Source organism: Pithys albifrons, chromosome 1 (assembly GCF_047495875.1).
Source record: "Pithys albifrons albifrons isolate INPA30051 chromosome 1, PitAlb_v1, whole genome shotgun sequence".
In the NCBI taxonomy this organism is placed as follows: domain Eukaryota; kingdom Metazoa; phylum Chordata; class Aves; order Passeriformes; family Thamnophilidae; genus Pithys; species Pithys albifrons.
This window is the reverse complement of record NC_092458.1, coordinates 9,703,199-9,775,087: the sequence shown is the minus strand read 5'-3', so window position 1 is coordinate 9,775,087 and position 71,889 is coordinate 9,703,199. Positions and strand designations below refer to the sequence as shown.

At 39.9% G+C, this 71,889-nt stretch overlaps 3 protein-coding genes across 4 annotated transcripts; all 3 read right to left on the bottom strand.

The window, feature by feature from the left end:
* Nucleotides 1-1,115: 1,115 nt before the first annotated feature.
* Nucleotides 1,116-14,132, bottom strand: ASB11 (ankyrin repeat and SOCS box containing 11). Of its 2 annotated transcripts, none has more exons than XM_071569577.1 (7): nucleotides 13,883-14,132; nucleotides 10,816-10,895; nucleotides 7,828-7,935; nucleotides 5,654-5,804; nucleotides 5,321-5,455; nucleotides 4,185-4,376; nucleotides 1,116-1,240 (listed from the first exon to the last, which is right to left on the bottom strand). In XM_071569577.1, the coding sequence occupies exons 1-7, from the start codon at nucleotides 14,130-14,132 to the stop codon at nucleotides 1,116-1,118; spliced, it is 1,041 nt and encodes a 346-aa protein (XP_071425678.1). The 2 variants fall into 2 exon arrangements, with proteins under 2 accessions (XP_071425678.1, XP_071425688.1); XM_071569587.1 differs by having other exon boundaries at nucleotides 7,828-7,884; nucleotides 13,883-14,060.
* A 3,697-nt stretch (nucleotides 14,133-17,829) lies between these two features.
* Nucleotides 17,830-26,808, bottom strand: PIGA (phosphatidylinositol glycan anchor biosynthesis class A). The gene is made up of 6 exons (XM_071558380.1): nucleotides 26,744-26,808; nucleotides 25,867-26,525; nucleotides 25,197-25,329; nucleotides 24,019-24,151; nucleotides 22,605-22,811; nucleotides 17,830-20,978 (listed from the first exon to the last, which is right to left on the bottom strand). The coding sequence occupies exons 1-6, from the start codon at nucleotides 26,782-26,784 to the stop codon at nucleotides 20,712-20,714; spliced, it is 1,440 nt and encodes a 479-aa protein (XP_071414481.1). The 5' UTR covers nucleotides 26,785-26,808; the 3' UTR covers nucleotides 17,830-20,711.
* Nucleotides 26,809-39,130: 12,322 nt separating this feature from the next.
* Nucleotides 39,131-69,721, bottom strand: VEGFD (vascular endothelial growth factor D). Its single transcript, XM_071569565.1, has 7 exons — nucleotides 69,109-69,721; nucleotides 52,008-52,218; nucleotides 47,778-47,968; nucleotides 45,279-45,427; nucleotides 43,916-44,013; nucleotides 41,351-41,546; nucleotides 39,131-39,794 (listed from the first exon to the last, which is right to left on the bottom strand). Exons 1-7 carry the CDS (start codon nucleotides 69,196-69,198, stop codon nucleotides 39,668-39,670), a joined length of 1,062 nt encoding a protein of 353 aa, XP_071425666.1. The 5' UTR covers nucleotides 69,199-69,721; the 3' UTR covers nucleotides 39,131-39,667.
* Between the last annotated feature and the right edge of the window lie 2,168 nt (nucleotides 69,722-71,889).

Genomic DNA, 71,889 nt, shown 5'->3' with positions numbered 1-71,889 from the left:
ATGTTATTTAAATTAATACCACAATGGACAAAGTTACAACTCCAAAAACCCTTTCTCCCAAGGAGGTAATGAAAGCCTCTAAAATAGAGGATGAGGGAGCAGACAAGCCTGCAAACCTGTTGTGGTGAGGAAAATACAACAGAGAACATTTGGGTGACGCAAAATCATCTTTAGTGACCCTGCTTCGCAGTCCAAGGATTTGTCTTGAGAAATGTCAAAGCATACAAAGCCCAAAAAAGCAATTCTCTTTCCTTTGCTTTTCTTTAAAACTTGCAAAGGAGAGACATTAAAATCTCATTTGCTATGCCTATGAAAACACTTGCTGTTCTGCCCTGGAATTATGCTAAGAAAAATGGTTCATGTAAAGAATCTCAGGTGATAAGAGCTTTGCAGGTGTTTTTGGGGTTTTTTTTAAGACTTTCACACATTTCTGTGGGTTTACTCCAAACCCTTGCTCTGCTTTGGTAACATCACTTGCACTTCCAAGGACAAGATGTGTTAGCATCAGGGGCAGCTGGGCTCAGGAATGGGCTAGAGCCTGCTGGTAATTGCTAGAACTCCACTAGACTATAAGAAAGAGATGAAAGGATGCAAAGTCAAAGCTGACAAAAGATGTGCTATATATTACATACAGCTGAAGTGCAGCAGTTTCCCACCAGTAGAAGAATAACAGCCACTACTTTGATTTTGACACTGAGATTGGATAGACAAGGGGAAGAAGCTGAGCAGATACTACACAAATAAATATAGCCCTAAATGCAGGGAAAATTGGGGACAGGGTGGGTGGGGAAGGGGCAGGGGCAGAGGGAGGCAGTGGGTGGATGTGTGCATCTACAGACGTCAAATGTCAAACACATGTCAATAGCTGTTCATGTACTACAACTTCTCCGGCTAGTGTAAGTGGGTGTGGCAATAGACCATGAGGGAAATGTATCCACAATATCATTCACTGTCTGTGAAAAGGTGTTTTCAATTTGCACTGTCGCATCAACTAATGTTTGGTATCCAGAGTAGTTAGTACATGATGCCTTTGATTTTTTTAGTTTGTTATAATAAATGTATAGTAAACAACCATTTGTTCCTCTTCCTTTTGCAGTATAAAGGCAGTCACAAACTTATCGATAAAGGAGAAAGTTCTCAAGTGGTTCAGGCAGGTGCAGTTTGTGGACTGTATATAGGCACGACCGACCTAGATGCTTTCTGATACACAACCGGCACAGCTGGGCAAGGCTGGCAGGACCTGGGGGGACAAAAACAAAAGGCAGGAATAAGCACACCCAACCCCACCACCAGTATAAGTCAAAGCAACAAACACCAGCAAGATCTGCAAATCAGATCAAGCACTAGACAATGATTTGCTGAAGTCAGGGACAGCTAAATACACTATTGTTCATATTTAATTTATATTGTCAAAGTTGGTTCTGCAATTTGGAAACTATGAGCACTAAACCCCTTTTTCTGTATGCACTGCAACGTTTTTCTGCATCTTTTCTTGAGCAAACACTTAAAATGCCATAAAGTTATCTGTACTGGAGAGAGAGCTCCAGGATAAATAGCCCTTGTTCAGGATATAAGACAACTCCCAGCAGTTTTGCAAGGATAAAGATACAGGATAAATACAGTTAGTTGTTCATATATACAGAACGTGCTTCTTCCAGTCACTGGTGTCTCAGTAGGTACCTGCACAAATAGTAGCTGCAACTTAGTCTTTTTATATGATCACATTGTTTCTGAATATTTATGTCAATCAGCCTATCACTGTTCCTCAAAATATTTTTTTACTGTGTAATCTAATTTTAATTAAGTCTGACTGAAGGGAAAACTTGTCATATATATAGTCTTCAAAAGTTTTATGGAAAAAGACATTGAGAGGAAAAATATTAAAAAACCAAATCACACCCAAACCCCCACCAAGATGAGAAGCCTTTCTGTCCTTCTCTAGCTGCAGGAGAAAGGGAGACCAGGAACTGCCTCCACCACACCTCACCACGAGTCAGCTGAGGGGTACACCAGGTACAAACCCACCAGATATGAGGCTCTATTGCTTCTGCAGCTACATTTGCTCAGGCAAATGCAAGTTGCTGTGAATGTGTCCCTGCCTCTGATTTGCTTTCCTCTTGCTAGAGCTGCTCCAGGTGCAACGTTTACTTCTGGCCAGCAGTGCTCAGTTTTTGAACCCTGTCTTAGCCCTGCCACTCCAGTTTCTGCCCAAACAGCAGCAATCACAACACTTTTTGACAAGTAATGGGCAGAGGTATGCACTTAAAAGCCTGTCCTTATGAAAAGCTTCGTAAACTGTGTTTTGACTACAGGAAAATTTAGGAGCCTAAACATGCTCCTCATGAGCCTAAACATAATGGCCCCTCAGAGGAGAAGTTAATAGAAAATATAGGATATATAGAAAAGAGCACTTGTACTACTATCACTGGAAGTGAAGAAAGAAGCTCTACCATCTCCCAAAGCAGTTAGGAAAACAAACATATTTTATATTTCACATAACTTAATAGCTAGTAAGATGAGCAACTAAAGGGGGTTATTTAAGTAACCACAGTGCAGAAGTTGGGGATAGATAACCTCTTCTACCTAGGGTGCTTATTTCAAATAGAAGAACCTCAGAAAACACAGAAGTAAGGGGAAAAGGTAGTTGCATGTTAGACATAGCAAAGTATCTGAAAGTGGGACTGAAAGTGAGGAAACAGAAGAAAATTCATGTCTGAAAAATGTAGAGCAAGCAGGAACTGAAGTGCCCCTGTAGTCCCTTTGACTGTAAGGGAGGAGAGGGTCACAAGCTGAGAATGCAAATTAAAAAGAAAGTACAGGAAGAGAAAATTATTAATATTGTGATATTTCTTTATCTCCACAATCTCTGATTCAGGCAGGGAACTGGAGCAGGACAACTGCCAGCACTGCTTTTGCTAATGCAACCTGCCATTGCTGAGCCCTAACCATCAACCCTGAGATTAGCTCAGTTGGTTAAAACTTGGTTGTAATAATGCCAAGGTCATGGGTTCAATCGCCTGTGTGGGCCATTGACTTAAGAGTTGGACTCGATGATCCTTGTGGGTCCCTTCCAACTCAGAATAGTCCGTGAGCCTGTGTGAACTCACATACAGGGACAGCAGTTACAAGAGGTGAGAACCATTCATGCAAAAGTCCTCCCAGAAGGTTTTAGATTTACTCTATGCTTGATTTACTCCATAAAGCCCACCAGTGTTCAAATGGCTGGCATAAAAACTTACGTGCAGCACTAACAATTTTAATTTACCATCCAAGAGCTATTTGAAGTGGGCCCTTTGTGTACATCATACTTTGGCCCTTGTTGAGTTGTGAGCAGGCTTGGAAAGGTGGCAGGCTGCCTGCATGGGGGAGCACCATTCACCCTCCACATGGGCAAAGCCTTGGGGCAGGCACAGACTGACTAACAGGGTACCAGTGAGCTGGGAAACACAGAGGTTAGAGGAAGGAGGGAATTAGTTCAGCAAGTCTGTATCATAGGGATATTGCTATTGGATGCACGTAATTCTGGCAAAATGTGGTGCAGGTGAAAACAGGACAGAAAGATCAGGATTTATTTCTGCTCAGAGGTATTTTCAGTAGACTGGAAAGATAATTAATTGCAAGAAGGCTGAAGGTAAGCTGCAAAGGGCAGTGCTGATCTGTGATGGGATTGCAGCCCCATGAACCACGTGGAAGAGCTGAGTACTGTGAAGCTCAATAGCCACATAGTAAACAGCTCTGCTTTCTCCTGGCAACCGAGGACACACACTCATATCACTTTTTCTGCAGGAAGCAGGACACTGAACCACAGTATTGGGCTGAACACTCGATGGTGATAGTAAAATAATATCTTTGAATAAACTTTCACAGCAGTTTTTAACCCTTGAGTTCCCAATGGGTAAATAAATGTGATTTTCCTTCAGTAGATAGGAAATGAAAACATAGAATAACTGGCCAATTTATCCACTAAAATCTTAGTACTAGGTGACAGATCTAGCAACAAAACAGAGATCTCTTACTCATTTCTGTGTCATGTGCTGCAGGCTTGAAAGCACCAAAGTAGGTAAGGCAGAAGAAAACTTATACAGAACATTACTTATAAAAGCTGTCAAGAAAATCTACTTAGGTAAAGGAATGAAATACTGCTTTACTGAAAAAAAAATGAAAAGGAGAAAGGAAGTAATTACCTTCCCTAAGTAGAAGTGCCTGCTCCACTTTGCTGTTGGGTATGGCAAGGTCCAGAGCACATTTGTGTTCAGCATTTCTGCATTTTGGGTTAGCACCATAGTCTGTCAGCAAGACCACTACCTCCACACTGGATTTCCTTGCTGCTGCGTGGAGCGGGGTGTCTGATCGCTTCCCCATGTTAACATTGGCTCCTTGAGTGAACAAGAGTCCATGGTTAGATCAGGGAGACAGCAGGAACTGTTCAAACTCACATAACACAGGCAGGTTTCCACCAGTAGCCTCAATAAATTAAGGGGATGGATGGCACACAGGACTCCCTCCTTTCTCTCAATAGCAGCTGTGCAGAACTCAGCAGGTCAAATACCTGCTCTGTCAGAGTGTTCTTGGCCAGTGAACCCTGTCTGCAATGGTCAGAACTGAGCAGCTTGACTTTCAACCCAACAGATGTTCAAAGCCTACCAGCTGCTCTTTAAACTTGTTAATAGCATAAAATCTAACATGGATTATGTTAATTTAATTGTAAAAGATAAAAAAATCCACAAAACCCCTTCAGGTATCTCATTGTAACAACTCTGGGAGTGCACTGAGCAAAATGCTTGCCCTAGGCTGGCCAGGCACAGCAGGGCCACACTTCAAGCAGGTGTAAGTCAGCTAATATACACTGACAGCAAAAATTTATGCTAGCTCATAGGCTGTGCCTGAACCTGCAGTGATTATTCTTCCAAGCATCTTTACTACTGCATTCATCATCCACTGAGAAATAGGTGAAGTTAATGTTTAACATGGCAGTTTATCATAATCAAGAGTTGATTTTGGTCAGTAATATTAGCCAGCATTGTCTGTGCTTCCTGTTATCATTCTAGAAAACTAAAAGAATTTTATTTTCACATTCAGATAAGCCCAGGGAGGTGTCTGTAATTATAGCTTTTTTTTTTTTTTACTGATCAAATTATCGTTTCTTCATCAATGTAAGTGAAATTTTTAATACCCTCAAATGAGTCTCACAGGCACAGGCTGCCTCAACAGCTTTTGTGGAAATAACCAATGATGTTTGTAGTGGAAAGGTAGCTCAGAGAAACCAGAAGCACTGGCTCACACCACCATAGCTCTGCCCAGGCCCCTTTTCCAGGTGTACCTAGCTGTAAGAGCTTCTTGACACAGTCTGTCCTCTGGTACATGCAAGCCACATAGAGAGGGGTCCCATGCTGCAGGTCTTCTTGGTCAATGTCAACCTCATGAGCCAGAAGGATCTCCATGCACTCCCTGTGACCTGTGGTGAGAAGAGTTGTTGCTGAACTGCTGTAGAGCAGAACACACCCAGATACAACCTATGGAGCACAAGAGCTGTGAAAAAGTCAAGTCTATTTATCTGTACTGGAATGGAACTTATTTCTTTTAAGCATTTTATCATCAATAAAAGGTGTATTCCTTTCTTACTTGTTAACTGCACTCACACCCTGAACATTACCTCGCTTGACCGCTTCATGAATGGGTGAAGCCAGGTGGTTCCCTGGCTGTGGCTTGGCTCCAAATTCGAGCAGCATGTTGACACACGCTGCACTGCCACTGCAGCAGGCATTGAACAGTGGGGTGATCCCATCGATGGTGACTGCATTGACCTGGAATGGTAAGACACACTCAGGATAATCCAATTTAAGAGTAACGCCCTTGCAACATGCCTCATGTACACACAGAAATGCACCAGAATAAGACTCCAGTCTTGTGTAATTTCAGAAATTATTTAAGACTTTCTGACTTATATGTTGTGACATAACATATATAGCATTCTCCTTCAATGTCTACACTCTTTCCCAAATAATTAGTGCCAGAAGGCAGCTATTCATAGCACTGCCTGCTATGAATGTATTTTTTTTTAAATGTGGAGAAGTTGAGTATCTTCATATGTGTATAGTTTGCACCAGCCTCGTGGTAGAACACCCACAGATGAAAATGGCTTTGCTTTTAAAATTAAAACATTTACATTATGTTTAATACTTTCACCCAAAACCCCATTTCCAGCAAAAGAAATTTTTACAGAAATATAGTCTTAATCCCAAACAGAAAAGGAGCTTGAAAGAGTTCATATGAATGAGTGTCTGTGCAAGAGAAAAACAATTTCCTTCCCCCACATAATGTAAAGACCAGTCAAGAACTACCATCACCATTCTCCAGTGAGACAACAGCGTCCCTGGCTTATGCTATGCACCATGCTGTAGATATAGAATCACAGAATCATAGAATGTGCTGATTTGGAAGGGACCCATCAGGATCGAGTTCAACTCCTGGCCCTGTGCAGGACACCCCAAGATTCACCCATATGCCTGTTCTTGCTATGTTTAACTATGTAGCAAGCCCTCAGGAGCAATTCATACTGCAAATCTGCATGTCTCTAACTGTGTGGCACACTGGAGAAGAGCAATGGATTATGCAACCACGTGCCAGTTTGCGTGATTTCCACTGCCCTCTGCCTGCCTTGAGTCTCATCAGGCAGATGTGGCTGGAGCTCCTGGAGGCACTGAAAGTTTATCAGCATCGCTTCACAACAGGGCCAGAGATGCAGGCTAGCTGATAATTGAGGGTAAGCAAGGAGGTTAAGTGAAGAAGAAAAACTGCTCCCTTGGTTTCCCTCTTCACTGGGTATTGGTTTAATGAGTAAAAGAGGAAAGAACAGTAAGACAGTCATTGTGGAGTGAATGGTTTGATAAAAATGGTAATAAAGGGAAGGACAGCAAAAAAAAAAAAAAAGCACAGCAGAATGGCATATGTTCTTCCAGAAGTTAGAAAACAGCCTGTTGACTTTATTTATGATAAGGGAGAGGGAGGGAAAGCTAAAACCAAAAAACTCTGGAGCTATGTATTACACCAGGAACAGGCTGATTTCTTAGGAAAGCAACAGACAGTTCAGAGATGATCATCTGAATTATAAAAAGGCAATGCCATTAATATACGAAAATCAAGTAAAACTGATTAGAAAGGAGTTTTCCTTTCATCCTTGTAAGGAATTGAAATTTGGCATTGAGTTTAGGAAATTAACAAATTTGTTTTTTTTGCAGAGGATAACTTGATTGCCTGTTTTCATGTTGTGTAGTTTCTTGCCATATAAATTGTACTTGAAAATGAACCTGAAATAAAAATATTCTTATATATTTCATCCACTCCTTTATCTTCATTGTTAACATATATTCTACCTTAGGTCCAGCTATGGAAATTGTTATTTTACTAGCAGATAACATGTTTCATTGCTTCAAGCACATCTATTTTTACTTACATGAGACTCCCAAACCATCACACAGTAAGCTGGAGGTAATCTCAGAGATCATTATGGCAGGGCGGGACTGAAGGGATAAGTTACTTTCTTCAAGGTTATTTTCACCTAGCATTTTTCATTCATTTTCCATCAATCATGACTATGTTTCACACAGAGAAATAAAACAAAGAGAATAATGGTGTGACACAAGGGGAGGCAAATCCACCATGCATGGAAACAAAGCACTATTTTATTTTTCCTCATTTCTCTTTGAAATGCTCCTATACATCTGTATCTTGGCCCTGCCACACAGATAGCCTGTCCAACACCCCCAGTGATGCAGGAAGCACCTGAGCTCCAGGTGTCTTGTCCCCTCTGGCTTCCCCGGGACTCACCTGGGCACCGTTCTCCAGCAGCACCTTCGCACAGGCGACATGGCCACCCAGGCAGGCCTCGTGCAGAGCTGACACACGGTCTGTTGTCACCAGGTTCACATTGAAACCCTGCAATGCAGGGCCAGGAGTGTGAGGGGAAAGCCCTGCCCAAACCTCACAGCTCCCCCAGAGCTGGCAGAAATGCAAAAGGCAGCCGGACCATGGCTGGAGAGCGTCATGTCACTGGGTGTGTGTCCAGAAAAGGTGTTTTGGTTGGATTAGTGCTGTTTAGTGCTTCAGTTCTTGTCCCCACAAACCACAGCTGGTGATGGGGTGAAAGAGGAAGCAAGGACAAGCTATGCCTTCCATTTCTAGGTCTTTATGATGCATGGTCAGTTGCAGGAAAGACATCACATCTCTTTAACGTATAAAGTCCAGCACCAGGAGCTACAGCTGGTGGGATTCACCTCCCTGAATGGGGATTCTTCTGGCACAAGTATCAATAGCTTGGTTGGAGCTAGCAGCTCCTTCAGTGGGGAGAAACAGAATCCCTAAGATATGATTCATCCTGTCCTAAAGCAGCTGATTCTAGTAGGTCAGATGAATTGTGTCCTAAAAGTTCTTTCATTGATTATATGGAGTACCCAGTGTGTTTCAATCAGAGGTACTAAGTACCTGGTAAACCTATAAGATAGACGAGACAAATCTCATCCATAGATCAGTTCCTCTTATTTGACCACCCAGGAAATGTTTTACACTGGAAGAAAGAACAGTGATTTACAAACACGTTATTATAAGTATTTCTTCAAATGAAAGTTGCCAAATCTATTCCTGTACAAAGACAAAGGAGAAAACAATTGTCATGTGTGTCTTCCCCAGAATGCAACTAAGTCTCCTGATAATTAAAATTTTACAGCCATGTGTGAGAACAGGCCTGGAAGCAGTGCTGTTTTCTCCTGGATGTCATGTTTTGAAACAGTTTCCCTGCCTGATGTGCTGTAGACAGGACGGCTCACAAGATGGCAGCAGTGCACTTTTTGGTACGCAATATCCAATGCGATGGGCAGAAACAAGTACCTGTGAGCAATGTAACACTGCAAAAGTCACCAGTCCTGACATGATGAGTATTAAAAGCAATTACCATAATCACTTGAGGCTAGGCAGTCATTTTTAGTTCATGTGAAAACATTATTAATGTAAAAGTTGTTGATCAAATTATCCACATATTACTACAGTACAAGGGGAATAAATAAAACCTTGAAAAAATATTGAGGTGATTCCATTTTCTAATTGTATAGTTGTTTCACACTTAAGGATCAGCATATTCCTTCAAGATCAAAGTCTTCTAGAGACTCCTAATAATGAGACCTATTCTCAATCATTATTCACATATATAGATAGATAGATATAACAAAACTCAGTCAGTGTGAGTGAAAGAATAAGTACTGATATCTTGGGCAAAACAGCAGTCCCTTCAATTACAAAATGAAGAATGATTTATAGATCTTACTGTGGCTGTTTGCCAAACATCACTCATGTCAAACCTTGTTTTCAAGGTACATAAAAAATCAAACTCTTGTTTTGGTGCTGAAACAGGCATTGGTGAGTTCTTGAGCTCTTTTAAATCTCCAGCAATACATCATCTTGTTATGTCCAGGCATTCCCCATGGAACCAGAGCCTCACCACTTTCTTGAAAGCTATGGTCCTGCAGTAGAGACTTCCGCATATACTCAAGTATAGTCCAATATTTAATTTCAGGCTACTAGTGTAACTATATTAGAAGCAATGAGCAATGATTGTGTTCATCCATGAACACCTTCATCCTTACATTTATCAAGCTGTGGTGAATCAGCTCCTATTCAGGCTCTACAGGCATTGCTGCCTTGATCTCTTTTCATCCACAAGGATCTTCATCCTTCACTCCCAAAATTAAACATCTTTAGGAGAAGGAGAAAGGGTGGATTAATTAAATCATGTATAACCACAACACTGGGTGCTTCTCCAGTGTATAACCATGACCAGTACATAACCAGAGCACCTAGTGAATAACCACAACCCCGGGTGCTCCACTAATCAGCATAAATGGAGATATAGACAGTCAGAAAACTATCAAATCCCTGAGTGAATAAACCCTCTTTCTTTTTGTTTATAACCTCCACCACTTCCTTTTCCATAAAAAATGATTTTATATCAACAGATGAAGAAATATGGATCAGGAAATGAGAGGGAGAATCTGCCTGTAAATAGCAACCTCTCTTTGCTGCAGCCATGCCTCAATATGTGTCTGGAGGGGAGGCTTTCACACTGGCAGCTTCACTCCTTGAGGACGTTCTCCATCCAAGCTGTGGCCTCACAGGTAAAAATTATTTACATGGACTATAAAAAGTCTGATGGCCAAGTCATAGAACTTTACACTCAGGGAATTAATTTCCCTGCAGTTGCCTTGTGGGGAAATGAGAGAGGGATGACAATTGCCCATTCCTGCCAGATGAGGACATTGAGTAATCAAAGGTGGCGAGGAAAATGGTTAGCAAAGCACAAAGAAACTATCCCTTTTCATATCCAGCTTCTTGTCCTTTCTAATGTATTCTTTCCTTTTGTCTTTCTTTTGGTTCCATTGGGAGCAAAGGCTTTCAGGCTGACAGCTCTCCCTTTAATAAAGAAATATGTACATTTATAGCTTTCTACTGTTGAGTTTTTTTATAGTCTCTATATATTTACTGTCTTTATTCTTGAGCTCAGTTTGCGTAGTTTATCACTGAGAAAGAGCAAAAGGATCACTGTTTATCATACAGCAAGCTACAAGCTGTAACAGCCTTTGTCCTGGGCTTGTCCCCAGCATCTTAACTAAGCAAAGTAATACATGCCCAAAAGCATTTGTGCTGATGTATTATTCATACAGCCACATTTCTAATGCCCTGATGCAGTCTATTAGGAGCTCACCAGCTCATAGATGCAAATCATGCAAAACCACCCTGCTTCCCTTTTCTTTACCTGTGGGCTTTTACCTGTGCAATCAAGGTTTTCAAAGAGAGGAGGCGCCCCTGGAAGGCAGCATCGTGAAGAGGCGATCGGTCAGCCCAGCTGCCTGAAACAGGGAATGCATGAAAGCCAATTCAGGTGAGCAGCAAATGCAGATCCCGGGAGGACAGGGGAAACACAGCCTCGTGTAAATGCAGATCAGGACTGAAATCAATGTGGGGTCAGTGGCGAAGCTGTTTGATAAATTGATTTCAGCAGAACAGCTGAGGGCTCAGCAATCCTGAGAAAGCTGGCTGCTCACTAAGGGACCTCAACAAAAGCTTCTTGGCAGAACTTTTAATAGAACAGCTAAAAACATGCTTCAGCAAAGATCACAAGTTTAGTGCTGCTGGGTCACATAGGGAGACTTCTGAGGCCTGCAATTCTTCTATTCAAAACCATATTAGCCTCCAACTTTCCCAGGGAGCTTTTGACACAAATTGCATCCCATCTTCCCTGGCACTTCATTAAGAGATGTATAGCAGGGAGACATGGGGATGACTTGTCCATCAAATGAATTCTGGCATGTCCTTGCCAGTATTATTTCCTAAACCGACAATTTCATAAATAACATCCTACATCTCAGACTACCAGGTAATATGTTTCATCATCCTCTTCACTGAAAGGTTTTAGAAAATACATAGAAAAACAAATTCTGCCTGAGGCTTTACTTTTCTTCTTTAACAATTTTGAGATGTTGAACTATTCAGACTCCTTCACATACACTAACTTGCCCTTTTTCTTATCTTAAATCTATTTATATGCCAAGAAAAATAAAAATCTTTATTCTAGCTTCATCTTACAGGCATAGACAGCTCAGGTTAAATTCCTGCCACTCAAGTGGAGAGAAAATTTTCCTGTCCCATATTAATTTATAACCATACCATGACACAGGGTGTAGCAAGTATTTCTCCAAAGGCCAGCTACATTGACAGTGCAACAGGACAGGAGCAACAGCAGTGTTTGCATTCATGCTCAGTTGTACAGCAACCCCATGGGCACTGTATTTGAAATCCTTGTCCTGTTTAATTTTTTCAGCTACGCCACACACAGGAGAGAATGGAAAGGGTGATTTATCTCCATTTCAAATATTACCCAAGGCAGGGAGAAATCGATGAGAGGCACAGACACATCCATGGGGACTTGAGGCCAAGGATGCAGCAGCAGTTTCATCCTTGGCCAAGGGAATTTCCTTTTGTGTACCCAAGAGCCAGGATGCACTTGAGCTCATGAGGTTAGGCTTTTAACTATAGTTATTACTTTTATTTCCATTTTTTTAAGGAGCTGCTCCTGGGCTCTTCAGGCAGGAAGCTGGTAAGAAAGATCAGCTGGCACAATATATGACAAGGCTCTGAATCATGAACTAGAAAGCATCACTCAAAATGATGCAAACAGGAACCAAGCAGGGACTGAGAAACATCTTCCTGAAAATATTGTCAATACACCAAACCCTTCATCATGCTGGAGACTGAAATAGGCAAGCTCAGTTCAGAAGATAAGAAGACATTGCAAGTGACAAAGCCCAGAGCTCTTACACAGCAGGAAGATTCCAATGTAACTCAGACAACAGAGCTACAGTGCCTTATTTAACCTTTTATGCAGAGTATAACACATGCAAGTGCATGTTATCTCATGCACTTCCAGTATATGTGTGTGCACACACGTCTCACCATGACAACACACGCTGCTGCACAGTTCCATGCCAGTCCCCACAACCTACCTCCCTGAAACGTGTGGCAAATATAGTTCCCATATGGGGCATATCTTCCCTTTCCAGCTGTGAGCGACATGACTGAAAGCACTCTCTTTTTAAATGCCTATGGATAAATCCAGCAGCCCTGCTGCTGCTGCAGTGCTGCTTCACTGCAAAGAGGAAAGGCTGTGAAGCTCTGACTGTAATATGATATAATGCCTCAGCAACAGCACCACATGATCTTACATTTTGTAAGATTATCCTTAATGGCTTTTCGTAAATGGCAACTTGCAATAAAGATATATTATGGCCTGCTGAATTTGAAGGCACCTCAATGAGAACCTGTATAAAGGAAAAACTGCACTTTGCTACATGTCTATGACTGTGTAAAGGTCCTTGGAAAAAAATTACAGTAATAAATAATTGAAATTTTATTCTGGAGAATAAAAAATAAATTAATAGCCAAGAAATGCCGGTATATATACAGTGTTCATAAAGGCTTTGTTAGAAATGCTCAGCCAGATCTTAATATCTCTGCTTTGGGTAGCCATCTCACACCACTCCCTTTCTGCTCCTGTTCATGTGCCTGTTTGTGATGGCACAATCCATCATGAAGCAAGTGCCCAACAAATGAGTCACATAAAAATGTGTGAGGTCACAACACTGCTAAGAATCAAGAATCTTCAACTAAGACAATAAGTCCTCATTAGTAGTAAATTTAAAATACTGTGTCATTTTAATTAGTGGACTTAACAGGCATGCAAACAAATGTCTGCTCATTATTATGGCAGTGATGTGAAGGGGTAAAATCACTTGGAAAAAAACCCACATGACCTACTAAATAACCTGCAAAATACAATATATTCCTGTGCCATATATTTTTCAGAACGGTTTTGGCTGCATTCATTTTTATCATCTGATTTAACAAAACAAGGATTCTTGGCTCGGATTCATAAAGTCATTAGTTATATCCTCCTAGCATTTCCTTTCAGAAAATCAATGTGCTAAAACTTTTCCTAAATATTCTCTGGCAGTAAAGCTTAATGTTTAGTTAAACCTTCTGCAACCACTGCTAAAGAATGTCTTGCTTTCAAGAACAATCTTTACATTTACCATAGTGCCTTGAGCAAATGTTGTCCTCATTCTAGCTGGAGTCTCATATTTTGCACACCTAAATCATGCCAACACATACTGACACTACAAAGACCCCAGTAATGGAAGGCACTTCAGGTTAAAACACTCACCTGTGCATTTAGCAACAAATTCCTCATTTCATGGCAACTGACTGATTTAAACCCTCAAATTACAAAAATGTAGCAACTATACATGTAAATGTTAAAGAATTCATATTCTCACTTTACCTGGGACTATTCCATAGATCTCTTCTGCTATCCTGGCAGCCTCTTTTCTGTTGCCTTTAACAATATAAAAATGGGTCAGCAAAGCCAAGGAAATCTTAATTAAAAGTTTGAAGCAAAACAAAGCAAAAATGGCAAAATAAATGTTAGTGAAAGCATGGAGTATGGAACTGCCCTCCATTTTGTTTTGCTCTTTGAATAGTTTCTCAGGTTCACTAAGTGGCACTGGGCTATTCTTGGTATCATATGTCATCTATTTTAAACCCTTCAGGATCTGCTGTTTCTCACTTACCAAAAATACATTCTGGTTTAATCTGCTATAGGCTATTAATACTAAATAACAATACCAAGGATAAGATAGTCTGAACATCTCTTCATACAGGAAACAAGAGAAAAATCTTTCCAAGCCTACATAAATTAGAATAAATTTTCAGACAGATGGTCTCCATACCACCCGAAAGCCTATACATCCACATGAGATTTATTCTTTGATGCAGCAGTTCCATTTACAAGACTGCATAGGTAAAGTTGCAGAAATTATTCAGAGATACTGCAAAAAAGAATACTTTCTATTTCTCATCTTGATAACAGGCCTCGCTGGTATACTTAGATACAGAACAAAGCCAAACATGTCAAAGGACAGCATTATCATGAAATAGTTTGAAATAAAACCACATATTTCCAAAGCCAGGACAAAGAAGTCAGTGTTATTCTAGGAGAAAAATACACTGATATTGTGTGATAAGAAACACATCATAATATACAGGTATTTTCCATCACTCAGGGATAAAGGATTGTGTCCATTGGTATCTCTTGAAGACAAAATCTTACTATTTTGAAAATACAGAAATGTTTTTATGTTATCCATCATTGATTCAAAGGTACAGTATTTGAACTCAAAGAAGTTGCATACTTTCTTTAACTGCCCTTTTTACTTTCTTGGCACATGGCTTCCAAAAGTATTTTTTCTGCATCTAATTAATTGAATCTATGTAGAACACCCACCTCTTTTTCTTTTCAACTTTTATTGATTCCTATCTTTCTACATGCGCTACAGGAGATTTCCTTTCTCTGAATCCCTTTCTCTGAATCTCTGAATCCCCTCCTTGCCCAGGTTCTCTTACTCTTCAATCTACACACCTGTCAAAGAAAAGAGCAGGATGACTCCGCTCTTGGGGATTCCAAAGAGATAGTGGATATGCAAAAGGAAATTTTACAGTGAATTATTTCTCTGGATATTTTAAATGTAACTTCTGTTGGTTTGTAGCAATACAGCTGGCTTAGTACCTTGCTGACTGCAGCACTCTGCCTTCCTAGGTGCACTAGAATGCTGTATAAAATATGTGCAAATGCTGTGAAAAAGCACCCCAAGCAATTTTCTCATTTTTCAAGTGAACCAATTTTTCTAAAACTCTGGATTAAACAAAGCTATTAAGTCTTTATATAACTAGTAAATCTACCTTTCCTTCCACAGTAATATTATATACATGTAGAAACTACAATAATACTAAATTAATCCAAAAGAGGAAAATTTCCTCTTTTTAGTCACTTTAGTACTGTTTGCCACAGGACAAGACAGCTGAAGACACAGATTACATGGCAAGAGAAGTTCAGTTACAGAACCACAGAAAAACAGTTAAGTCTCCTCGGCTAAGAAATAAAGAGGAAAAATTAGCAATCAAAGGTGGACCAAAAAAGGGATGAATAGTTAGCCTTAGGAAAATGTGAGATAATGAAAACACTCCTCCTGAAGCCAGAGGAATAGTAAAAACTGTAAAGAACAAAATGCAGGATGCAGAGAAAAAGAACATACATAAAAAATATTAAGACCATTAAAAAGTAAAGGTCAGCCTAAATGATGATCTTTTTCAGACAGAATTTACAAAACTGGCTCTCAATAGCACATAAGCAAAAAAAGAAGAGCACCTTCTAAGAGAGACTAAAAAACTGACTTTTGGTTGCAAAGGAGATCCACTGATCTCCTTTCACAATCAGCCTGCCAGCACATAGAATCATACATGTCCATGACACTCAGAATAAAAGAAACTAGAGATCAGGTGGTTTCCACTGAAATTCCCTTATACGTAATGGAAGTTAAATTCCAGTGTTACCAAAGATCTCTCCAGGTGCTCTAAAAACACCATGAGGAATTTCACCCCTTGGAAGCGGTCACAGGAACACGACCTTCCAGAAGGAAAAACTCTATTCATGTAGCAGCAAAATCACCCTCCTGGCTTCAGAACAAGACAACTAAAGATTTTTAGTTAAATTATGGAGTAATTAATTTAAGAAAAGCTTGTGTAATCTCTTAATCTGTTCTTAATGTACAAGACAACTAGGAAAATGACTGTGGTGGATTAAAAAAAAGCATTATCAGTGGGAAGATGGCTGAACAGCACAGTGGAAACTTAATAGTGGTGAAGGTGGTAGTCAGGTAACCATAGCGAGATCAGGTGTGATCACTCAGAAATGTCTGGTATTTTTGAAACTAAAGAGAGATGAGCAATATAATGTAGCATGAGAACAGGCAGAACAAAAGAGAAGAGCAATCACAGTGCAGAAACAGGATTCTTGTTGTTCCTCCCTTACTCTTTTGAAAATCATCTTGAGCTGAATGACGTGGATTATGCAACGTCATTGAGACTTGAGTGAACAAGTCAGGCCTCCATATTAAAAACACACCTAACTGAGAACTGCAAGATGCCCAAAGTAATCCATGAGCCACTCTTGCTTACAACTAGCATAATTACAAAATTGTTAAATCAAAATACCCAGAAAATACATTAATCCTTCAATAAAATTGTCATGAGATAGTAATGAATAATAGTTTAGCTAGATCCTCCAAAGAACTGGAAAGGTAATGTTTACAAACATGCAAGGAATAAGCACAAAAGATAAGGCAGCTCAGCTTAGAGAACAACTTATTTTCATTTCAGTCCACCTTAGCTTTATCCAACAAGAAGAAATGTCAATTGGAACCTGAAGAATTTAGCAAAGAAATGAAAATTAGAGGGATCCTCATCTCAAAGAAATTGAGAGGTATTGGTCTATTCTTATGCTAGACACTCTTTGAATTACAGCAATGTATTGCTAATGTATATCGAGTTTGAATATGAAATACATTCAAAGTAACACAACTGGGGAAAAAGAGGAGACAGAAACGCTCAATCTTGAACAGAAGAGACCAGAACAAAGACAACAGTAAAGAGAGCCAAGATATTTCTTTTCTATCAGTTTGATCTACTAAATGACACTATTTTCCACACAAGCCTTGCCTCATTTGCATCCCTAGGTCAAGCACACTTAAAACACTCCTGCTTTTCAAAAGGAATGTATCCAGTGACTCACTGGTTGCTCTCAACCCACTCTGGGATTTACCTAACCTATATACCACCTATTGCACCACATAAGGTCTGATTCTTGAAACTCCTGCTGCTGCCTGGGCAGGAAGACAGAAAATTCCAGCAGGTGATTAATTTCCCCCATTTGCCTCCAACGCCGTCTTCGCAGGGAATGTGTCAGTCCCTCCTGCTTAAACAACCAGCTTAAAGGACTATCATGTACCAGTCATGCACAGTTAAAATTTGATGAATCCTGCACAAGTATCATCTCCAGAGTTATGACAGTGTTGAAGCCAGTCAGAACCTGACAATAACCCAATCAACCTGCTAGGTTTACAAGAAAAATGCAAAATTTTGGTAAAACAGTAAATTCAGATGCATAACCACATCCTGCCTTTAGTTTTATTCCCTTAAAAATATCCACCTTTTATCTATGTCAGTGCTCAAGTAATTAGGAAAAACTATGCAAAGCAACATAGTACTGAGTGTCATGATACACAGAACTCATGAGAGTAGTTAAATGATAGCAAATCCAACACCAAAAAGATCTAAATATTTTTTAATTTTAGAAAACCCCATAAAACTATTTTGAGATTATTCTTATGTGTATCAAAGATCTACAATTATTTTTTAACAGCCTATGCATACATGAAAAAGAGGGACTAGTGAAGAGAAATAAGTATCAAAAGAGGAAAAAATATGTTTATTTCAAAAAGATGCAGAAAAACCTGACCACAAAAAAAAAGCAAATTAGAAGGTGTTTCCCTTCTTACAGATCTGTGCACATCCTCTCAAACGCAATCTGAAAGACTAATCTCACATTCATAGTTGATGCTTGTTCTGGTTTAACATATAACTTTCAATTATCAACACACTGTCTATATAAAACGTATTGGAAACACCATTACTCCTTGTGCCTAGGGGAAGAGATTTCATTAAAGATTTTGGGAGCCCCCTATAGAGGTGGAGTTTGGGTGTTCCCTCCTCCTATGCAACACCAGAGCCTCTGCTCTGTGCAAGACATTACTTAGGATCACTCTCCCTTTGGTAACATCTCCCTGCTATTTCACAATGATCAGATGTATTGACGCATTTTAATTTTTTTTAGCTATTTTATAAATTTCTTACTACACTCATTATCTCTATTCAGTTTTTTCATAGTACAGTGATTATTTAACATTTCCCATGTCACCCACAGATGTTTTTTAGAACTGTAAAAAACAGTTCAGCAACATCACCACTTACTTCACCACACAAGACCAGGAGGTGAATCATTCTGCAGAGTTCTGCGTAATACAAGTGGTGTTACTTGAGAAACAGCATATTTGTGGTCAAAACAGTTATGGATTAAGTTTTTATGGCAGTTTGTACAGAATGGTTTTTAATAATCATCTTTCTCATAAGAACTCCAACCACCAGTGATGGGAAGCAGAAACATGGTGTGCATTTCTGTACCTTCTAATTGTTTGTTCCCACATACTGATTAAACATATCCACTCTTTATGGAAGGGTAAATAAACTTCTAGATAAGCTTTGCATTGGTCTTGTAAACAAGACTATAACAAGGTTTTATTATGTTATTCATAAGTACACAATGCTCCACAAAGGAAAAAGATATTTTGAATAGGTTCTTGCAATCCTTTAGATTTGTGTTTGTAGATGTTGCAGGAAACCAAAAAGAAATAAACAAGAAAGAGCAAAATATTATTGGAAATATCTATAACATTTCCCTAGAATGATAATCAGTATTTTGCAAAATGTTATAAACTGTAGTGTTTCAAAAAAAAGAAAAAAAACCAAAACACCCCCCCAAAAAGAGTGACTTAGAAAAGTAAAATATTAGCTTAATTCCATCCATTTAATCCATATGGCACCATTTTAGCCCTCCACTTTGAATGTAGAGCTCAAAAATTCAAATTATAATACAACACATTATATGTCACATATCAAAGGCTAAAAAATCTAGTAAAAGAAAATATTTTGTATATGGCATTAATTTTTACATTACCTTTCCATGTTTCATGAAAATATGCTCAATGAAATTATGTTTGTGTAATTACATCTCTACCTAAACAAGATGGAGTTGGCAGAAGTCATATTTTAAACACTAACCTTCAAGAGTTTGGAAACAGTTTTTTCATATTGCACAGTGTTAATATTAATACAGTGTCCAACCGTATACAATACTCAAGAGTCATAAAATAGTAAGATTTAGTCATCAGTGATGCTTGAAAAATATATTAACCCAGTGCATTAGACAAGGGGGAATTTTAGTGGTGGCTGACAGAAATGAGATGAATGCCTCCTCTCACACACTGGCATGCTGTGCTGCCTCTTGTCCCAGGTACACATTGCTCAGAATCCTGAGATGCAAGGAGCTGTTTGGTACTTTTTTTCCTCTCCATGAAAAGCACAGCTATTGGTTATTTCCACTTAAGGGATACCTGCCTAAGATTACTAAGATTTCACTTGCAGAACTTGCCAGACAGTGTCTCAGATGTGGTCTGGGTGAAATCACACACATTGAACACCATCCCTCCCAGAGATGGACTGAAATGCCACTTTGGTCTTAAATAAGGGGAAGGAGAAAGAGAAAAGGGGAAAAAAAAAGGGGAGTGGGTGGGAGGTGAGCAGAGAGAGTGACCAAGCACAGTGGTGCTTGTTAAGCCCTTCACAGATTTCACTCTCTCTCACACACGTTACTTCACACTTTGGCACAGTCTGCTGGAAGAGTTTTCAGGCCTGAGATGTTTCTGAAGGCTGTATTATCTCTAAATAATATTATTTCTTCACCTATGTACTAAAAAAACTGCTATAACCTTTACATCACTTTAACACACATAAGTGAACACAATAAATTTAGCACCTCTGAAAATATCAAAATATCATTATGGAATTTTGACTTAGTAACAGGATGATCAAATCTGACTAGGGAAGAACTTCAAAATAAAAATGCTGTGCAGGCAAAACACTGTCACTGGGACACAACTACTCGACTTTGAAATTTACATGGTAATGGACATTATGACTAATTTCCTGTGCCATTTTCATCTTAGGAGAGAAAAGGTATGTCTTGTTGGGTTTTAAGTTATTTTGAAAGTCTTACAATAATGATCACAATAAATATCATGGATTAGCAGGGACTACTGTAAGTTAATAATATTTGTAGTTTGCTTTCCCAAATACTGTTGAAGTTGAAGTAATTTTCTGCAATATTCAGAAAAATCTTGTATTTTTGTTTCAAAGGCTTTTTTAACACATATAAAAATCCATGTTCTTCTCCCAGCTTTCAGTGCAAAAGAGATGCCTGTAAATTTGCATGAACCTGAAATCAAACCAAAAACATCATCCTAAATTGAGGTAGCACATTTAAGCAAGTTTCTTTCCAAGAACTTCAGAAAGAAACTGAAGGATCGTAAGAGTAATGTCTCTGTTACCAAGCATGAAAACCTTTAGTGACTGATGCATTCCTCCCTCTCCACTTGAGCAATTTAGGAGCTTGGAAGTTCTTCTTTAACTCTTCTTTTTTTTCTCCCCAGAAAATGCTGTTTAGTCCATGCACCTTTAGGTCCTGTGGCATCTACTGCAACATCAATAAAGGAGTCTGGAGTCATCCACCTCAGAAACGCCAAGAGAAGGAAATTCAGAACAGCAAAAAGAGCAAAAATACACCCAGTCACGGGGCCACAGTGAGACATTAGTCTGTTAAGTCGCTCGTCCATTGGTAAAACCATTTCACCTGCAACCCTGTCATACACCTAAATGGAGAGGAAACAGAAAACAAGATCTTAAAACAATGTTGCCTCTACCTCAAAAATCAGACACTGCACTTTGCTCTCACTGTGCAAAATAAATTATCTATTCCTAACTACTAGATGGGAAAAATCTTACCTCAAAAAAACATTGGAGTTTTTAAGTGCTGATTTGAGTCCTGTTCTAGAAATTTCATCAATTTATTTAAGAAGAAATAGGAAAAGAACTATTCTTTGACAGACTTCAAGAGTATTTCATTAAATAGGAAGGTTGCATAATTTGTTTCTCATGTAGCATTATATGGAAAGGATTGGGATTTTTAGTTAAATGAATGGGTTCTAATCTCATATTCATGTCAGGCATAGAAGACCCTGAACAAGCAATTACTAGACTTCAAACACTGATGGATGAACTCATAGATGAGTTGGCAATATTTCAAATCTCTGTATTTGAACAACCAAGCAAATCATAATAGGCTACTGATTTTTGTCTAAAGAAACACTAGTAATTTTTAGGAAAATTAAAATTCATTTACTGTGCAAAACAAATACATGCTACTAGTGACTTAATATACATATTAACCACAACCAAACAGCTACAAACCCATTACCAACAACTCAAAAAAGGCTTAAAGGACAGAGTTTTTTCCTCGAGAACATTACAGACTGCATCCTACAGGTAACTTAACAATGAGCTAAGAACTGTATTGTGTATAACTGGAGTTCCATGTATATTTCTTCCAATTACATGAACATTTTCCTTCACAGAGTTTTGATGGAGGTTTTTGAAGAATGGGCTATATAGAGGAAACAGAAATCTAGACTAACTTCTATAAAAACTTTGCAATTCAGATATTGCTTGCAGCTACAAAATCATAAATTGAATTGTACTGATGGCACTTGAAAATGATAAACTGATTGTACATGATCCAATACCTGAAGGTGGCTTAAAAGAGACGGATATCTAAGTGCATTACAATCTAAGAGGCATGTGGTTCATCTACTCTCTCCTTCCTAAAACACAGGAGCTGAAGTCAGAAATGACATATCTCCACAGGTGTTTGTAACGTTACTGCAGTTAACATTCCTCAATGATGGCAAAAGTTTTATGTTTAAGTGCAGTTCTAATTCTGAAATACAATTTCAAAACTATGAAAGTTAATTTTCATTACAACCACAGTTTATGTAAATTCAGCTATAGTTCAGCCTTCTGGCATTAAACTACCTCTCATATTTTAAACCACTTGTTAGCATGTGGTAGACAAAACTTGGTGATGAACTGTCTTAACCTTTTCATACAACTTATACAGCATGTTTTCCAGTTATGTCAGAAAAGTTACTTCATGTGAAGACTTGAATAAATACACAAGTAAAATCCTAACTAAAGAACTAGGCTGATAATATTTGTCAGAAGTTATGGGGTATTAAAAAATACAAATAGAAAAAAAACACCTAAGCATGTATTTGGGGAAAACAAAAAACATTTTCTGAACTTTTAAAACCATGTGTGTGACAGTAAACATGCTGAAAAATTACACTGAAGATTACACAGAGAATGTACATAGAAATATTTCAAAGCAGCAGCTGTTTCTGAAATGTACTCTAAGAGAATTTAAAAGTGGTTATACATACTTTCTCAGTTCTCTCTGCAACATTCCTCCATGTATAAAAGGTCTTTACTTTATTATGAACAATTTCTGGAGATGGAAGTGTTCCTGATCTGAGTTGGGCAATAGCTTTTTCTAACCCATCACACAAGGATTTCACTGAGGGCTCACATAAAATAATGAGATTTTCCGGAAGTACTTCAGGAATCCCACCAACTCTGGTACTCACCACCTTTGAAACAAACAAAAGAAACAATACATATGCAGCAGAGCAATGAAATTGCACGGTGACACTGCTATTACATTGTTCGGATGCAGCACTTGAGAAGAATAGGAAAGTATCATGCTTTGGGAATTTGACTTGTATGTGCACTACAGGTGTAGGGCCCAAAGACTTGGCACAGCAGATTACCTTTCCTGATGCCCAGAACAATTATTTGGTGGCATGATAAACCACAAGACTTGGTCTAATGCTTATAAGCCATCTTTCCTAAAGGTGTTTGTTACTGTACAAAAAACTAAATCTGCCTAACCAGATTTTGGACTCTTCCATAGACCCTCATAAAAATTGTTACCTCCACTTGGAAAGAACAGTTTTGCCACATCCACTTTCAGTTTATGCTTTCTGGGCTATTGAACATTTACAAGAATTCATTTATCAGTTCAGTAATTTTAATCTGAACCATTATTTTCAAAAGGAAATCAGAAATTACTAAGATTGACATTGTGCAATCATCCCCACGCAGGCAATAAGAAACTGTAGAATTTCCTCACCTCTAAAGAGGAAAACAGATGACAAGGGAATAACTACCACAACTAGATTATAACTGCTGTCAAAAGACACTGAAGGAAAAAAAATTAAGTCACTCATATCTATACTTCCTGTAAACTCGATACTCATATCAGTCTTTTTAAAAAAGTTTCTATATATTTTAATGTGAAGATCTAAATTCTTTATGGCTATTGATTTGACTTCTTTTGAGTTGTCAATCTGAGTTGTAAATTAGCCAGAAAGGGCTTTTGCTGCTTTCTCTCTCTCCAACTCTTATCTTGAATCCCTACATAGTGAGGCATTTTTTCTGCCGCTTCTCTCCAAGTAGTGTCAAAGTAAACCTTTGTGAACATCAGCAACCCCAAAACTCTGTAAAGAAGTACATACAAAACAGAATTTTGGAGAGGCAGTCTGGCTACTTCAGAGAACTGACAGCAGATCTACGTGTTATTCCCAATTCTGCACAAATTTCTTCTTGGAGCTTTAGGAGTTTCAATTAACGCTCCTGTCTCAGCTTCCAGATGATCTGTAAATGGGGATAGTACTTGCTTACCTTTGTAAGGACAGAGTCTCAGATGAAACCAAATGTTACAAGCACATATTATTTAACTGTGACCTTTGCTTAAAATGGATAAATGCTCTCTAGATATTGAGAATTTTCTTTTACCTGTAAACCACAGCTTGCTGCTTCCACAATAGCCATACAAAAGGCCTCAGTGAGGGAAGTGTTGAGAAAAATGTGTCCCTGGACTAGGACATTTCTAACATCCTGGTGTTCCAAAGCTCCAAGAAGACGCACCCTGCATATAAGAGGAAAACAAACAAAAATAACAGACATAAACACTAAATTTGGACTGTAATGGTGCTGTGCAGTGTAAGACATATTCTGAAAAAGGTACCAGTGGTTCACACTTGTACAGTGAGAGAATGAACATGGGCACTTTGGTTCTGTTTTCCCTACATTTTTCCAGCAATGGAGAAATAGAAGACTCTGCTTTTTATTATCACGATGAAAGAAACTTCTGAAAATAAAGCTGGGGGGAGAAGTTTCTGTTTTAATGATAACTGCCTTCAAAACACTGCTACTGAGCTTTCTCAGTTCTACAAGAGAAAATGGTTTCATTCAGTTTGTCAAATGCATTACCTGAATTTTCAGTGTAAGGTCTGATCGATCTTAGTCTGAGGGGGCAAAAGTATTTAGGATACAATGATCAGAACCTATTATTTTGAAGAAATATCAGAAAACAAGTAAAGAGTAAAGTGAGAATTATACTGATAAATCATTTGTCAGGGGAATCACTAAGTGAAGTACAAAACAGGCAACAAAAACCCTAGAAAATGAAAAATTAAGAACATAAAACTGTCTTTGATTAAGAAAACCCCACAGAAATACATAAAGGCCTATGTATCATGGAAACATTTTGGTAACTCAGTATATGTTTGTAACAGCACAACACTCTATAGGCACTATGCCAAAGGGTTTCATTATGAAATAAAATATATTACTAGCAGTCATCATCACAGCAGCAGTGACACAAATGAGCTAACACCTTATGCCATACAATAATGCATGATCACAGCTGCAGAGAGAAATATGATAAATTTATACCTAAGTCAGCTTTTCTATGACTTGAGTGAAGGCTCATTCAGGGTCTATTTTTATTAATTAATTTGCAGGATCAGTTCTACTCTCAAAGTCTTCAGTTAGTATCTGGTCTATTTGCCTTGCCTTCAACAGATCTTATCTTCTCCAGCCTCATATTCTGGGGCTTTTGGTGAGGGAGGGGCAGGCAGTTCCCCATCCCTGAAGTACATTGAGGGGCCACAGACATCCACAGAACAAACCTGTCATGTAGCTGGTATCTTTCCCGGACTTCTTCCAGTACAATTCGTTTTGGTCCTTCTCCTCCAACCAAGAAATGTAACTCTGGATATTTCTGACAGAGCTCAGGAATTATACCACTAAGCAGATCTATACCTAAGAGCAGAAAATTTAGGGCAAGCTGTTACTGTATTTGATTTCAGAATTTCACATGATGTATCCAACTGCTATAATTCTATTCAAGAGTAGAGAAAAAGAAGTCTTTTGAAGATAGCTACACTGCTGTGTATAAAATGAAAAAAGGATCAGTTTCTGATGTACTAAAAAAAAATATGGAAAAAAAACTCATTGAAGTTGCTGTCATTTCATTAAATAAAACCAATTAAGACATTTCTAATAGAATAGATAGACTAGGGCCTAAACTGTATGTCCAATGTAAGCCAAACCTTCCATTTTACAAATTACAATTTTCAGTATCCTCAATATTACAAAAGAAACATACCTCTGAACCAACATGTGGAAACCAAAATGTACATTTCTTCTTTTTGAAACACAAAAGCTCAGAACCGCCACCTCACCACTCCCATTTAAAATTCCATCCATACCACAGATACAGCCTAAGTGGTACCTAACCAAGACCTTTCTAAATAAAAAAACCCAACCAAAATGAATTTACATTTGATCCCCTATTACCTTTTCTATACACAAGTCTGCTGACAACAACAATTGTGACTGTACTGTCATCCCTCCTTGACGGGTCTGGAGTGAAGTCGGTGGGATCGACAGCGTTGGGGATGACAGAGACTATCCGAGGGTCCAGAGCTGCTCGCAGCACCGTGTTCTCCTTACTCGTGTAGGAGACGCAGATGATGTGGTTGGTGTCGCACAGGGACACGGTCAGCAACTTGTTGGTCAGCACGGAGCTGACATCCGCGAACCCAAAGAGGGAGTGGTCAGTGAACACGGTCCGCAGCCCCATGGTCTTGGCGTGGAACAGGGCGTCGTGCGCCATGGCGGAGAAGGAGCTGTGGGCGTGCACAATGGTCACCCTCTCCCGCACGAAGATGTACCTGAGCAAGGGCAGGCTGTGGAACAGCGTCGTGGCCGTGGACTGGTTGTACATCACCTTCAGGGGCAGGTAGTAGACTTTCAGCCCGCTGGTGAGGTAGCGGACGCCCTTCCTGTGGCCGTAGGCGTGGGTGACCACCAGGACCTTGTGGCCGCGCTCTATGAGGCACTGCGACAGCTGATACACGTGGCTCTCCACACCCCCCATGTTGGGGTAGAAGAAGTCCGACACCATGCACACGGTGTGCGCCGCCGAGCCTCCGCCCGCCATCCCGGGCCCGCTCCTGACGGGGGAAGGAACCACAAGGCGCCATCACTCGCCGGCGGCCGCCCCCGACGACCCCTGGCCCCCGCCCCGCCGCCGGGGCCAGCCATGCGGCCCGTGCAGGCCGCACGCACCCGGTGGGGCGGCGCCACGGCTCCTTGAAGAGTCCGGCCGGTCACCGCTGGGGCCGCCCCGGGAGCGGTGGGGGTGGTGAGGGCGGGGGGACCGCGCACGTACCTGCCGGCGGCGGGCGCTCCCTGCGCGCTCCCCGGCGCCATGTCGCCATTGCCCGGTCACCGCGGCAACCGCGCGCCCGCCCGCAGCGGCGCCGCAACCAATCGGCGCCGGGCGCCGCGTCACGCGGGAAAAGGAGCGCCAATCGGGACGGGGGCGCGTGCCGGGGGCGGGAGCGCCGCGCGCCAACTCCGCGGCGGGGGTCCCGCGTTCCCGCCCCGCCGCGCGGGGACTGCTGCTGGTGGAGCAGAGCGCTCCGGAGGGATGGGGAAAAGGGCTGCAATTGCCTTGGAATTCCAAAGGCTTTGCCCTGTCCCCGGCGGTGGAGCTCCTATGGTGTGCTGTTCGGCTCGAACACAGCTGGAGCTCCCGAAATGTTCTTGACTCTTCTGCCACAAGTGCTGCCTCAAATAAGTAAAACATGATTTTTACAGACGGCCCAGGAGCTCGAAGGCTGGGAAAGCATCTGGGTTGTGTGAGTTGTGTTCTGACACCCCGGACTGGCATCGCTCGGCTGTGTATTCATTCCTGGTCTCAAGGAAACTTTGCCATCAGCCTTTTGCAGCTCCAGCACCGGCCAGACTGCTGCTGACTGCCAGGAAGGGTGTTACCTCACCAGGCTAGGGCTGCTTATGCCTCTCCTGTATGTTTCCAAGATTATGTTTGGCAGTTCCTTCTTCTTGCCAAGATTTCTGATACAAATTTTGTCAGGTTTGATTCTGTCATCACTCCTGTGCAAATAGGTGTGTCACGAGTCACAGTACAAGCTGGCCTAGGCTGGAGTGCTGGCTGAATTCCTGACTAGGTTGAAGCTTGGACAGATACTTGGAAGCACTGATCCCATGAAGGAATGAGGAGGAAAGCAGACACTTTCTGGCGACTGAAAGACATGAAAAACGCTGGTGTGTTGAATAAGAAAAACATTGCTCATTGTTCTAATTTTTCTCATGTGTTCAGAAGGGTGGGACCAGTATCGGCAAGTCTGATTTCATCATCAGGTCCTCCTCTGGCGTGGCAAGAACCTGAATTTCAGGGTGAGAAGCTGAGTGTGAGGCCAGAAGAGAGGAAGCTTCTCACCAGCAGCAGCAGAGTGTGAAAGAAGAGACTGAGAAGCAAGGGTCCATAGTGGTCCTAGTTCTTAGAAGAAACTGTATCCTTAGTGTAAGCAGTGGCCTTAAATTACATCCATAAAACAAACAAATAAACAAAAGAAACCCACAACCCCACAAAAACAACAACAAAACAACCAAATAAAAAAACCCCACCCAACACCAAAATACTACTAGGAGAAGGAGGAATGCACTTGAAGGTTCTCAGCTGCAGTGCTCCATGATAAGCCCTGGTACATGATGCTGGTGACTTCCCTTGCTGTCAGGCTGCCCTGAAGAATCAAGCTGTACTAGTCACCAATTTCAGATGTCAGGAAAACAATGCTTATGATTTTAACTATTTGCTAAATGTGGGTTTTTTAGACTAATTTTTCTTGTGTACTCTGTAGAGAAATGATAATTCTTGGTATGCAAGCTTAAAAAACCAGAGACGAATCTTAACTGGTATAGGACCTAGCAGCCCCTTTCTTCAGTGAAAGAAGTGATATATTCTGTAAGCTGATGCTGACCCACTACTGTGCAAAGCCAGAATGCTGGCACTGATCTACAAAACCTGCCACAGGACTGGTCCACTTAATCTTATAAACCTCTTCTTATGCCACAACAGTTGTAATTTTTCATCCCTCTGTATTTATCTGAACTTTGGAGGGGACTTGGTGCTTTTCAAGCAGCTGGCCATAGGCTCCAAAAGTCTTCCTGAAGGAGATCATTTAAAGTACTGTGGCCAAGCCAAGCCCTTGGCCCTGCGTATTGGCTTTTATGGTCTGACGCCTGTGTTCTTCATTAAATGTGTCTAGTTGTGCTTAATGTCATACCTGTCAGTGGTCCAATCAATCTGCCTATATCAGCAGCCTTCTCCCGTTGTCATGGGCAAGGGGCCTTGAAAAGTTTGTCTACCAAGAAGCCTAGGAAAACCCTAATGGAAAGGAAAGGAATCTTTTCCACTGCAAAGTTGACAAAGGTGCTGCTAGATTTTCTCTTTATGCTGGTTCACAAAGACGGGGTAACACACACTTCTCACTGGCTGGGGTGTTGTATTTAGTCATAAAGTTGTCACAGATCCTGGGCAGATCCAGAGTCTGTCCTGCCCCAATCTGAGGTGGAGCTGATATGGAAGGGATCAACAGCTGAATGGAGAATTAGATTTTCTTACTTTCTAAATGCCTGCACTCAATATATTCACTCCCTCATTTAAAGCACGTACAAGGTCAGAGAGGCTCTGGCGTATTTAAAGTAGAGCGTAAAGATGTTAAACCTGTGACAGCAGAGTAATTGCTGCTTCCAAGCCTGGTCCTTGAATGCTTCTCAAAACATCCTCATAAATTGAGTTAATGGAGAGAGAAGATGGAGGACACTTAAAGACACTCCTGTGGTTTTGTTCTGGTAGCACATGCAGTCATTCCTCAAGGAGATCACTTTAGTGTTCTTGAAAATATATGAAAACTTTCTGCTGGATACTCTGTGCTATCACCTCCTGCTCAGCTTCCTCTCAGCCTGAATTTGCTGCTCTGTCCTCCAGTCTGGTGGATGATGTCACTCCTATTGCATGTCTCTATGGAGCAAAAACTATACTATTTGGTGAAGTGTCTCTTCTGTGTTATAAGTTGGTGTATTTATTTACACTTAATTAGCCAAAAGTTTGCACATTTATTATCACAAAATTGTAATTGACAAAAAATAGTAGTTGACAAAAAACAAGCCATCAGTTGTTCACAAAGTCGTTCACAACAGAGCTGTAAAGCAGTGCTGCTCTCGAGCCTGATGCCATGGCAAGGGAGCTGTAGCATTTCTGAAAAAGAAATCTTGTGGCATGAAATAGTTGTGCGAGAGTGCTCAATCAGATTGCAGGGAAGGACATTTTCTTTCCATGATTCAGGGCGGCAGAAACTTGGAATCCCCAAATGAGGAACATCAGTGAAAAGTTGTACTGCTGAATTGAGAATTGTGGCCTATACGTGCAGCATAAACTGAGAATGATTAGTGAAAGCAAGCAGGAGAGAGCCAGAGACAGCCCAACACCTTGTGTGAAAAAACACAATGTTTGTGAGTTTTGATTCTGCTGGAATTAAATATGCTCTAAAACAAGGAGGAAAGCAGTATTTTGAATATTTTTCCTGGTAAAAAAGAACCCTTTCATAGAGTTAGGCTGGAGAACCTGTCACTTCTCCTAAGATTCCTGCATAGAGGGAGCGAGGGCCCAACTGTCTACTTCAGCAGTTGTTTTTTGGTGCTAGGAAATAACAACAGCATCTAAAAGGTTTCTATAGTACCTTAAAGAGGTTGGTTTTGCCTGTTTTCTACTGTGTACGGCCGATCCCCATTACCTGGCTGCAATACCACCCACAAAGCAGCCAAAAAAATCATGGTTTTCTCTTTAACGTACCTGGGTTTTCTTACAGTCTTTTCCCCCTGTTCGTGGGATCCCTCAGAAGCTGGCTGAAATGACATGTTAATGTACTTCTAAAATGCAGGTTTCCAATTGAAAGCTTAACAAACTGCAGTGTAGTCTGTGAAGGAAATTACCATTAAACAAAAATTAGAAAAAGGGATTCTTTTCTTTAAGCCAAACTTCTCTCTCCAATGCCAGAAAATAAGTTGATTTTCCATTTTAAAGACACATCTCCCTTCCAAGCAGGTTGAAGTTCATCTGTGGCAGATGAATTTTCTAATAGAAGGGAGCAGTTGATTGGCAAGGCTGTGCCTGTTAGGTCTCACATCTGTATGTAATCTGTGCCTCTCACACATGCCCAAAGACTGAATCACTCAGTCATCATCTGTGTACTAAAATATTCTTCCATCCCAGAGGCCAGAGCTTTCTCTTCCCTCTCAAATGAGGACAGTGAATGTGGGTGACAGTATGAGGGCTTGGGAGCCGTCACAGGAGGAGCTTCCAGTCCTCTGGGCTTACACACAGATTACATCTCAGACTTTACCAGGACAGGACAGCTGCGCAAAGTCCATTGACACTTGCTGGGAATAATCCTCTTTTACGTCACCTATGCATAAGTCATTCACCACTTCATGCAGGAACCATTTCAGTACCTGAGCACTTGGTCTCAGAGTCCTTCCTGGTCCCTAGCTGGAGCACTCCTTGCGAACAAAGCCTGGGTGGTGGCTCTTCTACCTTCTCAGATGAGGCAGTGATTCAGCTTAAATACTCCTCCAATGGGGCAGAAAAAAATTCCTAGGCACACAATGCAGTGTTGGCTGCACTCTCCCTGACATTTTAAGTCCATCAAGAGGACAGGTTGCTTTTGTACTGGTGGACTGGGGGATATCTGTCCTGCAGCCAGCATGCAACCAGTATCAACTCTCCAACAAGTCATCTGACTAATAAGACAGAAATACAATTCCACTTGTGTCTCATTTGGATCCAGTCAGAACAGTAACACACAGATCTGGTGTCAGTTATCAGGAAGCCACAGCCTGTGGATACACTAGACTTGGTTTAACTTTTTTATTTCCCCCTCAGCTTTGCTAGATTTTACTCTCTGTTTAGTTGCAGATCTAAATTTCTGTTTCTGCAGTTTTGAGACCTCACCAAAGTACTTTAGCACTCATGCATCAGCTGTATTATCAGAGAAGGCGTGTCCTAGAGGTCTTTTCTTTGTACCTCTAAGACTACACTTGACAAACTCTTTTAAAAACTTCTGGGAATTTGTGTTGCAGAATTCTCCATTCTATGATTGATACAAACTGGACTTCCAGAACTGACTGGTGAGCTTCAGTATTAAAATGCTAAGAAAATGGGTGTAACTGTAAGTTCCACAAGTGCAAGGACTTACTGGTGGAGGACGAAAAAAGGTGCAGTGACAACAGTAGAGGGAGCTATTGGAAACTTAAAGTGTGTTCATCCTGGTGGCGATGCAAAATATTCTCAGTGCAAAATTGAAGAACCTGCTCATTATATACCCATTAGTGTAGTACCTGCCTGAATTCTATAGTTTGAATTCAAAGAAAACTGAGTTTCTTGTAAAAACGAAGCATGAACTATCTAATATTTTGGTAGTTTGCATCCAGATTTAAACTAAAGCAAGATTAATTAATTATAATAATACTTTAAAACCCATTTAATGAAACAAGGATTTCTTTAAATTGATAGTGTTATTGTAGCCTTGAATATCTAAAAATAAAACAAGGTAAGGTCTGTGGAGGATGCAGTAATTTGTATTTAACTGTTAGAACTGAGAAGACTCAGAGAGGCTTCCAAGCATGCAAACCCTTCTTGAGATTTGAAAGGGAAGCCACAGATTTCAAGTCTTGTGGAGTTTGGAAAGTACTGCTCTGAGGTGAATTTAATTAATGTGGAGCAGGGCAAGGTGATAAGGTGATTGGACTCCAGGAGACAGGCATGGGCATCCTTAGCTATGAAAACTTTAGGAGTGAGCTGTGTAGTTTTAAAATGGGATGCACAGGTAAATGGTAGATCAGAGAGATCAGGTGACTTTCAAGTGATTTTCATTATATGACTTTGTAACAGCTGTGGGAATATTTTGCCATTTGTTGTGGAGACCATATCATTAACAAGTGTTGCATAGTTCTTGTCAGTGTGTTAAGCTTTTCTTTATGTTTCATCACTTGTATTCATGATTTTATTCTGGGAACTGAAGCTAAATAACCCCTATGCAACCATATTTGAGTGTTTCAACACATTCTGAACAGTTAGTCCATTCATAGGTATCAGCAGATGGGTGATATCCACTGATACAGGAATCGGGTCTTCGGCTCCAAGGGGCAGATGGCAATAAGGTCCAATGATATCAGCTCTCTTAGGCCAAGCCCCTTGAAACCCAAGATGGCTCCTCCCGCTCCCGACCTGGCACTGATCCCCCGAAGGAAGGCAACCACACAGCTCAGGAGTCCACGAGGAGAAGCAAGGTTTATTTGAATGCCCAGCCTTATATAGGGTACAGCAGAACTTTCTAGAACATGGGAGGGGTGAAGGGTGGAGAAAGGGAGGAGCAAGGCATCTCATTGGTTGGTATGCAAATTAAGGGGAGGGATGGGGAAGGGACCAATGGAGAGCCAGGATCAGAACATATCCTTATAGAGAAAGTGGTGCACTGCACCAAACTGGGGCCAATCAGGGAAGGAGTGGTGGGAAAATGCCCTAGGGGGTTATGGGAAGAAGAAACTTGGGCAAGATGACTAAGGGGAAAATTCATAGGGTAGCCATCTTAACATATGTTTTATTCAACTGGGGAAACAATATAAGAAGCGTCACGGCGAGAGTCCTCATAGAACAACAGCCATGTTGATTGGAGCAGGCTCCCCAATTTTGGCATCCTCATCAATCCATCTCTTGTATTATTCCTGCCACTTTATAAAGTCTCGATCTATCCCAACACGTAGGGACCAAGAAATGCTTTTCCAAGAGACAAGAGTACATGAGTGTGTGTAGACAGTGGGATCTGGGATCAAGAGAACGTTTTGGATAAATGCTTTGCCAGTGAATCACCTCATAGAAACTGATGGATCAGTCTGCTTATCTTGCATCACAGTTTCAGCTGAACCTGTGATACTAAGCCACGTGTTAGAGATACAGTCTTCACCAATGAAAATACCACTTAGCTTAAACAAGTGGGGCAAAAGACCAGGTGAAGTGCTTCCTATTTTGTTAACTTGTTTTCTTGATGCTTAATTTGTAATTGCACTCAATAACTGGATATTTTTTGTATAAATACTCTTGTAATTTTAAATATATAGCAGATAGTTCTACAGACTAGCATTAAATCATTGATTATTCAGCCATAAGTATTTTACAGGTAGCTTTATATATTTAAAAAAGGAAGCAGTTCATGCTGAATTATGGATCCTCAGTGCTCTCAACCTGTAAGGACCTTTCACATTGAGTAGTAGTGTGAAGTGTGATAAAAGTGGAAACAAAGAAGGGTGTTAATGGCATAGAAGTCAAAATGCAGACCAAGACCTGCCACATCATTTTGTGTACTCATTTTGCTTTATTGGCTAAAGGAGCAATTTCCTTTTATCTTAATTTAAAACAGAGTTTTTACCCACTGAGTTAAAAGGTTTTATTGAGGTTTTCGAGTAACTGCTGATGTAGGAGTTTGATAATTAAAATGAATGGCAGTACATCACTTGTAACCCCTGACAAACAAACTTTTTTGGGGTTTTTTTGTAATGTAGGCTGTAATAAATGCGACATGGATTCCCTTGACCTGGTAACCACCTTGTAGTTCCAGAAAGACCAATTAGCTACACAAGTCCAGAATTAGAAAATGACCTCTTTGGTATTTGAACATTGAAATGCATTTACTGGTTATTTAGAAAATACAAAGGAAACTGGCGGCTGAACAAAAACAGAATTTTGTTTTTGGTTTTCAGCATTTTTCTTTCATTTTTAAAACACTACTGTAAAGCAAAGAAGAAAACAAAAATAAACCCAAGCAGATTCAGATTCACTTTTTTTTTTCTGGAATACAGGAAGAGCCCTTACAAGTCAGCTGGAGTTGATGCCCAAAGGATACATACAGATTTATATGTTTGCACTGTGTATGAGTGTGACAGGATTTATATGTGCTGTCAGCCTTTCTATGAATAATGCTTTCTATAACAAATATTACAGTACATGACCTGTGATGGCTTTTGAAGTAAATGATAGCAGTACTTTCAAGATGTGTTTGAATTACTTCAGCGTTACCAGCATTTGGTAAGATCACACATACATCTGTCCTTCTGGAAGTCAAGTGAGGTTTTTGCAAGTAGATAAACATTTCCCGACTCTTTCAGATGTAGTCTGCATGTTTAGCTATTATTCTGGTTCAGTTTTCTTCCTTGCCCTCTTCCTACAAAAAAGCTCTTGCAAGTGAAAGCTAGCTACTCAGAAAAACTGATGGTTTTAGAAACTTCACATGTGTTTATTTAGAATTAATTATTGTTTAAGTATTCTCATTCTTATTATACACATAATACAAATATGGCATTAAAGACATCCCTCACTTTATGAAAATTAAAGCATACCATAACGGGAAGTTTTAGCATAATTATTCTGGCTATGAAAACTGTTGTCTTGGTTTGAGATAAGCAACTGCCAACCCCCCCAAGCACAGAGAGAAAAGCCTCCCTCCTAACACCAGGGAAAGGGAGGAAAAGAGAGGGGAAAGAAAAAAAAACACTTCAAACTGCATTTATACTAAATCTACATATATTTTTCACAGAAAGAAAGAGACAATTAGAAGAAAGTACAAATATACACTCACACAAGTCTACAACAACAAGTTCCCCACCTCAACTTCTTAACGAACACACAAATTCTACTGTCTTAACTACACATTACTTAAGAAGAAGCTTATTCCCCAGGGAGACAAACCCAAGCAGAAAGGAGAGACCCAGAACAACACATTTTACTTTCCTGAGGTACCCTGTGAGCCAGTGGTGGGCCTGGTCCTCTCCATCCCCCCTGGGGCAGCATCGTGAGTCCTCCCAAGAGGAGGGCTGAGAAGCGACTGCCTTAACCACTCCCACACTGGTTCCTACTTCCCTGGAGATGATGTCATAATGTGGTATGGAATACAAAATTACTGGCTAGAAGAGGTCAGCTGTCAGCTCAGCCCAGCTCAAGTCAGCTGACAGCTTCGGCCTAGTCTGAACTCCAGAGCCCAAATTTAGGCCCACCTAGGTGACCCATAACAACTGTAAATTCTCTCCTTATGATTAAAAACCAAGTCACGATGAATGCAGTAACAAAAGGCATTTCAAACTTCAAAGTGAACATTCCACTGCTCAATAACCACCCCTCTGAGAAGGTCAGTTAGTCATCGGTTAAGAGTTAATGACATCAGTCAAAAAACAGATCTACTATGTATTTTACGTACTTCATTTAAGTCTTCTGAATTGTTGTATTAAATACTTTATTAAATTCTGTTGTATCAATATGAAAAATAACATAAAATACTTCTATTTTAAAGGTTGTTGAATGTTTTTTAATGAAGAATCCAGAATTTCATAAATAAAATACCATTATGAGCTTTTAGAAATCCTCATGAAAATCTAATCATCTGCTTTTGTTGCTGTCTCTACCCAGAGTCTCCCTTTAGTCCTGGTTTTCCACGTAAAGGATTTATGGCTATGCCATGATGTTAGTGACATCCAGATCTTCTTGGAGCTGTGGCAGTGAAGACCATCACATGGCATTGGCATTCACAACATTGCTTAAACTCTTGAGCATTTCCACAAAGTATTTCAGTGACTGTTACAAGTGTGCAGTTACAAATATGCTCTAGCTTTGGTAATTTTCTGATGATACAGGAGAGTCAGATAGAAAAGAGTAGTGCCTTACATTGCAGAGGCTGGCACAGGGCCTCAGGAGCAGACCATCTGCTAGGGTGGGACTTCATTGTAAAAGAAATATGCTGTTAAGATGCTCATAGGGTGTACCAGAGTGGACAATCCTATTTGAAACATAAGGAAATACATTCATAAGGCTTCCAGCAATTAGGTCCAAGAAACTCTAAGGAGCATGAAAGTTATAAACCAAGGTAAAATCTAAGTGTATTGGTTGCTTAGGTCACTCTTATTAGTGAATACTACCACAAAAAGTTTCTTTTTCCATCTTCATAGTAAGCCTAAGACCTGTTCTGAATCTACAGGCTTTCTGGCCCATTGCTTCTGCAAAATGGGAATCCCTAACAGGTAGAAGAACCTGTAGGGAGTTATGTGTGAAAATAACATGGAATTTTACATTGACCTTTAAGTCAGTTTTTGGTGATCATTCATTCTCTCTTGTTTGAGCATGTTTTCATCTGTCCTGGCTTTGGCTGGGGTACATTTTCTGTTCAGTAGCTGATACAGTGCTGTGTTTTGTATTTAGTATGAGAATAATGTTGATAACATACTGATATTTTGGTTGTTGCTAAGTAGTGCTTACCCTAAAAATTAAGGAATTTTCAGTTTCCCGTACTTTGCCAGTGGGCACAAAAAGCTGGGAGGAAGCATAGCCAGGATGGCTCACCTGATCAGGTCAAAGTGATATTCCATACCATAGAATATATTGCCCAGTGTATAAACTGGGGGAGTTGGGATCAGGGGCTGGGCGCTGCTCGCTGCTCGGGGATGGACTGGGCATTGGTCAGTGGCTTTGTATTGTATTGTATTGTACATCACTTGTGTGCAGAAGCAGTATTATTAGATTTTATTTTAATTATTAAACTGTTCTTACCTCAACCCATGAGGTTTAGGTTTTCTTTCTAAATCTCCCCACTAGGATGGTGGTGGGGGAAGTGAGTGAGAGGTTGTGTGGTACTTAGTTGCCAAGTGGGCTTAAACCGCAACACTATCAAAAACATTTGCCTTAGTGTTTAACAAAGTGATCCAGAAGATCTAAGAGCAAAATTCTGAGGTTAAAGGTTAAATTTACCTGTAGGCTTAGACTGAAAGAAGCCTGTGAATGTAGCAAGATCTCATCTTACTGCACCCCACTGGGATCTTCAGTCCTGCACTGGTCCTCCAGGCACATGTCTGTTTTTCAGTGAAATGGGAAAGTGTGGAAACCTCAGACGAAGGTTCACAGTGGTGGTCAGCGATGGTACCTTTCCAGCCTGGTATCCTAATGGCTATTGCACTCTCCTGGGAATAGGTAGTTCATGTTCAAATCCCTCTCTGTCTGTGAGAAAAGCTTTTGAATATGGTTTCCAACCCCTCAGTGACTGCTTTATCTAAGAGCCTTCTGAAATTGAAGCAGTCTTTATTTTCTCTCAGGTAGGAGCAGTCAGTTTTGAAAAAGGAAGTTAATATTCACTAGTCAGAACAGAAAACTGAGAAAGCCTCTACAGATAACATGGATGAGACTTGGGAGTAATTAATACAGGGTTCTAGTTGCTAAATTTCAGTTTAAGCTAGTAAATGTAAAAGCTTCATTTCTTTCCACAGAATTTACCTTTACAAATACTGTTGTATGGTTTTGCACAAAGCTGTATTTTCACTCTACATGTCTCTGGTACTGTAAGTTACGTGTCAGGTTTTCCTCTGCAGCTCCCTGGTTTTCTGAGGAATGAGCTAAGAGTGTAGCGTGTTGGCAATTCAGCCATTTGGTCAGACTGTCCCCAGAGGAGCTAGAAGAGAAGTGATGGGTTAGTTAATTACTTTTATGGACCCCTGTGTATCTCAGGCATTTCACTCACTATGAATATGTGTTTGAGTTTAGAGTCACTTGGAGGAGGAGGAGAAATCTAAGTGTGTGCTTCTGGTGCCAGGCTGCTCCACCTGGTATTGCACTGGGGTCACATTCCCCTTCTTGTCCATGCAGAGTGCACGCTGGAGGCATGTGTCCTTTGCTCTGGAGGTAAACTCACAAACAGGTGATCCCAGTGCAGACCAGTAGGTAACTCTGCTACAAGGGCTCCACCCAGATGCTCACAGGTCAGACTGTTTTTTGGTCAGAGGATCCCAGGCCAGCTCACAGAACAGCCTGCAAGTATGTTTGCACAGACCTAGATCCCAGGTGACTTAGGAGGCACTCAGAGCACTCACTCAGGATCAATTCCTTAATGAGACAAAAGACAAGTTAAATTGTTTGATGCTGTCTTCAACAATTCAATCAATCTTACAGGATTTGACTGTAATTTTATTTTAAAGCAATCTCTTTTTCCTATATACAAATTTCAGTTGCACATCAAAAAGCCATTTCCTGTTCCCTGTGTTGTGTCAAGCATTCCATCTCTGTAGCATTTGTTTCTTTTATTCTATTCCATTTGTTCACAGTGCAGTATAGAACTGGAGAATTCAGCAAAGAGGAAACACTATTCAGTCTTCAAGACTATCACTTCCAATTCAGATTATTGCTCATAATATTTTATCTGGACTGGCTCACACCCAACCTGAGTGGCTCAGAAAATAATGCTGCCCTTGCACTTGATCTGGTTACTAAGCACTGTTAACTCAGGTCTCACAGTGGTGAGAGGAACTTCAGTGCAAAGGAGATATTTCCACAGCATTGTAAGTTAAAAGGAAACCCATCTTTTAGTGAACTGTGCTTTTCCAAAATTCACTGAAGAGTTAACAATAGTGTGGCTGTTATCCCCTTAGGGAGATTAACACACTACGCCAGGAACAAATAAATAAATCATCCATACCTGTCAGGCAGACGTGGGAAAAAGATTTTTTACTGTAACTATTGGATCAAGTGACCTTGTTTTGACCTGGGTTTGAGCAGAAGCCAGTGGCAGTGAAACAAATGTAAGAAGGCTGTACTTGAGATGGTTTTTGGGTTTTGCTTATTTTCTTTTTGTTGGGCAGCATTCTAAAACAACAGAGAAAAATCCACTCGAATAACTGATGTATTTATTTTCTTATATACACTTAAATATGGCACATCTGACAGTAGTTGTACAATAGACACAAAATGATAAAGCTGGACAGTAGATCAAATAACTCAGTGCTGAACCTATTAGAAGCCAAATCCTGTACACTGAATTTCTGAAAAAAGTTTTACCCAGAAGCTGCATTAGCTAAGGATTCAGAGGCTAAGATTATCAAGTCTCAATTTCTGAAAGACTGGCTGGAGACTGCCACTCTATTTCCAATATACCAGCTTCATCTTCCATAATGTAATGTGGAACTGGCACTTTGCAATCTTTCTTCCATGCAGCCAGCAATTCATCAGCTGTTGTTACCCCTTAGAGTACAATTGCGAATGTCCCAGAGGATTCACCTGCAGTTGGTTATTACTCTCATAAATAAATGCAGACTGGATTAATTCTTCTGCTATTAATGTGGAAGATGTTCATGTTTACTACTGTTCGAAAGTCAGTGACAGCTACATGGCAAAGCAGTGAGTTTTTGAAGAATAGGGGAAGCTCAGTCAGGGAGTTTCTCTGCTTTGGGACCCATGAGAACCTCTTTTCTCCTTTGGACAACGGCAATGCCTGGGACACACTGGCTTGGCAGTTGGACATGTTCTGGGTTGGGCTGGACATCTGTCTTCACAACTGTATGATAAAAGAAAGAAAGCAAAAAGAGAGAAGCATTTTAATATAATTGTTCACTGTCACATTCCTTAACTTTTTCATCATTGAACACTGCAATGCTCCCTAGACACTGTCTGGGATAGTCTTGACATCCTCAAACACAGGGAGGCAAGAATTCAGTGCTTGACAATTATTGTCTACAGCAACATGTCTTGCAGTTGTCCATTTGTCCACAGTCATGACCTGAGTGATGCTTTCATTTCTTGACGTGATGCTTTCATTTCTTGAGATCAGTCAAGTCGTGAGTGTCAGCACTGGATGGTGCTGCCATCAAACTCTGCAAAGTACCTTATCTCACTTGAGGCTTCAGCTTTATTCCTCCAGGAATATTGGGCATAGAAGTCTGTCATTAAAGTCCTGTGACCAGATTATAGTAATTTCTAGAAGCCAAATTCATGTAAACAAATTATTACAATACTCCCCTCCCACTTGTCTGAAGAATATAAAAACTCAAATATTTCATGCTCACTTTCAGCTCTGCTGATTGTTCTAGCTATTTTTGTACTTGTCAACTATTTCATGTTTGTTCTTATTTTCAAAGCTGAACAGGAAGATTCAAAGGTTACTTCTTCCACAGTCTTCTCTATGAATGAAGCTATGAAGTCTCTGAGAATGGACCCTGTGGGTGATCACTCAGTGAGCTGCAGCTCGTTCAAGGTAGCCAGGGAAACTGGATGCAGACTATTCTTGCATAAACTTTGAGACAGATACTGCATGCTCCTGGGTATCTACATGGAACCAAGACTTTCTGAGAAATTTAAAAAATAAACTAATGCATGAAGACAGGTATTTTAAGAGGGTATTTTCTATCTGAGTTTTGGCACAGAAACCTCAACATTAATCAATTAATTAATTAAGCAATCAATTAATCAATTAATAAAAATAAATACACACATACTAACTAACTAACTAACTAACTAACTAACTAACTAACTAACTAACTAACTAGGGAAATGCATGGCGTGTAGTAGCCCCAGAAAAATTTTACTGCCTGTCAGTGGAGTCAAAGCTGACTGAGTGGATTTGTATGTTCACAAATTTGCTTTAGGTCTAGAAAATCACTTGCTCTGAGGAGTAAGGAATGTGATGTGTGCTTTACATGCCACCTTAGGGAGCCTTTGTCCCTAAATATCCATGAGATTGCATTTGGCTGTCACAGAGAACACAGGACAGGTTCTGCCCACCTACAAATGCAAAATTAAGCATCTCACTGTAAAAACTAATTTCAGTTGTAGCACAGTTTTAATCATCACTTCCGTAAGATTAAGGAGAAAGAAGTAAAAATATTGATAGTTGAACAGCAGCCTTGTCCAGATTTCTTTAAAACACAATTAAATCAACCTTAAATTCCTTTTATGAGATCAGTATTATAATGTCTATTATTATTATCTCCCTAATTTAGCAAGGCATTTTATCCTGGGAGAACCTCCTTACCAATTCAGCACTTGCACTTCTAACATCTAGTCAAGCTAACTCAGATCTTACAGTGTAGAGACCGAATGACAAGGATTACTTACCTGCATGTTTCAGCATGAAATATCTTGTGTTTTAGAGCACAGCTCTCCTGGCTCTCCCTACACAAATAGCAGCTGCAGTTCTCTTTACTTTGAAAGAAATCTGTGGGACACTTATTTCTACATATGCATTCACAATTTTCTTCATCAAATTCCATATGTTGTCCACACATAGCCAGCTCAGCAAGAGAAGGGAGTCCTGCAATAATAGCACATACATCTTTTAGCAGTGAGCTTTACATGACTAAAGCCTGATTTTCAGGAGACTTGCTCTTTCTGTTCTCTAGTCACTAAAATTCACACATGTACTCTCATAGATTCTAGACTTCAGAATTTCTGTTGTAACATACAGTGAAGAACAAGACTTGGGGTGATTGGGCTGATTATTTCACTCTAATACTGTGATTTCTTGTGGGCTGAACCCAGCAAAAAAATTTTTGAGGATGTATATTACAAGAGCCTAGTGCTATGTCTTGGAATGCCCAAATTTTACTGGACAGCAAGTTTTAAAAACTAAAAAAGGATGCAGTCTATACCTATGACAAAAAGGCATATCCATGCAAACTGTCACACTCAACACATGTATGTCACTACACTTACACTATGGAAATTTTTAAGGAGTAAATCTATGTCGAGGAAGGTTCAAGCTGGCTTAGCACTTCAGCAAGGAGCATATGCACACTCCTTAGTAAAAGATAAAAGGAAATACTTTGTTTCAGAAACAAAACTTCAGCCAAGGGAACACACTAATACCTCATCTATCTTCCCTCAAAATAGACATCTGGAGTAAAATATGAAGCTAATTCTAGCAAAAAGGAAACACGTTTTGTGAAAGTTTTATTAAAATGCAAGCAGCACATCCCTGGTTAAAGGTCATGGTGTATAAGGTGTCACTGGAAAGGTAATTTCCTGTAGTTTTACAATTAGCTTTTCGATATAACATGTGGAATATAACCTGCATCCGTGACCTCTGCTGCCTGATCTCAGTGGCCTGAAAAGGCTTGCACATTACTTGAAAAAATCTTCATTATTATTTACTTAAGGCTGGAAAACCTATATCCAGACAGAATGAAATCCAAAGTCTATTGGAAGGGAGGACGGAATCTGCCCAGAATTCTTGGAAGACAAACCCCTTCCATGGGGTGATAAAACTTGGCCTTTGTGAAGTGGTATAGAGTGTTTTGATCTCACTTTGTTTCAACCTCTAAGACAGATTTTAAGTTATTTTGTCCCAACCATTTGCCAAACACAATGTACTGCAGAGAATGATAGTTTTTCTGATGAAGTATTGAGTCTGTGTCAATGAAAGCTATAATTCAACGAGCCACAAATTTTAATGCTACAAGCTGACTTTTTAAAAGGCTAATTTAAGAGGACTCTGACTATTCACAATCATTTGGACTTAATCAGAAATACAGAATACTAATCCTTTCTTGAGTTAAGTCTAACTTGAGTTTAGCTGCCTAACCTGGTGGTCAAAGGATCTGATCCAGAGTGAGAAAAGATCCAACAGAAACCACTGTGCAACTGATTTCTTTCTTATTAATGTTAGGATTTTGTAATCAGCAGACCAGTTTATGAGGTTATTTAGTTTTATTTTAGTTTGCTAGTCTAGGAATTGCTCTCCAGCTTGCCTTATTGTTGCCTCAGATTCTTTTGCTTGGTGCATGTAGGTTAAACCACAAAGGCAAGGTTTTCTTCTGTGTTTGCTCCAGTGCTATGATCATGTTATTTTGAGCAGTATAATTTCCTGAGAAAAACAGTTTCTAAAAATCTTACACTGGAGTTGGAGAAAATTTAACTTCTCTTAATATCTATTGCTCATAAGTATTTTTAAACTTACACAGTTACCACCCAGAATATTTCCTGCAAATTTATTTGACAGATTCAAATTTTACAGGACAAGCAGAGGACGAAGGGCAGCAGTTTCTCTTCTACAAATTTTACCCTCTTCTATTTCTTTCCATAGACCTGAAGGAGTATACAAACATACTCCTGAGTACATAGGGCATATCAGTTTGAAAGCTTCCTAAATTACTTAATATTATTATAAAAAGTGCTCAAATACTCTGAAAGTTTGTATAATTATTTTGCACTGAGTATAGCTAACAGGCATAGATGATTCTACCTCTCTTGTTCCTTATTAAGTCCATTCTCAAAAATTTCCTCCAAAAATATTCAATGCCTGCTCCATACAACATATTTCTGGGCATTTTTTTCCTACAGGTTTTCCCTAATGCCCATCATACAATTTAAGGCCTATGTATAATAAAATTTATTTAGGGTGCCTACTTCACAAACTCTTTTAATTAGTTTCCTATGTCCTATTCAGGTTCCTAATATAGAGAGAGTAAAACATCCAAGCCAAAAGCACAAGACAGTGGTAAGCACATGTGAGTGTTTATTTTCAGGGGAGTTTCCATACCATAATGCAAGTATATCTAGGGATGTGGAATAAAAACTGTAACTCCCTTGTTGGAAAAAAAAAAAAAAGAGAAAAATACGAAAATGTGACACAAAAAAAGCTTGGAGATACTATGCAAAAAATATCTGTCATTTCATCTTTACCTTCTCGTCTATTGGAGTGCTGTGTGTCTATAACACATTCACATTTGTCACTATCCCAGGTCCATCCATTATGGCAAAATTTGTTGGTAAAGGGGCATCTAGAAGGAAAACGAAATTGATATAGGAATTTAAAAAAAAAAAAATAAGGTGCAGTCTACCAGTGTGGTCTGCTGGTATGCTACATTTGCCACTTGTATTACATGAAGGCTTGACATCTGTGTGCATTACTGCTGCAAGCAGAAAAACTTGGGACTGGATGCTTCTGCTGATAGAGCCACACCCTCTGGCTCCTAGCAAGTACAATAGGCAAGTAAAACACATATTACAAATTACAGCCTTAAGAAACAGCTACAGTTTTGCAGCTCCACTTTTCCATAAAACAGTTTTAGCCCACCCAGGGTAGTCTTTATCCTGCAGTATTTGTGCCATGTAACAGTATTTTCAATTTTGCCATGCTGCCAGAAGGTGCAGCTCCAGTTTAAACTTGACTGTGCTTAGGAATGTACAGTGGACTATTTCAATGTCAGAGAGGGCCAGTTTGATTTTTAGGCTCTTTGCTCTGGGAGGGCAACTTACAAACTGAAGGAAGGCTAAGGTACTTCTGCATTTGTCTAGGTACAGAATTTAGAGTGGCCACCAGGCTGAGGGAGGACTGAAGTGGCTTTGCTGAAATGGGACCACTGCCCAGCCCAGATGTCCAACTGAAGGGCAGTTATGGGTCAAGGCCACATGCAGGGCTTGACAGAGACATCCAAGCTGACTTACACTGAGTCATTCAAGCTATTTGTGTTTCTAGAGTCTTTGTCAAATTATTGTGGCCTTTTCTCAGCAGGAGTACAAGAATCTTATGTCATATTTTAGCATTAGATGTGAGGTCACTTTCCTTGGGCCCATGAGCCCAACAGGTGCAAGCCAGGACTGAATAAAAAGTAAAACCCATGATTCATATTGATTCTGACCTGATGTGCCATAAGATATGGCAGAGGGCTTTAGCTTGAGCACAGAACTCAGCGTGCCCTGGCTAATAATGCATGAACAGAGGTGCTGTGTCAGATTGAAAAAATCTACACACACATACCCAAATAGTTCCAGTGGAGCATAATGCTGATGTGTGCACTTTGAGCCCCTGTTCAAGCACCTAAATGTCTTAATGACTCCAGATGCTGCTGAACTGTTCTGCAGTTTGTTTGGTGTCCATTCACTTATAAATCACCAGGTTTAGCTGAACTTTCTAATCCTGAGTGATAATCAACTTATTCGGAAAAACTGTTGGGATAACAGAAAGAGAGTGGACCACAATAATGTCCAAATCAGAACAAAATAACTTCAACATGTGTAGAAGTTTGCAAGTGAGGGAACTTACCCATCTTCTTCTGGGTACTGGACAGATCTTCGTATGATGGTATACTGGTGGTGCTGGGTATTTGATACACACTTACAGCCTGTGTGATTGGCAATTTTGATGGGCACAGGCTCAGGAACACTTGTCAAGGGAACTGAGATCTCAAAGAGCTAGATGGGTCAAATAACATGTATTTTTCAGTTTCCATTATACAGTTAATATTTGTAGTAAAAAATCTCTTATTCTTTGCAACCATTTTCCCCACCTTTGCTCTTTTCTAGAGGTAGTTACTATGAGTATAAATGAGCAGAAATGCACTGATAGTTTTGAAAAGTAGCCAATGCTCACTGAGGTAGGAACTTGCCAAAACGGTGGTCCTAGTGCTGTATTGCCAGCTATTAAACACTCAAGACCACTCAAAATTGTTTACAAACAAACTCAAAAGCCTCCTCTGGATGCTAGGGCTAAACGGGAAAGAGGAGGATGTTGGAAACTTTGTTCTGTGTTATATAATTTGTTGAATCTTGACCACTTATGAAGACTATCTAACTGTCCTTGGGTATAATGCATCTTTAGGGGTGTAACTGAACCCCCACAGCCCCTTCAGAGAGGGAAGAAACAGGAGTAAATAGAAGAAAGTTCATTCTGCTTTAGCTCGGTTTCTGCGAGGAATCATCCCAGAAACATCTCTGTGTTGACTACAGTGGGTGCTTTAGGAATAAAGCGGCCTGCCTTCCGTGCATCCAGATTGTTAAGGGTGATCTTTGAGTAGCCCCGTGAAGGCTCTGATTCCTTAGTCAGCTATTTGTAGGAGCAGTTGAAATGATCCACATCCACACCACCTCTGCCTCACAAACCAACTTCCTTCCCATGGAAACCAAAACATGGGGTACATCTTGGTGTGCCATCATGTCTTGGCTTAATGCTGCATCCATATCCAGGGACTGAGTATTCCTAAGCCAAACTGCTTAGACATTTAAACTTAGGTGTTTTAGTGTCTAACTTGAGGTGGCATTGATATACTTTAGTGGATATTTTATACCAAGGAAAGAAAAAAATGTTCTCACTAATATGGGAGTATGGGAATAATTCGATTAGATGAGTAAATCCAGACTGATGGTGGTATATCCAGAAGTGGAACTTAGCTGGGGGCTTTTGAGGGAATGCTTATTTTGAAGGATGCAAAAGGAATGTTACACTTTGCTAAACAGCAGTTTTTCAACGAACTTATGAACTGCTGCTCAAAAAACACATAAATAAATAAATACTTTTTAGCCTGACCTAGCTCTCTGAGCTGATCGGATGTCTTTTGTGTATGGCCAACAGCTCATAACAGCTTTCTTCTTCTGGTGTGGAATGAAAGCAATTAATGAGCATTGATGCAAGAAGGACAGGCCCTGATTTATTTTACTCCCGCTATATTCCAGTACACCAGACGCAGTGGAATTACATTCCAACAAACATGAAATAAATACAGAAGTAAATTGGACCTGTTTCCCGTGAGGGCTTCAATTTTCTTTTTAAAACAGCTGCCCTTGATCTTTGTTCTGATGTAACAAAAGCCTTTTTCATGAGTAGCATTTCATTTATTATGCCAAGTCAAGTAGGAATGCACAAGATGAAGTTTCCTGTGCTTTTTCTGTGGTTATAAATCATAGAAAGGCTTGGAGTGGAAGGGACCTTAAAGAACATCTAGTTCCAACCCTGCTGCCTCCATTAGTAGGGATGCCACCCACTAGATCAGATTGCTGATGAACAGAGATGGTTTCATACATACAGCGGCTTGAAATCACTAAACTTGGAGCTCTGCTCAGCCACCCAAAGGCAAAAGGTATCTCTGTACACAGCCTCTTATGGGAGTCTACAGAAAGTTCTCTGGCTAGTCTATGCTCAGTTTTTGGCATTGGTCATTAAAACTCAGCCCGTTGCACCTAATTAGTAGTTGACTATTGGTTTAAGCCTTTCTTTTCCTAAGTTACTTGTGATTTGGGACATTCAGATCCTGAGGCATTCTAATTAAAAGCATCTGGTCTCTCTTGATGAAAATGTCTCCTTTTTTGGCTCACAAAATTGCACATCCAAAATTATTAGCCAGCCGCCTTGGCAGAAATAGTAATGTTGAAATGCAGTGGCTCCACACAATGAAATTTCCTGGGGTCTCTCAAACCTTTGATACAGAGCATTCCCATGAGCCAATGATCTCAAGGGGTTCCTGGTCCAAGTAACAATATATTAAAAAGGATTAAACTTCTTAATGTCACATGAACCTGCAGTCACTTTCTCGAGGCCTGATTTTCCATCTCCACACATATATAATCCATTTTTAGTAATGCAACATGAATGTAAAATGCTATTGCACACACTGCATTCACTCTGCATGGATAAAAAATTAATTCTTCTGTTTGTTATGATAGTGCAGACAGATCTTTTATAACAGGATCTCAGAAACCAAACATCCTACTTCCCATCCCTTTTTGAAGAGCCAGGGTAAAAAGAAAACAGATGAACAGCCTCATTTACCGTTTTTGACACGTAAGTTGTACTTGTATTCATGCAGCTCAGACTCTCCTCGTTGCAGCAGCCTCCACATCTGAACACGTTCACACAGGGAGGCTTGAAAAATTTGTTGGTTGTTGTACCCAACTCTTTGGCAACTTCCACACAGGTTTCCCTTGGCACGCATTGAGTCTTTTGCCATTCTTCATCTATGACTGGAGAAAACACCACTTATATGAGTAATTATGGCAAAGTTGAACCTCTTGATTAGTGAGCAGAAGTACTATTTAAATTAAACTGAAGTGCTGACAGGCCATTTGCACTTACTTTGATCGATCTGAGGATTGCAGAGAGTCTGAGTTCAAAATGATCCCAGTAACTTAGACCAGCTACACTGGCAGAGAGGTTGTTGCATTTATCTACCTTTAGATTTCAATGCAGATGACCAAAACCTTAGTTGATTCTGGTGGGTTAAGTACAGCTGCATCGATTTGCTCTAGCTCAGAGTTCCCTAACTTCACATTGTCTGAAAATGCTGCCCCACACTCTGTTCCCTTTGCTTAAATCCAGTCTTCCTTATTGTCATTTTATCCTCACTCTGCATGTACCCCACAGCAGACTCTCAGTAGAGCCTGGGCCTGAGTGCAAAAGCACATTAATTATTAACAGTTCTGGTCAGAGGGTGTTAATACTCCTGCTGGATGTCAGCCAGTGAGCCCTGTTTCCAAAATACCTAAGGAAATCCAAGACAAACAATCTCACACCTCAGTACCATCAGGGGGGTTCAAGTCTGAATAACAGGAATATGAATTCAAGCATGATCTGTCTATTCAAAACACAGGGGCATCTTTCAAATACTGAATTGTTGTAGACTAGTAGACTAGACTTGACTGATCTCTCAAATTCCAACTGTGAGAAGAAATAATGCATTAACTGACTGAACCAGACAGAGAAAACAGTGGCATTTATGTAATACAATCCCGAGTCTTGTTAAGAAGTAGCCCTGCTTTTTTTGGCATTTTTTTACCTGATTCAAATTATGGAATTACTCAAGAATCATCAATGATCATGCTTTAAGTTCTTCCTAAAATTATGAAAAACATATTTCGTCTGCCTCTTCCATCAGACTTATGAAAGATCAAAGGCAAGTTCAACACTATTTAAAACAATATTCCCTCTTCCAGTGTAGTCCAACTCCCTGCTATTGTGAAAGCAAGGCCTAAGTTAACAGGGAAGTTCTGGGGGAAAAAAATCTGGAATACTTTTAACCTACTTATTATACCATGCCTTCAGATGAGCATTTATTTTTAATCTTTCCTACCTGACTTTTTTTTAAACTTTTTCTTCAACTGGCTGTGTATATTTAAATCATTTTTTTTATTCCTTCAGTCCTTCCCCAGATTTGATTCACTCTCCTTTCTAGTCACAAAAAGAGTACAGAAAATAAGAGCTTGGAGTCCAAAATCTGATTTTACAACATAAATAAAGAGAAGAATCATTGAAATTAGTAGAGTTTTTTAGTCATTTTAGTCTATCAAAATAGCAATCTAATCCCAGCCTTAAAATAGAAAGTAAAGTATTTGCCAGAGTCATTAAGGTATGTGCATGTATCACTTCAGATATCACTTCAACGAGTGTAAGCAATTATGACCTTTCCAGTGGCACATATCCTCACTTTATTAACCATTTCTTTATCAGAAGGGCTGTTGCAGGAAGGAGTGATCAAAAGAAGTGAGTGTCGCATCTTGTTCAGAAGCACTGTGGTCATCCTGGTGTTTCCTGTGAGCAAGCACAGGACATTTGCTGAGAAATTTGGCTCTGATACAGAGATCAGCTTGAAAGTGCTTCAGTCCTTAGTGAGCTGAGCTGCTCAGGAGAGGCTGTGGTTAGATGAAGTTACACAAACTTTCAGTGATTTCATTGTTAAATCTCTAGAAAGGAGGATCAAAGTCCTGAATTTGCCCTTCTGGAGTTTAGGCTTCTGTGGAAGATGGTCTAGTGAAACATTAATGAGTCTTGACCCAGCCTTCTCATCAAAACTCTTTAAAAAAAAACAAAAAACAGATGCCCTTGACAAAAAGATCACTGTTTAACAACTGGAAAGGGTGTGGAAAAGAAATACATGTTTATAAGCTTGGGGTTTTAAAAGGAACTTTAGTACCTTCAACATGTTAAGATGTAGAACAAAAGTAGTTTCTGCCGTGAAATAATTCCACTTTGGATGGAAGAATGGAGAAGATGACCATGACCCAATAGGCTTTTTTTACCTTGAATTTCAGTGACTTGATTTGAAATGAGAAAACTGACATCTCTGTGTCTAGAGTTAGACTTTCAAAGTGAAAGTAGGAACCAAACTAATAGCTATTCCAAGCAGAAAATTATATCTATATGACTATATTAATAGAACCACAGAATGGTTTGGGTTGGAAGGGACCTTAAAGATCATCTCATTCCAACCCTCCTGCCATGGGCAGGAACACCTTACTTCCACCAGACCAGGCTGCTCAGAGCTCAATCCAGCCTGGCCTTGAGCACATCCAGGGATGGGACATCCACCACTTTTCTGGGCAACCTGTTCCAGTGCCTCACCACCCTCACAGTAAAGAATTTCTTCCTAAAATCTAGTCTAAACCTACCTTCTTTCAGCTTAAAGCCATTCCCCCTTGTCCTGTCACTATATGCCCTTGGAAAAAAACCCTCTCCAGCTGTCTTATAGCCTCATGTTGGTACTGGAAGTTTGCAACTAGGTCTCCACTTAGCCTTCTCTTCTCCAGGCTGAATAGCCCCAACTCTCTTAGCCTGTCTTCATATGAGAGGTGCTCCAGCCTTGTGATCATCTCAAATTAGTCACAGCACACTAAATGACATTCTGACTTTATTATCTCAACATTATTTACATTATAAATAAATACATACATATTTACACTATAAATATTGTTATATTATCATTGAAAAATGCCGATTTCAATATGCTCTGCCTCAGTAACATTTGATAACATCCTCTGTTGTCATGCTATTTTGACAAAAGGAATATTTTAATTTTGCTGAAGTGCTGCCACTCACTAAAATAAGTGAGAATTACAAAGAATTCTCTAATGTAATAATGAATTACAGCATTTGACACTGGGTACTACTTCTAAGAACTATGGACTTTTAACATTGCTGCTTAGAATTATAAAGGTATGTATACAAAATATTTATCATTAATTAAAGCCATCTTAATTTTCTTCAGGTATGTATCTGATTTAGCTTTTTTTCTGTACAAAATTTCTATGAGAAGTTTAAAAACCTGCTTGTGATACAAAACCCTCTTCAGACTGGCACTCAGATGTGCATTTCTGTGCTGTGGCTCAGAGAAACAATATAAGGCCTTTGCTCAGACATAATTTAGCCAAGTAACAGTGTGTGAACATGGCTGGGGTTGTTGTAGAAGTGGTATTGGAACAGGATCAGCAATATCCAATTTCCCAAAAGGAAAGTGATACAATCATATCACTTCAGGGTAAAGACAACAAAAAAAGATTAACTCTCTCTGTCCTTCATTAGGCTACAGCATAGCTTTGCTGTATGATATTAATTTGCTAGACCAAAACACAGTAACTGATCCTTTATTTTAAGTCCATGAATGTGTAATGCCTTTTGAGTCTCTCAGCTACAAGCAGCAATATTCACTTTTGCTCCAGATGAGGAAGTAGATTGTGATTCTCCACTTTCAGTTGCTGTTTGGTCACTTCAAGATCTACTTTTTTCTGGAGAAACTTCCTCAAATAGATCAAGGTTAGGACAATGCTTTCTTTCTCTCCATTCCCACCCAGACAATGCTGCTGATGCAGTGCCTTGTATCAGAGCACACCTAATAAAAAATTGATTTCCATGCCTGCAATAAAGTTTGTTCATTTTTGCCTGCAAGCAAATTCTGAGATGTAGTACAATACCGCTGGCTAGCCCCTTTGCCAGTCATTCTGAACTAGTCTTTGCACCTTGACTTCTCCTTTTGTGGACTGACAAATCCCTGCATACTACATCTTCCCTTTGGAGAGTATATGAAGAACAATAAGCCTGATTTGGCCACAAAACAGGGAGGTTTATTCAGATTGTTGTCTGACATTTTTTCATACAAAGTAATTTTCCACTGATGACCCGTTGTTTCCAGTATGGGTCTATTCTAGGAAACCCCTGGTAGTTAACACTTTACTGCACAAGAATCAGGGGACTTGAAGCTGCAATACGACTCAGTCACAAATCTGCACCTACCTTTCAGTGTGTCGATATCATAGAAAGCAGCAGCAAATCTGGTAGAGCGATGCGATGCAGAGCGTGAGTCTAAATTGGCCAGACTCTTGAGTTTTAACCTGCATTTCCACAGCTTCCAGTCCTCAGAGTGAGTAATGTGAAGCAGTTCTTCCAGGCTGGATGCTCTCCTAATCTGCTGTTCTGACTGCTCCAATGCTGACAGAGATGTCCTCTGGAAGGAAAGGTGAAAGTCAGAAAGCCAGTAAATACAGCCTGTCCCCCAGTGCAGCACGTGAAGGGCTTATACCAAAAGACAGCATATTGCTGAGCTCACCTGGGAAGTCAGCAGCACACAGAGAGCTGTCCAGGGCTTTGACAGTGTACAGCACCAGACTGATCTGCAGAATTTGTGCCCATATAAATTGGGAAGGGGAGATACCCACTTCTTCACCTTCTTCATCCCAGCCCTCAGAGCTATTTGACAAATGCAGACTTTACTGTGTCCCTGATCCACAGGTAACCTGGGAGACAGCAATTGGTATCACTGCTGTGCCTGCTGCCCAAACATGCCAGTGTGAATCATAGTCCACCCCGAGTGAGTTCAGCTGGTGAGCCCAACCCATGTGTCTTTGCAACAAGCCCCCTTAGGTGCCAAAACTCTGGTTCCAGCCATGAGACACCGCTGCAAGGTCAGGTGATGCAGCTGGAAGCTGCCCTAAATAAGAGGGCCCATCCACACAGGAGGCAAACCCAACATTCAACATGCTGCAAAGTGCAGGATGCATCTGCCTTTTCCCATTCTGACTATTGTCATGGTCAGATCAGCCAACATGGCCTCATGTCCAGCCTCAGGGCTGTGACTGTGCAGCAGCATTAGTACAGTCACTGCATTTTTCACCTGTGTGATGTTCATGACCACACTCTGCTCTTATTGGAGAAAGCTCCTACAAAAACCTACCCCACCAGACTGAAGCTGATAGCCACTTTAAAAATACCTGTTTAACACTTGATAAAGCGCAACACCCCATAACAATACTGGTTTCTTTTGGCTGCTGCTTTCCCACATCTGTGTTTGTGCCTTTATCGAGGCATTGAGTATTTATTTCCACTGACTCACCAGATCTGCTGAAAACATCTCCTCCAACCCAAATAAAAGGTTATCTTTTTAAATGTCTGTGTTGCACTGGGCTGGTGCTCTCTCAGCTGTATTCCCTGGTCATAGAGTGAACTGTATTTTTTGACTTGCAAATAAAGGGCTGCAGTGCCAACTGTCATAAATGTCAGTTCTTAAAAGCAGAGCTGTAATACAGGAGGCTGTCGAGATGCATAGCAGATGACAGTCTGAGCTGGTAGCAAGTGAGTGTTCTGTATAGGAGTGGGGAAGGGGTGGGGGAAAGGGTGACCTATAAGAGGAAGATTTTTATATGAGATCTGAAACCCAGGCACTGAGTTCATCTGTTATTTGTTATTAAAACATCTGTGGCATTTATTTTGCAACGATACAGATGTTAGCCTGTACATACTGGCCAAGTTCGTTTTTGGGTAATTACCTTCCACTGACCTAAAATTCCCTGTGTAGTTAACTCAGAATAAGTTATTTGTTCGTCTTTTATGCCCATACAGAACATTATATTGTGCTTTAGCAAGCTGCCATGTTTCATTATAGAGATGACTGCTTCATAGGTGAATGACTTCTCATGTGTTACATATGTGGTAAAAACTGGAAATCCCATCTCAATACCTATGGATAAATAGCTCAGCAGGAATGCAAATACTTAGCAACAGTAACCGAATTTCAAGATAGTTTTACAAACAAGATGCCCAGAATTTTGCTGATCCAGGAAAGCTGAAATTCAGCTCGAGGTCAATGCGTCAAGACTTATTTGTTCTTAGAACCACATCTTATATTCACTCCCATTCACAAACTGTCTCCTTGATCTTGCAAAATATGCAAGTGTAGGACCAGCGTTGGCATGGTAATGGGAGCAAAGATATCAAAACTGTGCTCTATTAAACATTGACTTTTTTTTCTCTCTCTTTGTGGTAAAAAAATATGTTCTAGCTGAATCAGAATCCAAGACTTCTAAACTACTGAATGTACAAAGAACCTTTAAAATGAGATGGCAGTGTTCTGTAACTTAAAAGATATATGCCTGCATTTCTTGTAAGAGTAGTTTGGAACAACTAGCTTTTTCATTTCTTTAACTTTTATGTCAAGAGATTTTATTAATTATATAATCATAGAATTGTTAAGGTTGGAAAAGACTTCTAAAGTCATCAAGCCTAACTCTCAGTCCAGCACCACCACCATGGTCACTACTAAACCTGATTCTTATATTAACAAAATACATTTTGTTACCTAAGATGAAAAAGTACAGAAAAAATAGACATGCTTGCTCATGGTAAACAAAGATCTTTGGCTTATCTAAAGCAAGAATTTGGACTCTTTTAGGCTTTTTTTTCTATTTAAAGCTATACAAATCCCTTAATGTGGACAGAATACACTGAAATTAACTTTATGCCTTCACGAGTACTATTTTATAAAAAGGTGATTAGTAGAGATCATTTTTATACAAAAAAAAAATGCATGTCCCATAGGCTTTGAATTCTGTCATTTAAAAAACACCACCTCTGATATTGATGCATCATAGTGGTACTGACAAAACTATCTTTGTATTGAGGTTGTTCCTTCTTTTACTGGTTTTCATATACTGGAAATTGGAGAGTATGGTCAATGGAAATCCAAGAAGCAGTGCTCATTACAGAATTGTCTCTACAATCATCCAAAATATATCCTAATTAACTAGGTCATGATTGTCCAAAACTCACACAGAGCCCTTGGAACTGGAAGTTATCACTTCTCTGTCAGATCCATCTCTGCTCAACATTGCCTGGGCTATTCAACCCTGAAGTAAATCTGTTACCCTTACTCTCTTCATGTTTCTTAACACCTACCCAAGCTCTTCAGTTTGGTGGAATCACCTGTTGCCTCATATGACAACACCAGAATAATTGTATTCCTTCTTAAATTGTCTTCTTCCTGGAGGGAGCATATTTTACACCTGACTTTATAACTTCTTCACAGGATTCCCTATCCAGTACAGAATTTTCTGATGCCTTTTCTCACAACAACGACAGCACTGAGATAAAGTATGGTCTCTGCCTCTGAGCACTGCTGACACTAGGCAAGATGGTGAGCTGAAAGCACTGCTGGCTTTTAGTGGGGCTCTGATTCTCAAGTACTTTTAGGTTTTTCAGCGGGGGCATCCATTTTGTCTGTGAGCTAGTTGCTTTCAGCTCTTTCTGTAGCAAAGACAGAGAAATAAAGACACTCTTAGGGCATGATTCATTTAAAATCACGTTGAAAGCCTTTTTGCTGGCTGCCCTGTACTGCCAGGCTCACCAGATCACAAGATGTATCAGTACGGTAGATCTCTGGTCAAACATATCTCAACATAACTTAATTATGAAGGGTATAAAACATCTGAAGAGAAGTACCTAATTTTGTTCTAATCTTGGTAAATATCAGAACAGGAACAGTGAAAAGCACTTTATGTGTTTCTTTTGATTCGTTTGAGACTACTACAATCCTCTTATCTAAAATGTTCTTCTAAACACCTGCTAAAGCACACAGCAGACTGTTCAGCAACCAGAAGGACATTACTCATCCTAATACACTTTGACCATAGAGGTGGCTGTCCACAACTTAAAAACATTCAAAACTAAAAGCTTAAAAATGAATAGTGTGGAAGGTGCTTTAGTTCCACCAGCAGGACACAGCCCTACAGACTTAACAACTTCAGCTGGGCACCCTCTTGCTGCAGCACATCAGCACCAAAGAGCATGTTGTCATGGAATCTTTCCAAAGCATTCATTTCTGGTCATTCTGTTTTGAAAAGGACAGCACCAGATGAAAGCACAGAACCTCATCCAGTTTCACATACTACCATGAGTGAAGTGTAGGGCTGCTCCACCATGCAGATGTGGAGACTCCTCTAATATCCTGCAGTTTAAACTCAAGCCCTGTTTAGAGACAGACATACTCTGGCTGACTGAAAAGACCCACTTAGAAGAGTGCAGCTTTGGACAGAAGTGTGAATGTTTCAAAATGTGAAATTGGAGGAAGGTGTTAGGTTCAACAAAGTCCCAAACTTACCTGTCATGTGATGACATAGGACTTCCCGCCCCTCTCACACTGATATCAAGTGGGTAGCAGTTAAAATTAGCATTTGAACAGGAGGGGAACTCCCTGCTCAGCTACAGAGCAGGGGAAAGATACATAGATGTCAAACTGACATTTCTCTGACATTTCTGGGAGGTCCAGCTCCTCACAAAAAGCAAGAGGAACAGAACTACCAACTGCCTGCTTCTCCTGACTGTAGCCATCTGCACATGCTGTTTCCCACTTTTCAGATACATCTTCCTCCCTTTTTTAGTCTTTCTCTGATAATTATGCGCCAGATTCCACTCCCATTCTCCACTCTGCTTTCATCATCTTGCACTGCTTGGATCTCACTGTGCTTTTATGTTGTTTATTTTTACTTCTCTTTCCATATTCTGCTGGGTGGGAGTCTAATGAAACCTATCTCAGGCTGTGCTATGCAGCCTCCTGGTGCAGAGGAACAACCATTTTTCCCCCTTCCATGTCCTCATTCAACTTTCCTTTACAATGACACAGATTGTAGTAGTCAACGGGGGTGAACTGTAACCATTGTGGGAGTTGTTGGTTGTAATAGTCGCAACCTAGATGTGGAGCAGAACTTCACTGCACTTGACATGGTACACATAGGTAGCAAAATTATGATCTCTGGCCACACAAAGTTTAAAATATACATTAGGTCTTGAGAGAAAAACAAATTAGAAAAGGGGTCATTGGGAAAGGGCCAGGACACTGTCGTTTGCTCCAAAATGAACAAATTACGTGTGGAGCCATATCACTGGAAAGCTCCAAATGTCCTAAACTTCCAGTACAATAAGTGTATACCCTGTAGGCCACAAAAGACATAACGTTATTGCCCATGAGAAATGTCTGAGTAGAACTCATCAAGAACAAATATCAAAGTAGTAGGTTTAAGTAGTTCATTCTTATTTCCTCAGTTTGCTGCTGCTCTTAGTGTCATTTTTCTAAGTACCTTATCTAAAAATGAATCCCATACTCAGAGATAAATGAGATTCATAATTAAATGGAGTTCTATGTTTTTCAAACCACTGACCTCTCATATGTTCCAAAAGTATCCTTCAACTCAAAGAGGAATATCTGTTTTCCTCTGTTTGGGCTATGAGCAACATCATCAGGAAATGATAACGTGGGTTAGCATTGTGATTTTTGGATAGTTACAACTTTTTTCCTTCCAAAAGAAACCATGATGCACTATCTGTCTTCTTCCTAGCTATTCTGGATGCCAGAAAAAAACCTAAAAGTAGTTAATATTGGAGAGGAACAAGAGAAAAAGTGGTGATACATTCAGTGGCCTTTCCCGCCTTAGACACTGACTTAAATCAGACACTGAGTTCATTACCCCATTGATTTACGCTAGTCAAATATTTGGCTTTTGTATCACGTCGTACAGATGCACAATCCCACACATAGCCTGCACTGTTCCAAGTGGGCTCCTTCTTGTGTATTAATATTGACAATCTCCTATCAAGGCCTTCATCTCAGCAGTTTGCACCTTTTCTCTATCCTTTACAAGCTCCTAGGTTTCTTGCTTAGGAAAAAATACCCTTCTCAAACTGATATCCAAGACAGCCAGCAGAATCCATCTTTGCAGAACTCCTTTTTTTCATGTGCTTCTCTTTTCAACCTGACACAAATGGTCTTTGCATTAATGCTGTGTTTTAGGACCTTCTGGAGGTATTCAGAACAACAGAGTAAAAACATGGAATAGTGGGAAAAAAAGTCTGCTAAGGTCCTGAATTTATTTGAGCACAAATACATGTGAAGTTGTAGCAAGGTGGGAGTCAGTCTTTTCTGTCAAGTAACAGGTAATAGGACAAAAGGAAATGGCCTCAAGTTGTGCCAGGGGAGGCTTAGACTGGATATTAGGAGACTTTTCTTCACTGAGAGGCTTACAAAGCATTGGAAGAGGCTGCCCAAGGAAGTAGTGGAATCACCATCCCGGGAAGCGTTCAAAAGATATGTGGATATGGCACCTGGGGATATGGTTTAGTTATGAACATGGTGGTGCTGGTTAATGATTGGACTTGATGACCATAGTGGTCTTTTCCAACCTTAACAATTCTATTATTTTATGTCTATGCTTTCAAGGTCATCAGAAGCTACTATTTTTATTTAAGAAAACAGATGTGTGGTTAATAACATTGTGTGCACAAGAAGGCAAAAATAAAGGTTGATTGAAATCCATATTTTGCTCTATCTGAGGAAAGTCCTGCTTGCTCTTCACCCTGTACTCGAGCACACTCACAGACCTACAAAGTACATCCTGAAAGTTTTACACAAATGACAACTCTCCTTAAGCCCCAGCCTCACAACCTTTCTCCACAGCAGGATGTAAGCTTCTGCTTAAAGCTAAACATGTGTAAGAGCTCTTCCAATAAGGAATGTCTTTCTGAGTTAGGGTCACAGATACAGATCCTCACAGATCATGAGAGGGGTTGCACAAATACCAGTGGAAGTTTTCAACATTATTGCTCTGTCTGAGGCCAGGACAAATGATTAAGGAACCTCTCAATAACCTTGCACTGTTTTATGAACCATCCTCTCAGCGGTTAAGCAATAAAAAGAAAGTAACAACTTTATCTTGCCAGCAAAAGCAGATTGTAGCTGCATAACACAGAGTGATGATTCTATTAATGCCATTGTATCACAAACTTGTCCAAACTGGTTTAAGCTAAGGTCAGACTAAATCCTTCAAAATTAACCAATCTGGAAGTTTCATATCAAAATGAGGACACAAACACAAACAAAGAGTACTGGCAGCATGCAAGGACATTTTGAACCTTTACTGCCAGTGTTGGGTGCTTTATGAAGCAGTAGCAACTACATTCAGTTGAAGAGAAGTCATGTAGAAGACAAAAACTTGACACAACTGGAAGGTGAATTTCCCCTGTTCCTGTGCTGCCTGAAGGCTAATCTCAGAACTAGACTCACACCAGTTTAAATACTAGGTAGATGATTCATCACCACATGAAAATACCAAGGAACTTTTCTTCTATGTATGCTACACCTGAAAATAACCTCAGTTTTTTCCATGATGCATTTCCCAAGGTGTTTTTACAACAGTGTATGAGCTGATTATAGATGCAGGCTCATTTTGTGGAGATAGAGTTCCTGCAGCTCCCTGACATCTCACCATTATGAAAAATAAAAAAGTAATCTTCCATGATTCTATTCACCTGACTGAATATGAACCAGTTATCTGAGACTCTGCTTATAGTTAATGGAGAAAAAAAGTCCACTGAGTGAATGTTCATCTCATTCTAAAGCCTGTTGAATAAACCATACCTTCCTCTCCACTGATGCTGAAGGATGATTGGCAGATCACCAGCTTAGCTGTAGTGAGGGGACTGAATCACACTCAACTGAGAGCAGTCAAATGAGACGAAATTCCCTCTTCTTGTCCAAAGCACAAATGATTTATGAGGTACACAAATATAACCATCCAGGGAGTGCAACTGCACCAAGGTCTGAAGGACCTGGGACTGGCTGAAGTCCAGCACTGGCAGCTGCTGGGCAGGGGAAAGCACTCCATTCCTTGTCTCAAAGCCATAGAGTGGTTGCCCAGCCGTGCTGTTGCTTGCAGCACACAGACTGAGCTGACGAGGCCAGGAAACTGCAAGGGAGTTCCCATGGAAAAGTTTTGTTCTCCCTTGGCAGGAAAATAGAGCGGCTCCTACCATTGTGAAGCCAACACAAAGATCTATATTTTCCTGGTGAGAATGACAAGCTTACATGGAGTCTCCAGTAAGAGGAATTCCTTTGAGAATTTTCATAATTATTAGTAGTATTTTAGCATTATTAGCCTCCTATGAGTATAGAGTCAGGTACAAACACAAAATAAGGAGATAATACCTAAATGGGCATCTACAACCAAAGCAAAAGACAAGAGGAAGTAGACGAAGGCACTCATTCACAGAGAGTACCAAGAAAACACAGAAAATATTGCTCAGAGTGATGTGCCATGATTTTCAAATAGCAGGGGCTCAATCATAGCCAAACATTTTCATAACAAATTTTGTCTATAACACAGCATCTTGTATCCTTGGGGTGTTGCATAACAGATAATCAAATAGTGAGAGAATCTTCTGCAGCTTGAAAACATGAGGCTTGGAGGAGTGACTTACTGTCTTATCAACAAGAAACTGCATCATGCCATAAACATCTAGCATGAGGTGTCTAACACTGCCACATGTCTGACACTTATTAGCTCGCAGTAATTTTATCGTCATCATTGTATTTAATTTCTAAAGAAAGAAAGAGCATTTACTTTTCATCAGCTCCAGTAACATAATAGTTTTGATTCCCTGTCAGCTATGCACTTCTGATATCTGAAGTCCCATCCTTGACTCTATCCCCTCTGGAAGCATGATTGTTCCTTATTAGTGTGCAAATAAGCTATTTTTATTTATAGTGAACATGACCACAGAGAGAAAAAACAATTACATATTTTGACTTCCTAGTAATATTTTTCTCTGAAACAGATGGGCATATCATGGAATTTTAAGTGGCTACTACAGTTTCTGTCATCGTTATCAGACACATGGATGAAATTTCGGGAGCATGCAGTACTTCATTCTGCCTTCAAATGGTGACTGCTGTAAACAAATGCTTAAATCTCTTCTAGAAAAGTTTCAGCTCTCTCAGTGCACTGCCGTGTCCAGTCTGAATATTCATTTGATCATCACAGTTACAGAAGGACTGATGGACATGTTACATGTGAGTTTGGGAGGAACATAAAATAATAAAACTAATAGTCTGATCAGCTGTTGTATGAGGTGACAGGGCTCTGACAGGGAGACATTGATCTCAGACTGTCACATTTCTCACTGGTACAGATATGTTTGAGGGCCTCTTTTGCTAAAACTTGTCAGTACATCATCTGACCAAGACCCAAAACTGGAGGAGAAGCAAGCTCTGCACTACTCCATCTCTAATGTTCAGTAAGGTAAAAAGTTTCCTCCAGACTCCCCTTATTGAGAGTCTGTCTTCCTGGGCTCCAGTTGTACTTCTGCTGAAGACTGGAGACTTAATAACCCATTTCCTAACATCATGTGTGATAAAACAGCTTCTGCTTTAGTTGAAAATGATATGTTTTCATAAATAAATCACATTAACTATGGCTTCAAAAGAACAGCTGTTTCATATTTTGAATGGCCTTTTGAGATAAAGTAGATCTTTTGTGGTGCTACAGCAAACAAATATTCTTGCACTTTTGTGGCATGCTTACATTTTCCAAATCCTCAGAGATGAGACATTTTGGTTGCTGTATTCTGTCTTGAATAAACCAAAATATTCAAAGCAAATAACTGAAAACATCAGAATTGTACATGATTTTTTGAAAACATAATTCATATAATTTATCACATTCAAAGCAATCAGAGACTGATTAAAATACCTCTTACAAATATATATTTTTTAGCCAGCTAAATCTTTACACCAAAATCAGGGGCTTGTTTTAAATATCAACTACAAATCTCATTAAATAAATCCTTCCCACAGCCAGGTGTTTTGACTCTTGTGGGAAACTTCCGTACAGCAGCTGATTGTCACAACATTACCTGTGCATCATTTAGGCCCCTCATACAGTGATCACATAAAGTATATTTGCTTGATAAGTGATAAATCGCAGGTGATTTGTCATAAATGTCCAGTGTGGCAACCCGCTGATATATCCTAAGTGTTACTGAGAGCCTCAGGAGTCTTAGAGTACATTTTCTGAGCCTCTGCTTGTTTGCTGATTTGTATGGTCTTGCATTGCAGCGATGTGTTGAGGCAGCTGTGATGCACAGCTAGAAACATATAGCACTCACTTCCCAGACACGTTAGGTGCTGGTCTAACACTGTGGCAGGGCACTCATGTCAAAAATAGTGTATTATATGTGTTTACAAAAAGCACGTCCAGGCTGTAGTCACTTTCTTTTCATATTTGTCCATTCCTTGGAAGTCACTGGGGTTTGGACAGTGAGTTTGGAAGGGCTCAGTAACAAAGACCTGGATGAAGTCAGATGACTATGTATTCTTTTAATACTTGAAAATATTTTTTAATGTGATGAAGAGTCTTTCAGTTAGTACTTTCATTGGTTTCTGGGTTTGCCCCAAGACACTTCAATAAATGTTTTGGAAGTGTGACTAGCCAATTGGACAGCTGGGTTTCAAAATGTCACTTCACAAAGCAAAACCATTGCCAGTACTGAATGAACTTATGTTACCCCAATCACATGCACACATATTCCTGGAATTGTAATTTTTCTTAAGTAATATTTCCCTAGCAATTCAGGAAACTATCCTAACGTGATTTCTTAGTCACACTGCTAATCAAAGTGAAAAGTTTTGCCTGTTTGTATGGCACATTCTCCATGTGCAAAGTGGCATGTGATATAGTAACATGATGAAACTTTATTGCAGTTCAACATGACTTAAATAGAATTCCCCCCCCAGCTGCACCCAAACAGTGCCCACACTGCACCTGGTGACCAGTGATTGTCAAAATTAACAGAGTGCTTCCCATCTGAAAGCGTGGCTCAGACAAACCCATCTTGATATCCAGATAATAAGGCAGGTGGTTCCCCCTTTCCAAACCCATGCATATAGTGCCCACATTTTGCCAAATCCCACTAGTCCAACTGCACGTTGGTTGTACTCAGCATGACTCTGTGGAAGCAGCAAGGACCCTAGATGGCGTTCTACCACCACCTGAGTGGTTGCACACGTTAACTCACCTTAGTGGGGGAAATACAAAAAAATATATGGCTGTCCTTCAGGAAGCTGAATTGTTCTTGATGCAAGCAAACTTGATCCTGCACAATTTTTCTGCTAGTCATTGATACAAAAGGCCATATATTACTTTTTCACAAGGACATTTAAAAAAAAAAAGAAAGAAAAAGAAAGAGAGAAAGAAAGAAAGAAAGAAAGAAAGAAAGAAAGAAAGAAAGAAAGAAAGAAAGAAAGAAAGAAAGAAAGAAAGAAAGAAAGAAAGAAAGAAAGAAAGAAAGAAAGAAAGAAAGAAAGAAAGAAAGAAAGAAAGAAAGAAAGAAAGAAAGAAAGAAAGAAAGAAAGAAAGAAAGAAAGAAAGAAAGAAAGAAAGAAAGAAAGAAAGAAAGAAAGAAAGAAAGAAAGAAAGAAAGAAAGAAAGAAAGAAAGAAAGAAAGAAAGAAAGAAAGAAAGAAAGAAAGAAAGAAAGAAAGAAAGAAAGAAAGAAAGAAAGAAAGAAAGAAAGAAAGAAAGAAAGAAAGAAAGAAAGAAAGAAAGAAAGAAAGAAAGAAAGAAAGAAAGAAAGAAAGAAAGAAAAGAGAAAGAAATCCTGCTTATTATTCCCATGGGCAAATGTAGTCTCTGCAGCTGTAGTGGGGGCACTCAGCATTTTGTTTCCATTCCTCAAATCGCAACAAGATGTATGAAGATCAATAACAAATTTCTAAGGAATAAGGGTTTCTGTAGGAAAGTTATCATATCAGATTTACTTCCCAGCAGCAGAATATCTTGGGTCTTTATTTACCTGCAGCAAATCTGATCAATACACTTGTTTTGGGACTACATCTCAAAGCCAAGCCCAAGAAATAGCAAATGCCAGTTTTGTAACGGAACTTACTTGCTCTGAGAGAAATGTCTAAACGAAGCACAGCTTCCACTGCAGTGATAACTGTAAAAAGTACTGGACAAGGTTTTCAGATGTGGGCCACAACTGATGGCAAAGTTTAATTCATGCTGTCTGAATTTCAAATATCTGACTATTATAATTTATTTCCCAAATGCTGCCTCTGATTAATCTACACATCCTGATGTATTTTTCCAAGCTCTGCTTTATTCACAGATATTACAATCTTAGCAGAGATAGACTGGACTGGATCAGCAGCTGGGAGGGATTTTTTTTTGCATTCCTCATGAGCAAGAACTGCTCTTGATAAAGTAGCAATGTGCTAGTCATTCCCTTTACAAATTAATAAGAGCCACAGGTGGGTGCTGTGTGGCATGGTAACAATACAGGATTGTTCTCTTATTCTTCAGTGTACATGGCAGTAGCAGATAAGTCAGAACAAAGTGGCTCACAACCTCACAACCTCCCTGGTAGCTTCCCATTTCTGAAGGAAAAGCAAAACCTATCATTTCTACAGAAATGTGGCAAGTACATTTTCACATATTTTTGTCTCATCATGCCTATCAGAGATGGTAATCAGAGAGAATCAAAAGCAGCAATGACAAAACTGGGATAAAGAAATATTTCTGAAAACCACAATTTCATAACATTTGTTTAGAAGAGTTTCCTAACTTTAAAAGGAAGCTGGATTTGAGAATGAAAAGCCTAGTTTAAACAGAAATTGTTTCCAATTACTTTTCCAGTTGATTTTTCTAGCAGTTGAGCAGTTTGCTGTAATTTCAGGAGCTACCTTTGAGGAAGATATTCCATGAGGTAGAAGATTTGTTAGAATCTAACTTTTCTAGAAACTGAGCAACATTTGCAATCTGTTATTGGAGAGTTCTGTAGATCTATCTGAAAACCAGTGTCAGTGGTAATTACAGAGACAAAATCTTACAGCCAGCTTTGCCTCTCAGGTTTCTTCACAGAGCTCTGTTTTGGTTGTATAGACAGACTGCAGCTGGCTCTAGGAAGGGAAATGTAAAGAGCTTCCTGATTCCTTTTGCTCATGGTGTGATAGCTCTCCAGTATTTCCTTGCATTCCCAAGGGCAAGACATTCTCCACTTAGGTGGTCCAGGCCTCAGGGTGATGAGGAAGTGCTGCTTCACTCTCACTGGTGGACAAGGACTATGTACCAGCTGTGTTTGGAAAGTGGCTTCCCCCTCCATCCAGCTCACAAGGACAATGTGAGACTGTTGAATCTAAGATCTGTTTGAACAAAAGCAACCACTCAAGGCTGTATCAATGTTTCGTGCAGAAGTAAAAAAAGATTTGGCTGTGGAAAAGCAGTGCACGTAACAGAGAGCAGCCATGTTTATCTGCAGCTAACCATGCCTGACCCTCGGTCTTTGGATTTATAGTTCAGTGACTATAGATCAGGCCTACCCACTCTGGATTTCTCTCTAAAAAACCAAAGAGGGATTCACCACAGGGAGATGGTGCCTGCAAAAGGAAAAGGCTGTTAGTCTAACCTGGGTGTGACCAGTTGCCCCTTTCTCTTGCCTGCCCCACAACACTTTATTAATAATGCCAAATGACAGAATAGGGCAAGGAGCAATGAGACACAAATTCTCAGAGATCAAGACATTAAGTGTTGGAAGGAAGAAGCAGCTCTGATAGATCATTGGCTTTTCTTGGCAAAAAATTGCCTCAACTCTGATGAATACAGGACATAATTCTTTGCATCTAATTTTAAAATTCTGGAAAAAGGAGCCTGTGTCTGCCATTGCTCTAGGATAAGAAAAATATGTGGGGGAGAGACAGGAATAGAGACAATGAAATTAGCGGTTCTCTAGACTAGGGGTTCCAAAACATAAGAGACTGTTAGGACAAAACTTCAACAAGGATTTTTTAAAGCATTTCCTGATGAAAAAAATATATTAAAAGTATAATGCTCAGTCTCCAGAAAACCCATGTGGAAATCTAACTGTTCCATGAGGACTTTGTATGTCAGTTGGCACCCTGAACCAAGCCACTGGTGTGCGAGGGAGAGGGATTACTGCCAGCCTTGACCTCAGCTCAGCTCCAGAGCTGAGCCCTGCTGGACACCTGCGTGGCTGTGCTGTCTCTATTTGAGGCTGCCCACAGCTCCCCATCAGGAGCCTGTTCTCCAGTTGTGCCTCACACCACCAGGCATCGATATTTGGTCTGAAACTTTCCATGCCAGATGTCTTCCCCAGAATAATTTTTTTTTTGTTTTCTCTGTTAAATGATTTGACCACAGTTGAGGATGAAGCTCCTCTTTAATCCATGTAAAAACATTTTTCTCTCAGCTTCCTCTTTGCAAATGTCTGGAGTTTCCCTGCTGTGGATCACAGGTGCAAAGTACTGACACCTGAGGAGCCTCTCTTGGCCCAGATGCCTCTACTGCTGTCTTTATAAAAATGCCACCCAAACTTAAAAGCCTCCAAGAGCAGCAGCAGAGACCTGCCAGAGCTTTGCAGCAGTTGGGTCCTGTGCTGACTCCTGTCCACTTGGGAGCAGAGCAGGACTTGGGCACAGGTCACTGCAGGTCCAGCCCATGGTGTTGAGAGCATAGTATCTGTCCTTCCTCTCTCTCAGGCCACAGTGGTCCAGTAACTAGGAATAGAAGCTGCTGGATGTGTCCATGGAAGGGGGAGATGAATACTGATGGAGGAGGGGCAAGACCTGGCCAAGGAGGCTAAGAGCATCCTTGGAGACCAGAACTATAAATGGGTCAGGAAAAGGAAATCCAGGAAATTACAACCGCAGAGGCAAGGCAAGAAGCTAGGGATGGAGGAGAGAAGCAGGGACCATGGTCAGATATGACTGGAAAGCAAAAGGGTCCATTAGGGCTGTCTCTGAGGAACTTGGATAGGACTCCCTATGCTCTGAGAGAAGCAGAACATCTCCACTCAGCAGAAAGAAAGTGGGAAGGGAGGTGACACTGGCAGAGCACAAATGACAGACCAGTGGGGACTGAGACTCTGAGTCCTGGAGGTGAGCAAACATGAGTCAAATACTGGGAGTAGAGCCAGGAGTGAAGAGAGGAAGAAGAAGCTGAGCCTCACAGGCAAGGAACACACACACATCATGGGCAAAAGTGTTTCCCATGTCTAGAAAAGTATGGTATTTCTGAAGGGTTAGGAAAACCAAGCACCATGGAGATACTTGCTGAATCACAGCAGCTTTTACCTAAGCTTTTTAACTTCCACATCTTTAATCAGGATATTTGAGGAAAGAGGATAAGAGAGCATTTAAATCCTTAACCCCCCGAAACTAATGCACGATACCACACTGACACCACACGATGGTTTAAAGCACCAACAAGGTTAAATCTTCATGTATCCTGGGCAGAGCTCAGCTACTTGGACTGGTATAATGGGGGAGAGAAGGGTGCTGGTGCTTAACCTTTCCTGGTCTTAAAAGTTATGTGTTACATGCATCCTGACCTTGTGATTTTTATCCAGGCAATACTGCTGTTGATCTTAAAGAACTTTACAAAAATATGGCAGGTGAATGCATTATGTCCTTTCTGTGTTCTGCAAATTCAATTTGAGATGCAAATGGTAAGAAAAGGCATAACCCTGTATAAAATCCGGCACTGTAACATGGAGGGCTTTTTGTGGTGTATATCCGTATATGTATACACACAGAAGCCCACAGTACATACATGAGAAAACAACATAGGAATCTAACATCCTTCATAGAACACTAAAATAATCAACAGTTTAGCCAAATGTCTCTGTCTACAGCAAAAGGGCCAGAACAAGCAAAAAGCCAGACTTTTCCTTGTGGCAATCAGCAGCCAATGCATGTGAAACACAGTCCTTTTAAGTGTGATCTACAAGATTCCTTTAGGATAGTCTTGGAAGCTATCAGAGAATTGTTGTTAAGCACAGTACCCCGTGGCTAAGCTGGCTGCTTGAAAGCAGTACCCAAATTTCAGTGGAAACAATCACATATGTACATATGTTGGTTGGACAACCCTACCACAGTGAATAAACTATAAAACAACTTAAATGAGCAAGAAGAGGTCTTGAATTTACTACAGACAAAGTGGGCAGGGTTTCAAAATTTAATTAAAGGACTTTCAAGTGGTTTTGCTATTATGCTGAATAAACTTACGTCCCACATGAGGACAGAATTATCCCCCTTGCCAATTACACAATGGTTACTAATCTATATTAGAAAGCATTTTCTGGTTTAAATAGAGTGATTCCTATGTGTACGAAAACAGTGATTTGTCTTGCAGTGTTCAAAGGTAATGTATAGGAGACTGATTACTCTGGACCTAATGTCTTTAAAGAACTGATTGTTGAGCTTGTAAATTAAAAGCTTGTGAGCGGTGAGCAGGCAAAGGGGTTAGTCACCACTCATCCTGAGGCACACATTGCTCACCACTGCCTGTCGACTTAGTGGGCTGGCAACAGTGGTCTGCAGTTAAGCACGTAACTTAGTGTTTCTTTTCTAAAGCACAGTTCAGAATGCAGTGTGGTTCACAGACTAGTGTGTGGTCATTTCTTGCAAGCAGGAGGTTTTCTGAAGTGAAAACAAAAATATTATCTTGTTTTGCTCTGCTAGTGGAAAACAAATAATTTTTTCTGGACCACACACTGAATTAATCATTCTTGGGCAGACTGCACATGTAGAAACTTGTTCCAGTTTTTGTTCTGATTTTTCTAAATGATTGTCCTGGATATTCACACATTGTTTCAGAAAGGCAGATCTGAAAAATCCTACTCTCAAGGTGAGGCTTCAGTTGAAATTTTGTTGCATGTATTGTATTCAGAAGAAAGGTTAATTTCCAGGCAATGTGCTCTGTTATTACTAGTTGCTGTTTACTTTAAAATCCTGTATAATATCTCTTAATGAAGCAAAAGAAAAATGTTCCTCTGATTTCTGGCAAACAAGTGAACAACTGGTGAACACGTGTCTTTAGAGGGAAAATTTCAAATCCAGGATACTAATTCCTGCAATTATAAATATTTGAAATTTTAAAAAAAAGTGTATTTAACAAGTGTTCTAAATTCTCTGACTCACACTTTTTTTAGATTTTGTTTTTATTTTGCATGACTGACACTAAAATTTTAACTTCAGAATGAACTGTACAATAGTATTTAACAGCTAGTAAAAAAGTAAAATATTAAACAGAAAATATGGATTAACTTCTTTATAAATTCATTTTGCTCTGTGGCTGCTAAACATCTCTGCAACTAAACCATCACCAAAAAACCCCCAACAACCAAGTACCAAAAGAGGAAGAAACCCACCACCTTTCACATTAAATGCAGGTAATTCTGGCAACTTGGATTGCTAAGAATTGCAGTAAATAAAGATCACCTACCTTCATAGATCCATTCTCATAGTCAGATCCTTGCAGCAGATGTAGAAAAGAAACTATGAAAATATTCACAGTTGCCCACGGTTTGTACATTCTGATGTTTAAAATCCACAGGTTACTACGCAGTCGTCATACAGCTAAAGGCGTCTTTTTCGAAATGCATTTCTCTATCACCAGTACAAAAAAAAAACTTCCAGAATTTCTCTATAAACTCACAAAGGATTCCAACATCTGAGAGTAAATATCTGTCTCTTTACTGCTGAAAACAATTGTAATTTCATCTAGAAAATGTAATTTCTTAGAGCAGATTTTAGATACACTTGAAATAAAATCATGATAAGGATTTAAATAGATATATATCTGTATGTATACACATACACACTCACAAGTGGTCAGGTATGGATTCCAGTTAATGAAGTTAATATATCTTCCATCAAGACACAAAGAGGCATTCAAAATCCATCTGTGATCCAGAAAACGTAAGAAATCTGCTTGATTCTGTGCTCCGTGTTACAGCAGGCTTTTAAGATGGTAGTGTAATGGCCAGTGTTTTGAGCCGAGAGCTGTAATCCAACTCTGTATTAAAACTTTTTTCACAACCTTCATGGAAGCTTGCAGAAGCATGTGTCTTAAATCTGATACAGACTTTGGCAGTAACACAGGCAAATTTTGGCTCTAATCCCATTTTGCTCCTACCAATAGCATAGCAGTTTTTAAACTAACTGATGCAATCTAGACTCCCATTATTTTAAAGAAGATTACCTGAAACATGAAACTTCAGCACACGTCCTTACACCACACACATATTTTAAGCTACTTCTTAAAAAAGAAAAAGTAGGAGGGTAAGAAAAAGACTGAGATTTTTTTAATGTGTTTTCTCTTATGTGTCGTAAGGTTTTCTGAATAGATTTTTTTAAAGGAAACTTAAGAACTGTCTTTGACAACAATCAAAATTTTGATTTTTTTAAAAGAAAGCTCATGAGGCAACAGATATTAAAAGACAAAATTTATTTTTATTGCAATAAAATGTAATCATAATTTCCACCCAAAGCTGAGGATACATTTTCTCTCTGTATTTCCACATGTTAAAATGGAGATTTAAAAACTGAGATTGAACATTTAAAATTATAACATAGACAAAGGCTCTGATAATTATGCATTGTAAATCTATATTGTTGTATCCATATAATATATTGTGTTCAGGAGAATAGTTCAACTTTCACATGTCTTAGTGTTTTCAGAATAAGACTTTGCAGTTAACATAAAACAGTCATGTACATAATATTTCAGAGCCCTGGTTTCCTATCTCTGATGTCCAAACAATGCTCCCTAATATACAAGTCACGCTTCTGTACCTGTCATTAACTTGAATAATTTCTTTTTAAACATTCATTACAAACAGACATTAGAGAGAAAATTCTTCTAGTCCAGTCTATCCATCTGTTGTCATTTAACTGATACTATGTTTTAAAACATATGTAACTGTATTATTTTTCGGATTTATCTTTTGCCACTTGTTTTGTTAAAGCAATCTATTTCTCCCTTTTTTTTTTTTGCTTCCTCCCCCAGTCATCCCACATGGATTTGTACAAAGACAGAATGAATTTCACCTCTTTGAAATAGGTGTGGAAAAGCTGCTCTGTCTGTGTACCTGCTGAGCCCTCAGACATTCCCAGCACCCAGGCTGCCAGCAATATTCACAGTTTTACAGGCCCTATGCTACCTGGGTGATCCTGTGTCTGTACTGTAGTTTATAATTAAAATACTTTAAGTATTTAATTCATAATTTTAAAATAATGTGTTATCTAATGCTTATGTACAGTTACCTTGACCTCATCTAATGTCTCTGTTTCCCTTGTGATACCAATATCCATCTCCTTGCAGGAGCTGAGAGCCTGCTAAAAGAAATGAATATGCCTCAGCCCCAGATGCACAACTTCCCCATAAGGGATCAAACCAAAAATAACCACATACATGAAAATAACTTTCTGTCGACCTGCAGTTAACCAGAGGGAGTGCCTGGCCATACTCATCTCTCGTTTATGGGATCATTTGAAACACAGCCCTGGACCCACAGAAGAGTCAGTAAGCAATACATGCCCTCATGCCTTAAAGCCCGTGAGTGGGATACTTACACAGCCTGTCTCCAGCACAATTCAGGGATAAGCTGCCCTGTTCCCCTGGCACGGCTGCTGCCAAATGCCCACAAACCACAGTTGCAAGACTCTGAGCAATCCAGCACTAGAAAATCAAGGCTATTTGTTTTGGAAATGTTGGAGGGAAACATGTCAGTAATATTTTTGTATGTGTTTTAGTTCATCATTGTTACTTACCAAATTCAGCTCTGAATTACAAACACATTTGGAAAGACCAAACCTCCACATTTTTCAAAGCAAACCATTCATCAGAAAAGGTCATCCACCTCTCTCTTCAGTGGGCTTTTTAGCAGGAAGACTGAACTGACCCTCAGGCACTGAATCAAACTCGTTTATATAAAAGCAAGTCAGATGCTGCAGGCAGAAGACAAAAAGTATCTGGTCTCTCCCTTAGGACTCAGACACAAAGACTAGCAGAGAAGGAAAAAACCCTTTTGTTAACTGCAGAGGACTTCAAATCTGACTCAAAGTTGCAGTGAAAAGCAAGAGAAAACAGCTGATAAGACAGCAGAGAAACTCTGATAATGAATTTTTGTGAAACAGCATTTTCACCATCTGTATCATCCTGCCCATCCCATTCTCTATAGCTCCTCTCTCTCCTCCAACTCAGAGTACAAATCAGTGCTCC

Bases quoted from the DNA above. Each gene is read 5' to 3' on its own strand.
- ASB11 (XM_071569577.1), bottom strand. From the start codon at position 14,132: ATGACATATGATACCAAGAATAGCCCAGTGCCACTTAGTGAACCTGAG. The intron at 4,377-5,320 runs GTACACCTGGAA...TGTTCACTCAAG, and splicing joins CAAGAAGCTCTTACAGCTAG to GAGCCAATGTTAACATGGGG. The intron at 1,241-4,184 runs GTAATTACTTCC...TTGTCCCCCCAG, and splicing joins GGCACTTCTACTTAGGGAAG to GTCCTGCCAGCCTTGCCCAG.
- VEGFD (XM_071569565.1), bottom strand. From the start codon at position 69,198: ATGTACAAACCGTGGGCAACTGTGAATATTTTCATAGTTTCTTTTCTA. The intron at 47,969-52,007 runs GTAGGTGCAGAT...TGTTTTCTCCAG, and splicing joins TGATATCGACACACTGAAAG to TCATAGATGAAGAATGGCAA. The intron at 41,547-43,915 runs GTAAAGATGAAA...CTATTATTGCAG, and splicing joins GCACTCCAATAGACGAGAAG to GACTCCCTTCTCTTGCTGAG.
- PIGA (XM_071558380.1), bottom strand. From the start codon at position 26,784: ATGGCGCCGGGGAGCGCGCAGGGAGCGCCCGCCGCCGGCAG. The intron at 22,812-24,018 runs GTAAAAGAAAAT...TTTGTTTCAAAG, and splicing joins CAGCAAGCTGTGGTTTACAG to GTGGTGAGTACCAGAGTTGG. The intron at 20,979-22,604 runs GTATGTATAACC...CTCTCCATTTAG, and splicing joins TTGCAGAGAGAACTGAGAAA to GTGTATGACAGGGTTGCAGG.